At 35.6% G+C, this 67,481-nt stretch overlaps 2 protein-coding genes across 5 annotated transcripts; one reads left to right on the top strand and one right to left on the bottom strand.

Annotated features, from left to right (window-relative positions):
* The first annotated feature begins 12,081 nt into the window (after nucleotides 1-12,081).
* Nucleotides 12,082-38,735, top strand: LOC125647470 (gamma-tubulin complex component 6-like). Of its 4 annotated transcripts, none has more exons than XM_056142456.1 (31): nucleotides 12,083-12,240; nucleotides 12,491-12,732; nucleotides 13,352-13,482; nucleotides 15,311-15,447; nucleotides 15,734-15,822; nucleotides 15,950-15,998; nucleotides 16,806-16,927; nucleotides 17,080-17,259; nucleotides 18,347-18,551; nucleotides 19,015-19,301; nucleotides 19,681-19,747; nucleotides 20,494-20,603; nucleotides 20,889-20,980; nucleotides 21,329-21,465; nucleotides 22,144-22,286; nucleotides 24,092-24,183; nucleotides 24,571-24,659; nucleotides 24,784-24,899; nucleotides 26,258-26,420; nucleotides 26,778-26,947; nucleotides 27,561-28,345; nucleotides 29,185-29,277; nucleotides 30,674-30,833; nucleotides 31,496-31,637; nucleotides 32,239-32,395; nucleotides 32,563-32,600; nucleotides 33,537-33,669; nucleotides 34,268-34,322; nucleotides 36,707-36,868; nucleotides 37,414-37,613; nucleotides 38,462-38,735. In XM_056142456.1, exons 2-31 carry the CDS (start codon nucleotides 12,533-12,535, stop codon nucleotides 38,551-38,553), a joined length of 4,596 nt encoding a protein of 1,531 aa, XP_055998431.1. In that variant the 5' UTR covers nucleotides 12,083-12,240; nucleotides 12,491-12,532; the 3' UTR covers nucleotides 38,554-38,735. The 4 variants fall into 4 exon arrangements, with proteins under 4 accessions (XP_055998433.1, XP_055998432.1, XP_055998431.1 ...); XM_048874142.2 differs by having other exon boundaries at nucleotides 12,096-12,240; nucleotides 12,481-12,732; XM_056142458.1 differs by lacking the exons at nucleotides 31,496-31,637; nucleotides 32,239-32,395; nucleotides 32,563-32,600; ... (3 more) ...; nucleotides 37,414-37,613; nucleotides 38,462-38,735 and adding an exon at nucleotides 31,236-31,448 and having other exon boundaries at nucleotides 12,082-12,240.
* Nucleotides 38,736-41,415: 2,680 nt separating this feature from the next.
* On the bottom strand, nucleotides 41,416-46,706 carry LOC125647853 (transmembrane protein 18-like). The gene is made up of 5 exons (XM_048874676.2): nucleotides 46,525-46,706; nucleotides 43,173-43,290; nucleotides 42,996-43,050; nucleotides 42,477-42,570; nucleotides 41,416-42,063 (listed from the first exon to the last, which is right to left on the bottom strand). Exons 1-5 carry the CDS (start codon nucleotides 46,594-46,596, stop codon nucleotides 41,956-41,958), a joined length of 447 nt encoding a protein of 148 aa, XP_048730633.1. The 5' UTR covers nucleotides 46,597-46,706; the 3' UTR covers nucleotides 41,416-41,955.
* Between the last annotated feature and the right edge of the window lie 20,775 nt (nucleotides 46,707-67,481).

The raw sequence follows: 67,481 nt of genomic DNA, 5'->3' as shown, positions 1-67,481 counted from the left end.
TGACCCCAGGGTGGGGCCAAACTTAGTATATAGTGTTCATGTGTAAGTTTTGCTGATACTGTATAAAATCTAAATGCATACTAAGGAATAGCAGAAAAAGATGTACAAAAAATTGTGAATTTCACAATCCAGGGTTTTGACTCTAGGATGGGTCCAAATAAGTCATATCTTTGAATGTTAATACACCTAGTATATTATGTGAAGCCTTTCATCAGTGTATGCACTTATGAGGACATTGAAGTTGTGAGAACACATCTTGTTTTAAAATATATATGCTTTTGCTGAATGTTAAAATTTAGCTTAGATATTCAGAACAAGAATTTTTTTTTCTAGATTCCATAACCCTTGGGAGTAGTGATAATTTTTCACTAGTACTCAGGTGGCCGATAATGCCTGTGGGCCTCTTGTTGAAAATACATCAGGGTATGAAATCCACGCTTCACGTCGGCATACTTTTTCATGAAGTATACGGCGTGAAGCGTTGCAGTTTATACCCGCATGTATTTTCAAAAATAAAATTCATTTTAGCTCACCTGAGCCTTCGGCTTTAGCTTTACCGGCGTCTGTTGTCGTCGTTAATTTTTCACATTTTCATTTCCTTTTTCAGAACTACTGGGCCTATTTCAATCACAATTAGCACAAATCACCCTTGAGTGAAGGGAATTCAAGTGTGTTCAAGCGAAGGATCAAGAACGACTTGGCCAAAAAGCTTAAAACCTCCACGAGAACTTCTTGACATGGTGCAGATTCACATTTATTCAAATCATACCCCTCAGGGGTAGGGCGAGGCCACAATAGGGGATAAAATTTTTACATGGGGAGATATATACAAGAAATCTTCTTCTCAAGGACACGTGCCATCATGATCGAGTCATTTATTGATACCCCAGCATCTACAGGAAGTGTTCAATTTGTGGCTCTCGGAGCTCCTAGCGTGACTCGTACCTCGCACACTGTTAGTATGGAGCGTAGCGGAGTTAGCCGGGGATTGCCGATTGCAATTTGTGGTCTTTGGTACGTGGTAGGGTGAGGCCTCAAAAGGGGAACGATTTTTACATGAAAATACATAGATAAAATCTGTAAACTTTTTCTCAACAACAAAGCTATGATTACTCATTATTAATATGCAAGCATTCCCAGGTAGTTCCGATTCAAGTCTGTTCAAATTGTGGTACCAGGGGGGTAGGGTGGGGCTACAATAGGGGATCAAAGTTTCACTTGGAAATACAGGTATATAGGAGAAAATCTTTTAAAATCTTCTCAATAACAGTAAGACCATGGTTATTCAGATTAATATACAAGCATCCCCAGGTAAAACAGATTAATATACAAGCATCCCCAGGTAAAGCAGATTAATATACAAGCATCCCCAGGTAAAACAGATTAATATACAAGCATCCCCAGGTAAAACAGATTAATATACAAGCATCCCCAGGTAAAACAGATTAATATACAAGCACCCCCAGGTAAAACAGATTAATATACAAGCATCCCCAGGTAAAACAGATTAATATACAAGCATCCCCAGGTAAAACAGATTAATATACAAGCATCCCCAGGTAAAACAGATTAATATACAAGCATCCCCAGGTAAAACAGATTAATATACAAGCACCCCCAGGTAAAGCAGATTAATATACAAGCATCCCCAGGTAAAACAGATTAATATACAAGCATCCCCAGGTAAAACAGATTAATATACAAGCATCCCCAGGTAAAGCAGATTAATATACAAGCATCCCCAGGTAAAACAGATTAATATAAAAGCATCCCCAGGTAAAACAGATTAATATACAAGCATCCCCAGGTAAAACAGATTAATATACAAGCACCCCCAGGTAAAGCAGATTAATATACAAGCATCCCCAGGTAAAACAGATTAATATACAAGCATCCCCAGGTAAAACAGATTAATATACAAGCATCCCCAGGTAAAACAGATTGATATACAAGCATCCCCAGGTAAAACAGATTGATATACAAGCATCCCCAGGTAAAACAGATTAATATACAAGCATCCCCAGGTAAAACAGATTGAATTATACTCAAATCATGGCCTCTGGGGGTAGAGTGGGGCCTTGAAAAGGGCATCAAAGTTTTATATGAGGAATACGTTGTATATAGGACACATCTTTAAAGAACAACAGGACCATGATCAGATATATTGATATGCGAGCATCCTCAGGGAGTTCAAATTCAAGTTAACTTGTTGAATTCAGGGGCCCGGGGTAGGGTGGAGCCCCGGGGGTAGGGTAGTGCCACAATAGGAGATCACAGCTTTATGTGGGAATCTACGGGAAATTAATTAAAACAAATTCTTTTCAAGAATATTACACAAAATTATATCACATATAAACGTTAACTTTCCTCTCGTTTTCTTTGTCCCGCGATTAAAAATCTGGGTGTGTGTTGTTTCTCTCTGTCTGAAACTTTAACCTACCTCATAACTTTCGAATGGTGTCAGAACGACAGTATCGTTATATTTCAAATGTACATGTTATTACTTGTGACAAGACCTTTCCTTTAGTACCAAAGACCTGAAAACAAATCAGCTTACTCAGACATGTCAGAGCTGAAGATTACAAATGATTCAGTATTTTCGTCCTCAAGTTTCTTCTACATTATTTAAAATGAAGCAATTTTTCAATAGATGTTTGGGAACATTTTTAAACCTTGTGACCTTGGACTTTGGCCTACTTTAAAAAAAAAAAAAAAAAACTAATCTACTTACAGTGTCCAATTGCAATATCTCCTGAACTATTATTTAAGGTAGAGCTTTCATATTTTATATATCGATATCTAATGGGAAGACCTTACATTTCATACCATGGTACTTGACCCTGTGATCTTGGCCTCGCAGTTTGAGTCAAATTTCAAAATTTTACTGAACCTTTAACCTTGCTCATACTTTCGAATTCTGAGTTACAGGGTTCTCATATTTCATATGTGTATTCCTTGTGACAATACCTTTCTTTTAGTACCTTAGATTTTTACTTATAACCTTGAACTTGGAGTGACCTTTTTAAAGAAAGGTTAACCTATAGGCAATATCCGTTATATCGCGAACTATATAAGGTAGGGTTTTCATATTTTGTATATATGTTTCTTATGACAAGACCTTACATACCATAATTTTGATCATGTGATCTTGTATCATATTTATGCCATGAGCCCATGGTCCTTTGCTCTGTCGGAATTCCCAGTCGTTCGGATAGTCGTATTATATCACGTGCATTGTTCGCAACTCCAGTGGATTCTTGAAGAAAAGGCAATCATTACAATTTCTAAAGATATCAAGGGCAGACACATTGGAAATATGAATATATAAATCTGAAAATTTTGAAATTGCCCTGAATGCATACATTACCCTGTAGACAAAGTGTTTTTCACTTTGACATTTTAACATACGAGAATTCTACAAAACGTATATTTTCATATTTATGTTCCCCAAACAAAGTTTGGGAACATATTGTTTTTACTCTGTTTCTTATTATTATTATTATTATGTTCCCCAAACAAAGTTTGGGAACATATTGTTTTTACTCTGTTTCTTATTATTATTATTATTATTATTATTATTCTTTTTCTCCGGTACTTTTTTGTCCGGTAGTGTTCTCAGAAACTACAAAAGGGATCGATATGAAACTTTCCAGGATGATAGTATAGCGTTTGTAGATGTGCATGGTGATAGTCATTTTGTCTGCACATGCATGCACGCGCGCGCACGTGCACTGCAATTTTGGTACAAAATTGGAAAATCAGAATATTAAGGGGATCGATATGAAACCTAAATAGGATGGTAGTATGTCATTTGTAGATATGAAAAATGATAGTAATTTTGTCTGCACGCGCACGCATGCGCGTGCACATGCATTACAAAATTTGTACACTAACTTTGGAATCAGTCTAACTTTTTTGTTGTTCATTGAAATGGCTTGATATTCATATCATAGGTAGATATTGAGACCCTTAACTGATTTGCATGGTCAAAATTACCAATTTGCACGCGCATGCACGTGCGCTTCATTTTGATTGGATAGTACTAAAACGTTTGTAACTATCTTATTTATGAAGCAAATGAGTTGATATTCACAGCATACGTAGACAATATGTGTATCTATATATTGGTGTAACAAAAAATGCCAACACACACGCGCATGCGCGTGCGACGTTTTTCAAATGTTCGATTTTTAAAGGACGATAACGTTTTTGTTTTTCATGAAATTCTATTGATATTAAGGTTTTAGATGTGTCTTGGTACTCCTTACAAATTGCTGTGGTTAGAATTACTGCTCAGCACGTGCATGCACGTGTGCTGAATTCTGATTGGACGATTTTAAAATCGCTATAACTTCCTTATATTTGGTGGAAATGTTATGAAATTCATACTGTGGGTATATGATACAAATGCCTATTGAACGACATCAACAGAAATTCGGAATCATACACGCGTGCGCGTGTATGCACGTGCAACGCTTTCTTTCATTTCTTGGTACTGAAATGACCATATTAAACGTACTACACGTAATTAAAGGCTAAAATAAAATGATTTTTTGCTATAGATTCACAAGGACATCACATTTTATTTGGGGAAGGTTTGGGGAACATATGTAACGGTCCCCGTTACAATTAGAACTAGTTATTATTATTATTATTATTCTTTTTCTCCGGTACTTTTTTGTCCGGTAGTGTTCTCAGAAACTACAAAAGGGATCGATATGAAACTTTCCAGGATGATAGTATAGCGTTTGTAGATGTGCATAGTGATAGTTATTTTGTTTGCACGTGCATGCACGCGCGCGCACGTGCATTGCAATTTTGGTACAAAAAATGCAAAATCAGAATATTGAAGGAAGCGATATAAAACCTAAATAGGATGATAGTATATCATTCGTACATATGAAAAATAATAGTTATTTTGCCAGCACGCGCACGCATGCGCGTGCACGCGCATTACAAAATTTGTACGCTAACTTTGGAATCAGTCTAACTTTTTTGTTGTTCATTGAAATGGCTTGAAATTCATATCATAGGTAGATATTGAGACCCTTAACTGATTTACATGGTCAAAATTACCAATTTGCACGCGCATGCACGTGCGCTTCATTTTGATTGGATAATGCTAAAACGTTTGTAACTATCTTATTTATGAAGCGAATGAGATGATATTCACAGCATATGTAGACAATATGTGTATCTATATGTTGGTGTAACAAAAAATGCCAACGCACACGCGCATGCGCGTGTAACGTTTTTTAAATGTTCAATTTTTAAAGGACGATAACGTTTTTGTTTTTATCAAATTCTATTCATATTAGGGGTTTAGATGTATCTTGGTACTCCTTACAAATTGCTGTGGTTAGAATTACTGCTCAGCACGTGCATGCACGTGTGCTGATTTCTGATTGGACGATTTTAAAATCGCTATAACTTCCTTATATTTGGTGGAAACAATATGAAATTCATACTGTGGGTATATGATACAAATGCCTGTTGAACGACATCAACAAAAATTCGGAATCATACACGCGTGCGCGTGTATGCACGTGCAACGCTTTCTTTCATTTCTTGGTACTGAAATGACCATATTGAACGTACTACATGTAATTAAAGGCTAAAATAAAATGATTTTTTCCTATAGATTCACAAGGACATCACTTTTTAATTGGGGGAGGTTTGGGGAACATCTGTAACGGTCCCCGTTACAATTAGAACTAGTTGAATTATTCATTTGTGATATATTTGAATCTCTGTATTTTGAAAACGGTGAATACGGCGATGATCTAAATATGTACTGGTCGACTTTGTGTTTGTAGACCATAAAGTATTGTTGTTTATGTATTTGGTACATGATAAATTTAAGTAGAAACAACAGGCTGGAATGACGATTCGTCGCGGTTTATTTAGGGAGGAAATCAAAACAAAATAACAAACACAGGTTCTGAACCAGCAGTATATCCACGTCAATAAGTAATGTCCACGTGACCCTGTCTCTCAGTAAATGAATCAGTAGATGGGGGAAGATGAGAGACTCCTTGGTGACAGTGAATTAGAGGTCCCAAATGAAAATCCAGAGTTCATCCCACCGTTACCTGCCCAGGAGTCCATCCCACCGCTACCTGCCCAGGAGTTGGATGACCCAAATGAGAAGCCAGGGTCTATTGTTTGTCCCCAAGAACCAGATCCACCGCGGGAAAATCCCCGTCCCCGGGAACCAGAAATATCCCCGCGAGAGGAAGTGTCAAAGTTAGTGTTGTCACCCGACATGAAGTCTGGTGCAGGTCCAATGAAAGATCCCGGGGGAAATCTCCCTCCTTCGACACCGCTTCCCCCTGTTATTCCTCTATTTATTCCTCCGAATCCGCTGATTCCTGAAAATGCGTCGATTCCTGACAGCCCGCTCATCCCCCCCATTCCCCCGAATCCTGCAGTCCTGATAGGGACAACTTCCCCGAACCCATCCGATAAACTTTGACTGAATCCACCTCCAATGAAAGGTTGAGGGGCTCCAAATCCGGACACGACCTGAGATAGGGCATTGTTCATCCACCCCTGTCCAAGCATGGATCCGCCGATATTGGATCCTATTGCTGTGTCAAAGTTAAGTGGGGTGGTCATCAGACCACCAGATAAGTACTGTTGACCGCAGGTGACACCCAGCACTGCTAGTGAAGTAAAAATGTGTATGGCCTGTGAAGAAAAACATTGAGTCATTATAAACCGTTTAATTATGATATCCAATAGGTACAACACAATATATATATTGGCCTTTTCAGTGCTTTTATAAATTTCTTTACTGGCCTTGTATCTTCTCAGATCCGACACTTTAAGAAAGTAGGGTGTTGTTGGGTTTTTGTGCTTTATATATATATATATGTATATATATATATATATATATATATATATATATATATATATATATATATACCAGTATATAATGGTCTTATCCATGCAGTCTTTAAAAATCATCATTTGAATATATGAATACAAAAAATAAATAAATAAATAAAATACTTGCATACAAGGTTCTTTCATTTTAAAACATAAATTGATTAATTAATATATATTGATGCAACAAACATAATCAGTATAAAATTTACCTTCATATCCTGTATATTCTGTTAGTAAATGATATCATCAAAAGTAAAACTTCTTATATACCCTTTCCGGGGTCAACTTCTTTGTCCATAACACAACCATTCCGATTGGTTGGTACACAAAATTTAGTTATCCAGGAAATGGCCCGAAAACTAATTCACGACGTCGTTGATTATTAGATATTACGTAGTCCGATCATCCCAGCGCATGTCGACGTAACGTCACTTGATGCGAAAACATGCCTGTTACTTTTTGTTACCTTGACCGTTGGTCATTGATACCGTGTAGTGCTAGTCACTGGTTCTTGACCTCATTAACTTTAACTATCAATCAGCACATTTTAAAAAACCAAACCAAACCATGATTTCTACCGTTATACAGTTACTGGGTATTAATAAATGTTTTTGACAATCCTCGATCCTAAAGCTCTTTAACATTATGATTTATGATTGCTAAAAACGTACTTTCTTTACAACATGATGATTTTAAAAACATTTTTGAATAATATTTTCCTTACATCTAATGAAGTTCGTCCGCATGTCTACATATTGTGCACGGCACATATATAACTACGAGATGGAGTTGCGTCCCATTGTAACAAGTTCTAAAAGGAAGAATCCGCATTTGATGATTTATACAATAAGTGCACTTTTCAACAAAATTAATCTTCATACCAGAGAATAATAGACAAGTACGAAAGCCGGGTGAGCTCATTTTTTAAAAAGTACACACAAAATATCTTGACTCGTTATAACCTGATAATTAACTCGTTATAACGAGATAATTGTATTTGAAAGATTAGCTTATTACAATATTGGGCCCAGAGGGCATAACAGCAAGACAGCTTATATAGAAGGAAATTCAAAACAAAAAAAAGAAGAAGAAAAAGTTTACAATATTAACTACAGGTTACATGAACTGTAAACTACATGTGGATGTAGCATGTGGGGGAAACGATTACACACATATATGAATTACAAATCAGGTGTATACACAAGTAAATGGACAATATCAGTGTTATACCAACATATGAATAATAAACTAGAAGGATTTCTGCAGTTTTAAAGCATCACTTCTTTTTCTGAAAGTTTTAACTAAATATTCACTCAATTTGACAATTACTGGTTTGTCTTCATTAATCACCAACCAAGTATATTTGTCCTTATTTGTTAAATAGATAAAAAAAAAAAAAAAATGTTGAGCTTAAAGGGACTGGTTTACGATTTTTTCATTTTTGATGTTAAACATTAAAAATACCACTGATATAATGTTGTCAGCCAAATTTTTACCTTCTGAACGCAAGAATAAAAGCAATATTTTAGCCTTAAAATGAGCTTCCTTGATAATGTATAACCTTAATTTTTATGTGAAATCTTTTACAGGCAATAGATTTTGATCAATAAAAGTGACTAACAAAATTTTGGGGAAAATCGTGACTCAGTCCCTTTCATAGTTAATTTTTTTGTTGAGCTTGTATATATCATGAAAAAACATATTTCTCTCTTCCACATAAAATGGACAATCAGTGAGGAAATGAAATTCATCTGAGAACTACACAATTTAGGTTACATAATTCACATATTCTTATGTTTCTTTCTAAAGGAATCTTATGGATATATATATATATATATATATATATATATATATATATATATATATATACATGTATATATATATATATTACTTTTTCGAAAATTAGCCTCCCAGCCGGCTTTCCGCATACTACAACCTCTTAGGACAATTCATCATTTATTCAGTTCTTATAAGTAAAACTTAGTCATTGGTTTTCAGAATGCAATGATATTTTAGACATAATAGTATTTATTTGATCTCGCTTTAGAAATTAAATATGCTAATTCATTAGAATTTACCCCCCACCCCAAAGTCGGAAAGGGCTACATTATTGCAGCTATGAATGCTCTCAATCTTGTGTCTACAAAAGAAATTTGTTTTTCATCAGAGCCTCCTTATACATAGAAACAAAGGGTTGTTGCAATTATGATATCACGTAACACAGCGTACATGTACATGTATTTTCATGTGGGCTTATTTAGTGCCATTAAGGAGGTACTCTACATCTTCATAATGGCTGACTTCCTTTTAAAACATGGATGAAAATATAAATATCAGCAATATTAGTCTATTCATTGAAAAATATTTCGCCTAGCTGAGTAGCTCAATAGGTTAGCAAGTCGAAAAACTTGCTTCTTTCAAAGAGAGGAAAGTTTTACCTAAACAAGTTCCTTTCATGAATAAAACTCTGAAGAGAGCTGTTTACAGGAAAAAAGATGCTATTTCACAAATTTCAAAAATATAATACAGACAAAAATTGGAAAGCATATGCAACTCAAAGAAACTACGTCACAAAAGTTAAAAGGCAGTCTCTAAATATAAATATTTTATAGAGATATGTGAAGGGGGGCCAAAGTCGAAAGATTTCTGGCCTACAATCAAACCGTTTTTGACAAATAAGGGCAATAATACCATCAGAAGTACTATCATATGTGAAAATGACAGTTTGGTCAACGATCAAGGTGCTGTATGTGATATTTTTAACAACTATTTCGTTAATGTGGCAAAGGATATAGGAACAAACGATGTGCAGATAGATGAAAAACATTCAAGTGTTAGACAAATTGATACTATCATGGAAGATAAGGACTCACAACCACGATCTTTTAAACCGGTAGATGAATCTTTCATCATTGAACACGTAAACAAAATCAATATTAAGAAAGCTACAGGGGTAGATAATATATCACCCTTGCTATTAAGAATAGCCGTGCCATCTATAGCTAAACCATTAGCATGTCTTATAAATAAGGCCATAGAAAATTCAGTTTTCCCCGATTCATTAAAGAAAGCCAAAGTCTGTCCTATTCATAAGAAAAACAGCTGTCTAGACAAGGGGAATTATAGACCGGTTAGTGTTTTGCCAGCCATCTCAAAGCTCTTTGAGAGAGCCATCCATATACAGCTTTCTGAATATTTTGAGTCTATATTCCACCCTCTCCTTGCTGCTTTCAGAACTGGGTATGGATGTCAGTCCACCTTACTTAGGATCATGGAAGACTGGAAGAGAGCCTTGGATGAGAATAAGTATGTAGCCGCCATTCTTATGGATCTCTCCAAGGCTTTCGACTGTCTCCCCCATGATTTGCTTCTCTTAAAACTTAAACACTACGGTCTTGGAAATGAAGCCTTAAGTCTTCTGGAAAGTTATCTCAGTGAGAGATATCAATATGTGAAAATCGGGGAGTTTTCTAGTTCATTTCAACCAGTTTTCAAGAGCGTTACTTGGACCAATACTGTTTAATGTCTTTATAAATGATATTTTCGGCTTTGTCTCTGATTCTTCCATTTATAATTATGCTGATGACAAAACTGTTCCTTACTCTCATGAAAAAACATATATTAAAAACCACATTGGAAAATGATAGCATATCCCTTTTAAACTGGTTCAATTACAACAAAATGAAGGCAAACCCTGACACATTTCAGGCAATTCCAGTAGGAAAGAAGAGCAAAGATCTAGAATTAACTTTTGATTTAGGAGAAACTACTATATGCAGTGAATCGGAGGTTAAACTATTAGGGGGTGACCATAGATTATCAATTAAATTTCAACTCCCATATTACTGACATCTGTAGGAAGGCAGCTAGGCAATTAAATGTGTTAAAAAGAATAGGACACAATCTTAATCGTCTAAGTAAACTTACAATTTACCATTCCTTTATTTTATCAAATTTTAGCTACTGTCCCCTTACCTGGCACGTCTGCTCTAAGAAGAATACCATAAAAATGGAAAAACTACAGAAAAGGGCCCTTCGTTTCATATATAATGATTATGTTTCTACATAATGAATTGCTTCATAAATCTCTATTCCAACCTTAAAAGTAAGGCGTATGCGCACACTGGCTATAGAAATTTATAAAATTATAAACAAATCCAGCCCTCTGTTTCTTTATGACATCATTGCATCTAAAGATCACTCTTACAGTTTTAGATACACAAACACTGCTATTGTGCCCAGTGTCAGACAACCAGGTATGGGCTGCAATCCTTTAGGTACAGTGCTCCTAAGATCTGGAACTCTCTGCCAAATGAAGCTAGGCATCTTACCACCTTAAATCAATTAAAAAGTTTTATTTCCACTTGGTCTGGCCCCACATGTAATTGTAAATCATGCAGATCTTAGGTCCAGTGTACGTAGCTTTATATGTTGCTTCTGCTCTTTTTATCTCTGCAGCGTTTATGTGTGTGTTTGCATGGCTAAGTAGACCTTTCTTTTCTAGTTTATTATTTATTTTTTAGTTAATTCCATCAGCAATGAAATTTTAGATATTTATACGATTAATTTACTACCATTATTGATTTTAATTATATTTAAATTATTTTCAAAATTCTTATACTATATATCCAGCTTTTCCTTGAAGCAGCTTACACTTGTCGCAATATTAGCAACAAACATACCTAATTGGCTTGAAATTTAATGATGATTTTTATATACATCTACTCCTGCTTGTAGTATTTTATTTCTTCATCTTAGTCTTATGCTTTCGTATCTGTATATTCTTGCATGAAAGTTTTCTTTTATTTTGTATTCTTTTGTTAATCTGTGATATGTCTGTGTATATGTGTACATGCATGTTATGTGTCTTTGTCTTTGATATACATGTATGTGATAGTCGGTTAAAAAGCTCTACAGAGCTTGTGTTAGATATGTTGAATGTATATAGTGCCGACTATAAATAAAATTTACTTTTACTTTACTTTAAGTCGACTGCTGAACTGTAGATCGCGTGTTGGAGCCCAGCAGGGATTTTTAAAAATTTTCTCAGGTGGCTTTCAACTAAAACTTCATTTTTTTTTTTTTACTAAATAAAGTAAATTTGGAAGTTTTCAATCTCAAAACATTGCTGTACATATCATTCATATCTGGTGTAGCATTCCTCCTCAATATAGTAAATGTAATCGGGATCGACATTCAAGAAATAAAATTTGCAGCGGGTAAACAATATTTGTTTCAGAAAACTTTTCTTAAGTGCAATACAGTTTGTAGATGAAGTGTTTGAATACTAACTGAGATAATGAGTAAAGAAAATGGGATGTTGTAGTTAAACCATTAGGTATATCCTAAGTAAGTAATCAAACTTTTGCAGAGATATCGATGCTATTGCCATTTTATCATTGTGAACAAGAATGTGCACATCTACAATCTAGGCCTATCTAGTTCAGTGAAAGTGCTACATGTAACGTTACATTTAATGGCACCAACAACTGACACATGTGTTTCTCATTGTAATGATAATGTAACAAATTGCTGTTTAACAAAACAAATTGCTGTTAGTGTTAAACAATATTGTTCCAACCTTTTTAGTATTTTCTAGTTTATCATACCTGGAGAGAACTTCCAGACACAGCTTTGTGTTATGGCGTGGAGCAACACAGCGGAGAATTGTAGAGACAGTATCACAGAGTTGTTTAAACATCTTAGTTGCCTCCACTGCACCTCAAACAACAAAATATCCCTACACCATCCAAAGGCGCCAAAGTTACAAGCCCAGCGGAAAGCCCTGAGAACTCTTTATGATGTTCTGTTTGGATATCATCTGGGAGATCTGAAACACGAGTAAGAGTATCATTCATGTTACTGTTACAGAAGCACAACTAGAACTAGTCTAAAATACATCAGTCATGTTACTGTTACAGAAGCACAACAAGAACTAGTCTTAAATACATCAGCCATGTTACTGTTACAGAAGCACAACTAGAACTAGTCTTAAATACATCAGTCATGTTACTGTTACAGAAGCACAACTAGAACTAGTCTTAAATACATCAGTCATGTTACTGTTACAGAAGCACAACTAGAACTAGTCTTAAATACATCAGTCATGTTACTGTTACAGAAGCACAACTAGAACTAGTCTTAAATACATCAGTCATGTTACTGTTACAGAAGCACAGCTAGAACTAGTCTTTAATACATCAGTCATGTTACAAAACTTATTATTAGTGAAAAGCTTTGATAAAAATGTCTACTCTCAGGGTTTTCATTGGAGAGTAGTGGGGGCTCTTTTCTTATTTCGACAATTCAATGAGTTTGCTACAGAAACCATGGTAAACCATATAATTTATTTATTAATGCATTAAAATTGACATGTTTATGAGAAATTCAACTTGTATACATGTATATTGGACTTGATTATTTAAATCAGAATTATATTATGAAACATGTCTTCTTCCAGTGACCGTCTTGCACTTTTTCATTCCATGCCCCCTGATCTGTGGATGTACGAGTACATGTACGATCTCCGCAGGGGAAGACAATTTGACAAAGCAGACAAACTTGAAGGACTATTCACAAAGCTCAAGAATGGTACTGCTTTTGTTTTGTTCTATGACTACCAGAAAAATTTTATGTACATGTGTTTCATTAATGGTAAAAATTTTAAAAAGATTAAATTTTTCTAGGATGTCAGTGGGGAAAAATAGCACTAGTTTTCTTTTCGTTTTTTGTTTTGTTTTGGTCGCCTTGTCTACTCAGTTGACCTATTGTTATTGGATTTTATATATTGTTTATATATTGTTGTCCATTAATAAGAATTAAACATTTTATATTCGTTTTAAAAACTACATGACTTTGGGTGTGAAACATCATTAGAAAAAAAGAAACAAAAATTGTGAATTGCATAAGCTTTTCTTCCAAAGGATGGAGAAAAAACTGTCAAAATTTGTCTGATCATAAAGAAACAACCCTAAAATACTAAAATTGTTGTTGCAAATGTGTTCCTCTCAATAATTTTGTTTCAGTTGACATTGTTGTACATACATGACTTCATTATGAGCCCCAATAAGAATCGGTGCATGTTACTCAGGTGATACAAGGTCTTTGACCTCTTGTTTTTGTTTTGTTGTTTGAATTGTTTCAGGGCTTTCAAAAGTAGCCGGTAGCTGGCGGATTTCCGCCGCCGATAGTAACATTAGGTGCCGGCTACTTTAGTGACAAAAATGTATGTCCAATGAAAAAAACTTTTATAAAACTTTAAACATCTTCCAAACTTTAGTAGACTCAGAAATCACAGCCGTATCAACCAGGATGTAAAAACTTGCGCTAAATTTAGTTCAGGTAAATACCGGCACCTGATTGGTCGTCTGTTGGTGTAGAAAATAATACGTCAATTGCAATAATCGGAAAGCCTCGGATTTACCCAATTCGTGACAACACAGACGAGAAGTTCCGAAAGATAACAACAAGTCCTGAACGTAAAAATCAATGATGTTGACGGAATGAAGAGAACAAATACCCTGTTCAGTTTCGGCTTTAAAAAGGCCAGAAGTGAAAGTGATATGAGTATAATATCAATCAACAATTTTAAAGCGAAAACAGAATTTAATCAGGAAAGATTTTAGACTTGCTATTCTTTTTAATTTGCAAATGCCCATGTACGTGGTATTAAATAAAAACGAATGTAGAATTTTTCAGCACAAATTCGCTATGTTACCAACAAATCTGTAGCTGTTAACTTGAATTTGTGGAAAAATAAAATTATAGGTCATTTAAATGTTACTTATTAATTTGTAATAAAGATTGTTTGGGTTTTATTTAAAAAAATATTGGGGTGAGCAAAACATGCAGTTTAGTTCATTTCAACAATACTTTCTGCATGTAGAAACTTTCTTACAAAACAATTCAGTCTTATAGACTTTCAGTACAAATGTAGAAATAAAAGTGAAAGTTTCTGTTCAAGCAAAGACACTTAAAAAATAATTGATACAGCATTGCAAAAAATAATTACATGTAGTTATCTTGATGCACTTTATTTTTCATTTTGCATCAAAATTAGTACTTTGCAATGTTGAATTTTTTTAAGTCTTTGCATGAACAGAAAATTTCACATATGAAACAATAAATTCATGGCAAAAGTAAAAATTTCAGGCAAAAAAATGACAATTTCAAAGCTGCATTTAAGTGCCAGGAAACCGCCAGAATGCAGGATTTTGCGTCATTTACCCCGGCCGTAAGGGCGCCGAGCATTGGATCGCCTTCTACTTTTTCATTTCAGCCTCCTACTTTTAAATTTGTTGAAAGCCCTGTTGTTTAGTTATCACATCTAAAAACCTTAGAATGCTTGAGGTGTTGATTTTGATCATACATGCATGTTATAGTATTTTTTTATCAATTGTTGTTTAATATCTGTATACAGATGACGGTGTGGACTTATCTGATCTAGATTCCATTTTGACGGTGCTTCTCTTGCTGGCTGACTCTCATCCACAGCAATCGTCACACGTCATTGGTCACGGAGAACAACACCTTCCCGTTGTTGTTTACAATATAAAGGTTGACAGGATGTTAAAAAATATCAATCATTTCCTTTTTTTTTTAACCTGCAGTGTAAACATTATCGAATACAACTCCCTCCCATCTTTAAAAAGGTATGGTGGGGAGGGGGGTCTTTACAGAGGATATTTTCAATGAGTGCAAATTTAACAAGAATGAAGCAATATGATCTAAAGAAACTTACATTTTCTTATGTAAAATGCTGCAAATTTATATATAGGAAGGGAAAGCTAAGTGAGGTATAATATGATTTAATTTCTTGTGTTTTAACAACTGATTTCTTTAGGATGAGCACCATCTTCCTCAGGGTCCAACTCTTTACCATGACACAGCGGTGTACAAGCCAGCCAGTCCATTCTACATGCATTATCCTAGGTAAGAGATGTGTAGGCAACAGAAGAGTCATCAAACATAGATTCTGATTTGATTGTTAGGAAACCAGGACGTTTAGATTTTCAGATGGATCATTTAACTACCTAATGTTGCTTTTCTCTGTATCAAGGAGTCTGTTTGAGGGAGAGCCACTAACAGATTTGGGATATCTATCAATGGTAAGAGTTTGACAACTTGTGTATTTTAAGTTTTATTTTTAATTTCCCTGTGTATCACTGTAAACCTGCTGTTATTCTGTAAAGTATCACTGTAAACCTGCTGTTATTCTGTAAAGTATCACTGTAAACTTGCTGTTATTCTGTAAAGTATCACTGTAAACTTGCTGTTATTCTGTAAAGTATCACTGTAAACCTGTTATTCTGTAAAGTATCACTGTAAACCTGCTGTTCTTCTGTGTAGTACTGTAAACCTGTTGTTATTCTGTGAAGTAGCACTGTAAACCTGCTGTTATTTTCTAAAGTATCACTGTAAACCTGCTGTTGTTCTGTAAATTAACACTGTAAATATGCTGTTATATTGTAAAACATTTTAACTATTCTTTGGATCACAAAGAAGATGAACATGATGTTCTATTGTGTGGACTTTATTATTTAACTTGCCTCAGTTTACTCGGAGTGTAACTTGTACCCGATGTGAACTATCTGAGGTTGATGTGGTGCTGAACCACTCTTCAGTTCTATTATTTACTGCTGTAATGCACTGTATTTGTTTATATTATTTTGTCACAGGTAATGGTCTTATTTGTTCATAGTTAAATACAGATTAATCAAAGAATAGGTTATTTTGTTATAATTTTTGTTGCTTTTGTTTGACTTTTGAAGATGTAATTGACATCTGTTTTGTTAGAATAAGCATGAGTGACATTAATGTAAAAGTGTAGAATAAGCATGAGTGATATTAATGTAAAAGTGTAGGTGTGTTTCAGTTTATCAATATTATAAAATCAGGTTCTTTCTTTGTTGCAGGAGAGCTCACTTTCGGATGACCTTGACCTTTCATCAAAAGGCTCACTGTTTGGAGGTTTGGTTCAGCCAAAACGAGTAGCGCTCAACGACAAACTAGAATTACCAGACTTTCCTGAAAGTGGGTAAGTCACACAAATGAACTGATCAAAAAGTTGTTTCTGTTTTCATTTAGTTCGATATCACTATCAAAATCTGAAATGGATGGAGATCTAGAAGTTATCGTTCATGAAATGTTGGATGTTGAGATTTTATAGTATATACTGTGATATTATAGTGTATTTGAGATCCACATCCCCCAGCGGAGGGATAAGCAGATTGCCCCTGATGCTTTGGATTTCTCTGTGATGTCCAGTGGGTTTATATCCGATGTCCAGCTCCGTCCCAGCACGGCTCACTGGGACGACTGTCTGAATGTCACCCAGAGTCAGTTCTACACTTGGGACAAGCGAGGAAGGTCAGTGTTAATGTTCCATTTTCTCTTTTCAGTGAATCAAGAGTTTGTAGATCTAATACTTCATTGTTTTTATGCAGAGAATTACGAACAATTACTGAGTATTAATTGTTCAATTTAGATTTTGGGTACTCTGGAATTTTTTCCATTCTGTCCCCAAACAAATTTCTATTTATTCCAATATTAAAGATTTTGTGTATTCTGGATACTGTTTATTGTACATTTTGGGTCTGGTTTCCGTGAATTGCTCGTAATTAAATGTAATTATCCTGTCTAATCCCGCCTCTGTTGAAAAGTTGTGGAACGAATGTTAATCACTATCATGATTTTGACTGAAGACAACATACTGATTCACTATAAATCACTGGAAGTTACCATGAAACAGTACAATCTCTTAACAAAACTTGACAAGGTTGAAAATGAAATCCGTATTGAAGGTACTTACGTTGTATATGCTGAAAATGGAGAGACAATGATTAGATGAACATTATACTGTTTTTGAAAAAAGAAATCTTTTGGAAGGATCATGATGATTTTTATCTGATGAAAATACAATCAGCAAGCACACTACTTTTGACTCCTTTTTAAAGAAATGAGTTGTCATATGAAGGCATGTGTATACGTGGTATGAATAAACACAATTAAACATCGCTGTTTATCATCTACTGTATAATTTCATAAAAAGAACTAGTACGTGTGTCCATTGCTTGAAAAATGTCATCTTTATCTATAATGATGTAAAGGCACCACATGTACATGTACAACATCAGGAAACTAAAATCAAAGGGAAGTAACTCTTATAGTTATATAATTCCTGTACTTGAGATACTTTATAATCCAACAGATTTCTGTGGAACTAGAGGCATCAGGAATCAACAAATTATACTGTATGTACATGTAAATCTAGAAATTCAGTGGAACCAGAGGCATCAGGAATCAACAAATTATACTGTATATGTCTGTTTTGATATTTTAAATCATGGCAAGCACTATTTTATAGACTTTTTTCATTAACAATGTTATTACGATTGCACGCCTAATTTTTAGATTTGCTCAGACAACTTGATACTGAATAAGATTTAACTTTCAGGCGAGGCCCAACAGAAAGGCCATACATGACAGAGCTGGGTTCACAGTGCGTCCAGGAGTGGTGTCAGATGAAGAGGAGGGAACTGTGTGTGTTCTCCCCGAACCTTCAGCCCCCACCCATCAAAAAGTTCACCCCCAGGCAGGTGACTCAGGACCTCCTGCACCTGATGATCGGAATCCCCTCACACCTGTTTGTAATGAACAAGGTAAGATCATGGAAATACCAACTCCGAGTTGACCTTAGATTTTATGACATCACAGTGATAAGTGACAAAAACATTCAACACCTTTTGTTTTACTCATTTAGTACTCATACACACATTGTATGTTCAAGTAACTGTGTTTGAACATTGTTGATTCTGATATTGCCAAACTCTGGTGTTACTGGACAGTGTTTCAGAATGGAAATTCTATGCGTCCTCCTTTGTCAGTACTCGGTACCAGTTTAAATTAGTATGCTCATGTATTCTCCTCATTTTCGATCTTTAATTATATTTGTAGGAATTTTTGATAATATTTGTAGGAGTTCTTAATCATATCTGTAGGAGTTGCAGACGCTCAATCTTTAATTATATCTGTAGGAGTTTTTAATTATATTTGTAGGAGTTTTTAATTATATTTGTAGGAGTTTTTGATTATATCTGTAGGAGTTTTTAATTATATCTGTAGGAGTTGCAGACTTTTCACCTTGGTGAAGGATGTGAATTACGTGGATTGTCTCCGGAGGCTTTCCAGAATCTTGTCTACGACTTCATCGACTGTGGAACGTGTTATTGTCGTCTGCGAGCTTTCTGTGCCTCCAGCACGGTTTATAATGGCGGGTTAATCTTCCAAGCATTCCTGGTCGCTCTGAATCGGGTGCTCCATCATTATGTTGCTGTTGTCCTCTCCATTAAAGACAATCTCAACATTTTGAATCTCAAGTTTCTCTGTCACAATCTCTTCACCCAGATGAAGTAAGTAGTTCGTTATTCTTAATCAAACTCATCATTAATGTTGTTTTATATCCTGTTCAATTTGCCTAAACTGGTCACACTTGGTACTAAATGCTTTGGTTTAAGACATTTCAGAAACAATCTCTGCATGTGCATGTAATCTGTAATTAGATTCCTAATTTCGATGTATCAAAGTAAACGTACATATTGCCAAACATCAGATTACATGGCACATGGATAAGCCAAAAATTCAAACTACATGATTCATGGAAAATTAAAAAAAATTGGATTGCATGACAAGTGGATAAACCAACTGACACTGCACTCTTGGTGCACAATGACTACGTATATACATGTATGACAGATTTTATTATTAAGATTGCATTGTGTTTTTTTATAGATATTTATCAACCCTGTGTCGCTGTGAAAACCCTGTAGGAATGCAACAGTTGGAACAGTTTCCAAAGGTAGGTTCAGATTAGCCCAGTAACTACCAGGTAGACTAACCCGATATACTGCCAGGTAGACTAACCAGATATACTACCAGGTAGACTAACCCGATATACTACCAGGTAGACTAACCCGATATACTGCCAGGTAGACTAACCCGATATACTACCAGGTAGACTAACCCGATGTACTACCAGGTAGACTAACCCGATATACTGCCAGGTAGACTAACCCGATGTACTACCAGGTAGACTAACCCGATGTACTACCAGGTAGACTAACCAGATATACTACCAGGTAGACTAACCCGATATACTACCATGTAGACTAACCCGATATACTACCAGGTAGACTAACCCGATGTACTACCAGGTAGACTAACCAGATATACTGCCAGGTAGACTAACCCGATGTACTACCAGGTAGACTAACCCGATGTACTACCAGGTAGACTAACCAGATATACTGCCAGGTAGACTAACCCGATGTACTACCAGGTAGACTAACTCAATATACTACCAGGTCAAAGATAGTTTCTGATGAACTTGGTATCTACCAGTTGGACTGCGTTACTCAAACTCCTTGTTATTTATGTAATGAGTCACCTGTCAAAATGACTGCCCGATCCAGAATAAGATTGATGTGATAAAATGGATTACTTTAAATTTGTAATGTAGAATGAAGTGATTTCTGCCTCTATCTCCATTAGTTTGATATCTCGTTCCAGATATTTACTGTATGTATTGTGTTTTGTTGTTATCAGGGGGTAGAACTGCTGAGTTATCTGTATCAGGAGACGGCAGAATCCATAAACACAGACAACTATCCCATGATGCTCTCTATACTGCAGACTTCCTGTGGCCCGTATAACTTGTAAGATTTATATTGGGATTATGAAAGTATCATTTATCATAAAAGTTTCTATAAACGTGACATGTGTTGATGATTGCATAAATACAGAGATATGATATTCATACATACATGTAGGTTTGTGAAGGAGTGAGTTTATGTGAATACAAATGCAAATAAAGGATATTGATTGCAGGATTTGTGAAGGAGTGAGTTTTATAAATACAAATATAGGATATTGATTCCTAGGTTTGTGAAGGAGTGAGTTTATAAACTGCTTAATACAAATAAAGGATATATAATTCCTAGGTTTGTGAAAGAATGGGTCTACCATGGAGAGATGCACGACACTTACGGAGAATTTATGATAACTGTTAACGATGATTATCTCAGGTTCAGGGGTGAGTTGTTTTTAAAATAGCCTATATAGAACTTCAATTTACTTGTGATGACATTCAATTATTCTCCGAATTTAGAGCACAAGTGCTGAGTTACTTCATAGTTGAAAAGTATCACGCTTCATTTGTTTCAACATTGGGGACCTTAAACTGAGATGAAAACTTATATTTGGATTTAAATATCGTGTTGAAACTAGAAATACTTGGTATGAAATAGATAAATAGGTTTCCCAACAGGAGGAAAAAAATTTCAATGCTGATTTCTATTCTAGATTTTAAGTTTCATTTTTAGTTTGGTTATATTTGTAGTAGTAATTTTCACGTCCTGATTTGAGTTTATTTTGGTTTCAGACAAGCATTACTGGACCCACAGTTACACAATGACCGACCGTGATGTAGAGTTTGTCCCAGGATTTCTCCACAACTTAGCCAGTGATATTTTTATCTGTGGCAAATCCCTAAATCTGCTTAGGACATGCTCTCCGAATGTATGTTTGCTTAAACATTAACAGAGTTGTCTTTCTTTGTGTAGAATGGGAACTTGACAGAAAAACCTATATTTAGGCTTTGAAAGAAACAAAAGTTAAATTACAGTTTGTTAATATATGTATGAGGATTAAATGTGTTAATAATTTATCCTTAAGCTTCCATTGTATTTATATTACCATGAAAAAAAATGTACATTTACTTGTTAAGGACACTTGATACAAACAACAAAAAATGGATTCATGGCTTGATATATGTTTTGACTTAGTTTGTTTGTAATAAGTATAAATATGAAATTCCTTTAAAAAAAATAAGACTTGTAAACTTTCTATGATGTTCAAAAGTTGAAATATATTACCTCTCCCAATATAACTCTATACAAATTTTGCCCACTGCTTTAGACTTAATTGAGAAATCATGGAAATAATTACATTCCATGGAATAAATTGTATTCATTTTACTTATAAAAACATAAATTTACATGTAGTTCTCATTTTCATTATTTTTTTTTAGAAGTTTGTTTGTAGCATGTGTCAGTAAATGACTTGGAGGCCTTTCTTATGTATCACACGAAGACTATTTATTTTTCATATTGAAAATACATGCATAAGTCCTTGGTAATTATCTTGTAGAAGTTAAGATTTAGGATCAAAAATCAATACTGCTTTAAATCATTACAGCATTTCCTTTGTGAAGTGAAGGAGTTGGATATCCCTAGAATCTCCTTGACGTTCTCCGAGAATGAACTCCATAATACGATGACTCAGTGTCAGCTCTACATCAGCAAGATGAAGCAGATAGCCCGGCAACAGACCATGTCTAGGTTAGTCTAAACCAGGCGATAAATTTAATGTCTAGGTTAGTATACCGAACGAAGCTCGGACGGGCCAAAGGCCCGTCCGCGAAGCAAGGCTCTAAAGGTAACACGTATGTAAAAGAAAAAAGTCAAAATCAGCAAAAGAAAAAGAGATAATCTCTATATACGTTCAGTGAAATTTTCGTGATCCATATGGGCGCCGCCATTTATTTTTTCATTACTTGCTTCAACAGTTATTCGTGTTTTATTTTGAATGCCAATAATAGAAGACTCTAACGTGCAATTCGTAATTTAAACACTCATTTTGTTCAAAGTGAATAGTATAATTATCATTGTAACAGGTTTTAGCAAATAAATACATATAAAACCGTAATACGACTAAATAGATGAACGAGTTCATGAGTTTCTGTGAATAAGAGTATACGATAAAATTACGGTTACTGTTTTACCATTTTGAATTTATTGGTTAATTTTGTTTAGTTTTAACGGCCTTTTTCATTGCATACAGAATGTATTATTGTTGTTTATAATTGTTTGCTTTGAAAAAGAGAAAAAAGTTGAGGCTAAATGTGACGTCACAATGCACAGTTTACGTCGCCTTGCGTTTTATTTCCCGCGTTCAGTGAATAGGCGGATCATGTAAAACTGTTGTCCCCATATAAACTCCTTTAATATTGAGATGTTACTGGGTGTTTAGAGCAAGGAAATTTCATTCAAAATATATTTTTTTTAAATGAATCATAATCTACCGTACTTAACGGAATTATGATTACCATTCAGGACACAGAGTTACGTACATGCTTCGCTCGGTCCAACGGTCACACTGTGTACATATTATTTAAAGAATACAGGGAAATTGTCTAAACCAAGTGATAAATTCAATTTTGAGTGTACAGATAGCCCGGCAACAGACCATGTCTAGGTTAGTATTTGTAGTATACAGGGAAAATTGTCTAAACTAAGCGATAATTTTGATTTTGAGTCTACAGATAGCCCGACAACAGACAAATACAGGGAATATAGTATAAGCCATGCTATGAATTTAATATCGAGTGCATGTACGACATATTTTATAAAACATGTACACTGTACTCTTTTAGTATACTGTAAATCAGGAATTGTTGGGGAGGAGGTGGGGGGGGGGGGGTGAGTTTCATGGTATGGACATACCAACAAATTACAATCCTCCATGGACAAGACAAACTGAACTACAACAAAGAATGACAACTCTTCAACCACGAGATCAAGTCCTACATGAACCTGATTTTTCAAGCCATGAAAATTTAACCTTACAAAATTGAAGATATTAGAGTATTCAGAGTTAGTCACTGTGGCAGATCAGAGTCTATGGGATGCACTGTGACAGATCATGGTCCATCGGTTGAATTTTAACAGATTAAGGTCTGTTGGATACTTTGTGGTAGATCATGGTCTGTCGGATGCTTTGTGGTAGATCATGGTCTATCGGATGTTTGTGGTAGATCATGGTCTGTCAGAAGCAATGTCAAGATCATGGTCTATTGGATGCTTTGTGGTAGATCATGGTCTATCGGATGTGAGTGGTTTTGGTACTCATGTTCTATTGGCACATTTAACAACGTCGAAAAATACCACTATAAAACATTAATATGCATGTAACATTACTAAAACATTGGTAATGGAGATTCCGCAGGAATTTATCTTGGACTCTGGTTTAAAGATATATCAGAAATTTTACGATGAACATGACAAGCTTGCAATGTCAGAAGTGGTTAAAACAGTGTATATCAAAGTATCTTGGTATTTCTAGTATGTTGATAATTTATTTCCAGACAAGCGCTGGAGGACCAGGCTGTTAAGAGGAAAAGAGACCTGATGAGGCGAGCCAAGGCAGCAGCCACACAGGAAGTGGAACGGATACGGGGTGATTAACATCTAGTTCTCGCTGGTTATGTGCTGGATTCAGTCCGTGTCAGATTTATTATTGACATGTAAATTGCATCGGACACATATATTAGAAATCATGCAATGATTGATAGACTCTAAATAACAGCTGGAGGACTCAATTACTCAATGGTGCAAGTGCGTGGATGTGTGTGAGTGTGTTTGTGTGTGTAGGTCAGGGTGTGGATGTGGGTAGGTGCATTCACTTTATGCGATGCCATGTTTACATACCCAGTTATGTGGGAATATTGTGTGGTACTCTTGTTTGTTTTGTCCAATAACTTTCTTTTTTTTAAGTACTCTGCAAAGCATTAGGAACACATGGATGAAATGAAGTATAATAATGATGAATTGTTTCATTTTATAGAAACTATTATGAAGAATAGATCTCTAGTTGATGCAAAGAAAAGAGAACAGTTTGCAATTCTAAAGAAGCAGATGGAGTTAGATCTCCAGGTAAATATGTTGGTGATTTGTTAGTTTTAATCATGAGCTGTGTTTCTGACGTCGTCTACATTAATGTCATACTCACAAATTCACGTAGATATACTTTTATTTTCTTATGGTCTTGGATTTGTAGAGACGGTCTGATTCTGTTTCCATGGAGAAGAAGGCAGACCGAGAGAGAATGGAATTGTTACAGATTCAGGAGAGAGAGATGACAGAAAAAGAGAAAGAATTAGAAGCTGAAGCTAGGTATAGTTTACATACATGTAATAGCACCCTCTGTGTAAGTCTACATATTAACCCACTCTGAATGTTGTATATTAAATAACGCCCTCTGTGTAAGTCTACATATTAACCCACTCTGAATGCTGTATATTAAATAACGCCCTCTGTGTAAGTCTACATATTAACCCACTCTGAATGTTGTATATTAAATAACGCCCTCTGTGTAAGTCTACATATTAACCCACTCTGAATGTTGTATATTAAATAACGCCCTCTGTGTAAGTCTGCATATTAACCCACTCTGAATGTTGTATATTAAATAACGCCCTCTGTGTAAGTCTACATATTAACCCACTCTGAATGTTGTATACTAAATAGCACCCTCTGTGTAAGTCTACATATTAACCCTCTCTGAATGTTGTATACTAAATAACGCCCTCTGTGTAAGTCTACATATTAACCCTCTCTGAATGTTGTATACTAAATAGCACCCTCTGTGTAAGTCTACATATTAACCCTCTCTGAATGTTGTATACTAAATAACGCCCTCTGTGTAAGTCTACATATTAACCCTCTCTGAATGTTGTATACTAAATAGCACCCTCTGTGTAAGTCTACATATTAACCCTCTCTGAATGTTGTATACTAAATAGCACCCTCTGTGTAAGTCTACATATTAACCCTCTCTGAATGTTGTATACTAAATAGCACCCTCTGTGTAAGTCTACATATTAACCCACTCTGAATGTTGTATATTAAATAACGCCCTCTGTGTAAGTCTGCATATTAACCCTCTCTGAATGTTGTATACTAAATAACGCCCTCTGTGTAAGTCTACATATTAACCCACTCTGAATGTTGTATACTAAATAACGCCCTCTGTGTAAGTCTACATATTAACCCACTCTGAATGTTGTATATTAAATAACGCCCTCTGTGTAAGTCTGCATATTAACCCACTCTGAATGCTGTATACTAAGTAAAGCCCTCTGTGTAAGTCTGCATATTAACCCACTCTGAATGCTGTATACAAAGTAAAGCCCTCTGAGGCCAAGAATTATTGACCATAAGAAGTATTTGTTATTTGGTTTCTTTATAAATAATGTAACTAGGGAATATGTTCAAAAAAAATTTAATTGATGACTTTATGCCAGAAATTGTGAATGGTAAAACATTTTTTCAGGCCTATAATAGTTTCATGAATGCTTTCAGAATCCATTGTATTCTCTGACTATTCATTTTAGATAAAATTTACAGAGTATCAGCATGAAATGGCATTTTTGAAATCGTTGTTTTTTATTCATATGATTTTAAAAAAATTGTTCAATTGGAGATAGGAAATCTTGAGAATTTGCTGAATATTTCATTTATTCTTACTCTAGGGCAGAGATCATTAATTACTATGCTACTCTGACGAAGGAAGCAGCCCTGAGAGAAGAGAGAGCTATGTGGAAGATACGACGGTCAGTCCTGGATGAGGCGAGACGAGATTTCCTCTCCGAAGATGAAAAGGCATGGAAGGAGGAATTCAAAGCTAACCCAGAGGTAACATCTTCATGCTTAAATCTGAGAGCTTGCCCATCAAATCTGAGAGCTTGCCCATCATATCCATACAGTTATATAGTATCATATATTGTGACAATTCCACTATTAACAATTTCTGTTCAATCTGCAAGTTAAAAATTATGAAATTTCTTGGATTGCCATTGTATGTCTTAAATGCACTTTAAATACACTGGGACAAATTTCTGCACAAAGTTTATGAACGTGTACATAGCGTAAATTAATTCTACACAGAAAAACGTACATCTACAGTAAGTAAAATGAAAAGCATTTATTAGCACATTATACTTGATCACAAAATTGAGAGAACATATACAGTGTGTGTATTTGCTGCAACAGGGCAGGAAAATTGACCGAGCTTTGTTGGAGTTTAGGAAGTCAGAAGATGACGAATCAGACTTGCCACAATGGGCACGGAGAGTAATAGCACAGCCAGCGCCACTGATCCCAGCAGTAGAAGAACCAGAGGAAGTCGACCTACCAGCCTGGGCGACCAGGAGATTGTCAAGGTGAGGTGATCTAGAACAACCGTATCACAGAATGTGCATTTTGTTTTTATTCCTCATTGTTAATGTACATTGTAGGTAGGGATGTGTATTTGAATTCTAAAAAATGCCAGCATACTAAAGATTTGCAGGAAGAAATATCAGCTATTAAATTAAATAGTTGGGTTATTTTTGACAGTTTCCAAGACCTACGTTTATTTTTTTTAATTGTGATGCACTATCTGGATTGTTTTTGATTTTCTTGAAAATTTGATACAGCCAACCATGGGATCACAAGGTCAAATGGTGTGCCCTATGTTTACTAAAAGATAGATATTTATCTTAGCTAGAGAAGTTAAGAAGGGTTTAAACACTGATATTCACACCATGGGTTGGTTTAATGAAAAGAATTTGTTTAAGCCCTTGGGTGTCATGAGTCAAAGGGTTGCTATTGTTGCTAAACATAGATATTAGAACTTGCCCTTTGATTGGGGGCTATTTGTCATTAATTAATACTTCTTGTAAAATTAATAAATTAATGTCATTGTTTGTTTTATAGAGTTGCATAATGCATGCATGAAATAGAGTGATGAGATTGTTACTTATGTGTACATATATTTGATCCAATTTTTTAAAGCTTGAAGATGCATGAGGAAGGGGGCAAGTCAGAACAGGAGCAGGATTTGTCCCAGGGGAGAAAGGTGAACCTGGAAAGTGAGGAATCCCCAACTAAACCTGCCATCCACGTCTTCCAAGAGCATCATCCATCCAAAGAATCCGCTGACAATGGAACCTCCAAACCACAGATCCACATCGTGCCGGATCGACATGCCTCGAAAGAATCCAAGCCTGTGGACAAGGTGAAAGTTGGAGTGAAACTCTCCACTCAAATGAGTGCAACCACAGAGACAGAGGCAAAAGAATACAAACCACACCTGAAGCCACAGGATGATATGTACTCCACAAAGGAATCTACAGAGACCAAGGAGGTCAGCTTCCCCAAGTTGAAAGGTCAGACGGGGTCAGGCGTGTCAGCTGAGACCCAGGAAAAGGAGTGGAAGGTGAAACCAGCGAGCATGTTTGGTCATGTCAGTCAGCTGTCCAAACAGGAGGTCCAGATCAACATCCCGAGGCTCAAAAGGCCCGAGGAGATCTACGCATCACTGGAATCGGACTACAAGGACTACGGAATCAAACCAAGAATCAGAATGAATGAACAGATGTCGGCTACAAAAGAATCCACAGAGAGTGCTCCACAGAGATCGGGGATCAAATTCTCCCATGTAATGTCCGCCACGAAGCAGTCTGAGTGGGTCGATGTGGACAAGGCCAGGCTGGAGAAGTTTAAGCGACAGAACATCCACGGCCACTCGTCTGATTCTACGGTTCAGGCCCTGCTTTACGGACCTAAAGCAGACAAAGGTGGGCAAACTTTGCACCGGTGTGTTACAAACATTGTAAAGAAATCTGAATAGTTCTTGATTGAACTAGTTTAATACTAGACCACGGCAATATGACAGCTCTAATTAATGTGATTAAATCAATGTGGAAAAGGTGGTGTTTTAAGCCAAGTTGCAAAGAAGTTGAACTCGGCTATTGGTTTGGTGATGCGGGCGGGCATCAACAATTGGTTTCCGGATGATAACTCGAAAAATTTACAATCTAATCAAATGAAACTTTGATATATTGTTGGGTACCAGGTAAGGAAGACCCCTATTGATTTTGGAGAAAATAGGTTATAGTGACCGAAAGTAGATTTAAAATTTTTTAAAAAAAATTGGTTTCAGGAGGATAACTCGAAATTTTTTAATTTGAATCAAATGAAACTTGGATATATTGTTGGATACCAGCAAAGCAAGGCCCCTATTGATTTTGGAGAAAAAATGTCAAAGGTCAATGTCACAGTGACCGAAAATAGATTGTAAACTTCATGTTTCTGGACAGTAACTCGAAAAGTTTAAAACTGAATCAAATGAAACTTGGTTATATTGTTGGATAGCAGGTTAGGAAGAACCCCCCAACCCCCCCCCCCCCCCCCCCCATTGATTTTGGAGAAAAAAGATCAAGGTCACAGTCCTGAAAAAAGATTGAAAATTTTAGAAATATCTGGATCTGCATGATAACTCTAAAAGTTTAAATCCGAATATTCACAATTATAACTATGCCACATCATTCCTGACTTTACAATGTATCCCATGCAACTCGGCTCATGCACCCCTGGGTGCATATATTGATTTTTTCAATGTCTCTGCATGTTGTAGTTGTAAATGACCAGCCTTTTCTTCCGCCTCTGGAGTGGATGGCATCGGGCCAATACTGCCCTGTTCCGTACCAGGATAACTGGGACATATGTGGTAAGAAATGTGGAATCTGTTTTACTGTACAGGTGCAAGTTTTACTAAACTTCTTATCTTATGAAAAAAATGACTTAAGAATTTCGTAAGTTATAACTTAAGATACAACACTTCTTGTTTTACTAATTAAATGTGTTCATTAGTAGTTAAAAGTCAATGATGGCGGGAAAGTTTGTCGTTATTTTCTCTCAAAATGTCCTGCAGCCACTTTTTTTTTAAATGAAAGAAAACAACTTCAGCAAAATATCTTAACTTAGGATAGCCCATTCGCTGTCTTAAAGTTACATCTTAACTTAGGATAGCCCATACACTGTCTTAAAGTTACATCTTAACTTAGGATAGCCCATACGCTGTGTTAAAGTTACATCTTAACTTAGGATAGCCCATACGCTGTCTTAAAGTTACAATAATTTTCAATATAATTTAGCCCAATTCAACTTAATTAGTAGATTATTATCCGGGGTCACAAAAAATATGGGGCGGGTGGGAGGATTTAATTTTTTAATCTTTATTTCCCGAGAAAAATAAAATGACAAAAGGCATCACACAAAGTGTTAATCAAGTTAACATCCAAAGAATCCTTGGTAGAAGATATAAAACCAACATTCTGTGACTTTAATCATTCACTCATGTCACTGGGAAGCAAGTTTGTTTGAAATCGTAATTTTTGCGAAAATAAAAAAATAATCGGGGCGGGCCCTTTTTTGAGGGGCGGGTGGGGATGATAATCTATCAATTGATTTTAATTGGCCTTAAGTAGGAAGTTTTATAAAACTGATTTTTATTGTAACATAAGTTTACGATGAAATCTTGAACTTAATAAGTTTAGTAAAACTTGAGTAAAATATATTTCTGTTAAAGCGTTAACGCCGATTTTCATGATGCTTTGCTTGTTAAGATTGGGTGCTGGATGTTCATCTAAGTTTGATAAATTGTGAGTTTGCTTATTCCCAATGTCTATTTTGCTGATGATGTTGTATATATGATTATAATTACCGTCAATAGGTCACCCCCTGCTGTTGTGTTAATGATTATATCATGTCTATCAGGTCAGCCCCCTGCTGTTGTGTTAATGATTATATCATGTCTATCAGGTCAGCCCCCTCCTGTTGTGTAAATGATTATATCATGTCTATCAGGTCAGCCCCCTCCTGTTGTATAAATGATTATTATGTCTATCAGGTCAGCCCCCTCCTATTGTATAAATGATTGTATTATGTCCATCAGGTCAGCCCCCTGCTGTTGTATAAATGATTATATCATGTCTATCAGGTCAGCCCCCTTCTGTTGTATAAATGATTATATCATGTCTATCAGGTCAGCCCCCTCCTGTTGTATAAATGATTATATCAGGTCAGGCCCCTCCTGTTGTATAAATGATTATTATGTCTATCAGGTCAGCCCCCTGCTGTTGATTTGCTGCTGATGTCATCAGGGATGGTGTACGGTGGACACGGGGATTATGGAATATCTCAAATGACGGATGTCTCCGTGTACAATTATCTGCCCCTGACAGAAATCATGGAGCGATCAGTTGTGGCGCCACTAGTCTCACAGTAAGATCATGATGTACATGTACTTGTAACTACCTCAAGTAAAATTCAAATTACACATGTTCAATTAGTATCTCTATATGTTGATAGTAAAGAAGGCGAGATGAAGGGTACGGCATGTTAAACATTCACCATTCAGCATATCAAACTTCAGATTTTTAGTAACTTGTGTCATTGTACAATACAGAATAATTTTTTTTAGCGATATTTGATTTAAGTGATCACAACACCCTCACTAATAATGCCAAAATTAAATCCTCGATAAAAATTCGGCTTTAATATTCAGTATGTTTATATTACAAACTGTCGTTTTTGTTCTTGGTGTTGAATTAGACCACATGCTTGTATCACAGGATATCGTTAGTGAACGAGAGCCTACTGGACCATTTCATGTTTGTATTACAGGATATCGTTAGTGAACGAGAGCCTACTGGACCATTTCTTGTTTGTATTACAGGATATCGTTAGTGAACGAGAGCCTACTGGACCATTTCTTGTTTGTATTACAGGATATCGTTAGTGAACGAGAGCCTACTGAACCATTTCATGTTTGTATTACAGGATATCTTTAGTGAATGAGAGCCTACTGGACCATTTCATGTTTGTATTACAGGATATCTTTAGTGAACGAGAGCCTACTGGACCATTTCATGTTTGTATTACAGGATATCGTTAGTGAACGAGAGCCTACTGGACCATTTCTTCGCACAGTTACATTTGATGGAGCACCTGAAGGCACTCCGACGTTATCTTCTCATGGAAAACGGAGACTTTGCACAGATACTGAGTGATATCTTGTTTGAAAAGGTAGCAAGATTTATTCAAGAAAAACTAACACATTGTCACAGTTTTTCAAACAGAAGTATGTCAATTTGGCAAATTAAAAATCACAAATGTAATCCTGTTAAATTTAACCATATATCTTGTTTGCTTTGTGGATTAAAGCATGGAGCTGACAATCTATAATAGATCACGTGTTCCAATCCCACAGGGGATTTGAATTTTTTTGTTTTGACTTTATACTACAGTGGGAATTTTTTGCTACATTAGGCAAAAATTTTTAATTTCTACACTTGGACTTTATTACATATGTCTTTTAGTTTTCATTCATGAGAAGTTTCACATCTTGAGAAGACATTCTAGAATATTGTTTAAGGTACACGTTTCCCAACGCTCCAAATGCTGGAAACAAATTTTGTGTAAAGGGGCATATCTTTTGTAGATGAAGTGATACAAAATTTAACCTATTATGGAAATCACACAAGAATAGTTTTAGAAAAATGGCAAAAACATCGCATATGACCTTAAAATTGAAATGTGTTGAAATGGACACCGTAAATAGAGTAAATGATGAACTTGTATTTGAGTCATACATTGGTCAGAGTCAAACAATGCTTCACTGTTTCAGATTTCCTCCAGTCTTAGTGCCAGAGAAACTCTGACGCCACTGTTTCTAAACAGTGCCCTATCTAAAGCTCTCAAGTCATCCACACAGACAGACGACAAACTGGCAGAAAATGTCAGCTTTGCCTTCAAGTTTCCTCCAGGACTTATCACAGAGTCAGGTCTGTCTTGGCAGGTTTTAGTTGTCATATGTCGTATTCTACTGTACTTGTAAATCAATCGGATTGAAGTTTTCAGGAATGTCTGTTTAAATCCATATTACAAATTAATAAAATTGAAAATTCCTGTCAATTAAAATTGCTAAAATGGGACTTTGATATTTCAATAGGGAAATCCATTCTAGACTGCTTGGAACTCCGTTACTTAGTAAGTAATTACATACACTATTGATTGTCATTTGCAAAGAATTGATTTCAATATAATTTGGTTCGTGATTCTTGTGTATGTGTACATGTTTATTAAATGTGTAACATTGAATATTTGTACTGCAGTAAATGTGATGAAAAAGATGGTATTTTTAGATATTGGTAAACATTGTATACATGTACTTGTATTACACAATTTATCTTCTATATTTATGACTCCTCTTCCAGGGGGAGACATATTGTTTTTGTACTTTCTGTCTGTCCGTCCATCTGCCTGTCACAAAATCTTTTGAATGTTTCTCCTCCTATATAGACTTGAAACTTTGTGCAATGCTTCATTGCCATTTGTAGATGTGCATATTGTCGAGACAGGAGGATCCAATTATTTTCTTTAAAGTTATAGTGGATCTAAGAGGGGCGGAGGATGTAAAATAGTTTGTGAACGCTTATCCTCCTGTATGGCTTATCTGATAGACTTGAAATTTTTACAATACTTCAGTGCCATTTGCAGATGTGCATATTGTAGGGACAGGAGGATCCAATTGTTTTCCTTTAAATTTTTGTAGATCTTAGGGGTGGAGGGTGTAAAATAGTTTGTGAACTCTTCTCCTATATGTCTGATTGGAGTTCATAATGTCTATGTTCCTGCTCATGCTTTTTTCTCCATACCATGCAGTACAATAAGGGGAGGAGGTTTCATTTGGAGCACTTCCTATTTGGGGAGCAGAGGAGACATTTGTTTTTCATAAAAACAATCTCTAGTTCCACATCATCTCAGTTGATAAAAAATCTGCGGCATTTTATATCAGTAAAATGAAATTACTGTATTTCAAATGATCAATTTTGCACAAAATCTACAAATCTTCAGAATTTTAACCCCATGGAAAAGTGTATTATGCCTTTGTACTGGTTTGCAGTGTATTATGTTGTTTTACAGGTTTCATGGCCAGTGAATATTGTTATCACCGAGGACTCGATCAATAAGTACAACCAGATCTTCTCCTTCATGCTGCTCCAGAAACAGACAGTGTGGGTTCTCAAAGATGTCTGGCATCGACTCAAACGTACAGGTAAGTCACTTTTAAAAATATCTCTGACATACTCAAACGTACAAGTACATGTACATCTGTAAGTTACTTAAAGTCAGTCCTCAGGATGTCGGGCATCTACTCAAATCGGCAGGTAACGAAACTAGTCAGCCCTCACAGACATCTATGCCTCATACATCTGTAAGTTACTTAAAGTCAGTCCTCAGGATGTCGGGCATCTACTCAAATCGGCAGGTAACGAAACTAGTCAGCCCTCACAGACATCTATGCCTCATACATCTGTAAGTTACTTAAAGTCAGTCCTCAGGATGTCGGGCATCTACTCAAATCGGCAGGTAACGAAACTAGTCAGCCCTCACAGACATCTATGCCTCAAACTTGTAAGATACTGACAATGCAATAAAAACCATATGGGTTTCCACGCGGTGTTTTTATCGTTACAGCTCTCCCTGCACTATTCTGTGTTTTTATCGTTACAGCTCTCCTGCACTATTCTGTGTTTTTATCGTTACAGCTCTCCTGCACTATTCTGTGTTTTTATCGTTACAGCTCTCCTGCACTATTCTGTGTTTTTATCGTTACAGCTCTCCTGCACTATTCTGTGTTTTTATTGTTACAGCTCTCCTTCACAAGGCAGGGAATGCCTCCCAGTTCAGACGTCTTCAATTGTACAGGTAGGAGTATAGACAGAGAGGGCTAACTTTATATCTTGCTGTATATGCTAATTGTAGATAGTAAGCATTTTGTTTCTGTGAAAATGTACATGTACTGTGTTCACTATGGGGTCCATACTAACACTAGTCCTGTAGTGAGAGCTTGATAGAATCCTTCATTACTACGAGTGTGGGATAAGGAAATTTCACCGAGGGGACAAGATTTGCAGTCTAGGACGAGGATTTGCGAGTTCTAGACAATAAATCATTCCAAGGGTGGAATTTCCCTATCCCACATGAGTAAATGATGTACATGTAGGATTACTTTTCTCACATTTTACCCACACTTTAGTGCATAAATTCAAGAGCTTTGCGAAAATTCAAAATTATCATAATCCTCATTTTAACTTCAGTGCAAAAACTAATTAGACAGGCAGAAAGAACATACCCGAAAATGGTTTACACTTAATACCAGTTCTATGCAATTATCAAAATGATGTGGCCATGATATATGATGAAAAATGATAATACTTGAGAAAGTATTTATGATGTATTGATACACCATAGATAACCATAACGTTGTGATGCTTGGGCCTGGTTGCCATGGAAACCAAGTGTCAATTGGCCATACTTGTATTTTATATCTAAACTAAAAGTGTAAACTTAAATACCCACGGTTATCCACCAGAAAGCTATATCAAATTGAAATTGAAATAAAACAATACAAAATAATTTTCTTCACCATGTAATGTAAATCTTCACCGTGTAACGTTTATCATAGAAAATATATGACGTCACAATCAATGACGTCGCAGCAGTGTGAGACAGAGAAATCTCACATAGGTAAAGTCGATCTCACACTGGTGATAATGTGAGACAGAGAAATCTCACATAGGTAAAGTCGATCTCACACTGGTGATAATGTGAGACAGAGAAATCTCACATGGCTGTCTCACATGGACAAAGTCGATGTCTCACTGGTGATAATGTGAGACAGAGAAATCTCACATAGGTAAAGTCGATCTCACACTGGTGATAATGTGAGACAGAGAAATCTCACATGGGTAAAGTCGATGTCACACTGGTGATAATGTGAGACAGAGAAATCTCACATGGGTAAAGTCGATCTCACACTGGTGATAATGTGAGACAGAGAAATCTCACATGGCTGTCTCACATGGACAAAGTCGATGTCTCACTGGTGATAATGTGAGACAGAGAAATCTCACATAGGTAAAGTCGATCTCACACTGGTGATAATGTGAGACAGAGAAATCTCACATGGGTAAAGTCGATGTCACACTGGTGATAATGTGAGACAGAGAAATCTCACATGGGTAAAGTCGATCTCTCACTGGTGATAATGTGAGACAGAGAAATCTCACATGGCTGTCTCACATGGACAAAGTCGATGTCACACTGGTGATAATGTGAGACAGAAAAATCTCACATTAGGTAAAGTCGATGTCACACTGGTGATAATGTGAGACAGAGAAATCTCACATGGGTAAAGTCGATCTCTCACTGGTGATAATGTGAGAAAGAAAAATCTCACATAGGTAAAGTCAATCTCACACTGGTGATAATGTGAGACAGAGAAATCTCACATAGGTAAAGTCGATCTCACACTGGTGATAATGTGAGACAGAAAAATCTCACATAGGTAAAGTCAATCTCACACTGGTGATAATGTGAGACAGAGAATTCTCACATTACCACCAGTGTGAGATTGACTTTGCCCATGTGAGACAGCCATGTGAGATTTTTCTGTCTCACACTGCTTCGACGTCATTTGATTGTGACGTCATATATTTTCTACAATATACGTTACACAGTGAAGATTTACGTTACAAGGTGAAATAAAATATTTTGCATTGTTTTCTTTACATTTTAATGTAGTATAGCTTTCTGGTGGACAACCTTGAGTTTTTTAGTTTACACTTGCAGTGTAAACCATTTTTGGGTATGCTCTTTCTGCCTATCTAATTAGTTTTTGCATCGAAGTCCAAAGGAGGATTTTGATAATTTAGAATTTTCTCAAAGCTCCTTTTATGCACTAAACTGTAGGTAAAATGTGAGAAAAATAATCCTTCATTATTTACTCGTGTGGGATAGGGAAATTCCACCTCTGGAACAAGATTCGCTGTCTAGGATTTGGCAAAGCCTCGTCCTAGACTGCGAATCTTGTCCCCTCGGTGGAATTTCCCTATTCCACACTCGTACTAATGAAGGATTCTATTAATCTCACATAGGTTAAGTCGATCTCTCACTGGTGATAATGTGAAACTAATGAACATTTGTACTGTGTACACTACAGCGTTCCACAGGACCACTTCTGCCAAACAGTCAATGACAAACCCTGACGTTCATTACTGACATTTTTCTGAATCATGCCTTGTTTTCAGACAAGAGATGCAGCACTTTGTGAGGGTAATGCAGAGTTACATCGCTCATCAGGTTATATTTGTAACATGGAATGAGTTTAAAGCCTCCCTCAAGTCAGACTTGCACAATCTGGACAACTTGGTCAGAATTCACGATGACTACCTCAACCGTGCCATTTTTAGGTAGGAGAGTACACAACAAGCTGTGATGTATTTGATTTGCAAGTACTTTTTGTATAGGCCAACCAGTATGAATTCTAAGTTTTACATCAATTGTGCATAGATTTTCTAAAGTTGGCAAACTAAAACAAAGAAAGCAAACAAATAATAATATTTTTGGCTAAAATTCATTTTCCCCCTCTCTCTTATTTTTCTTTCACATTTACGGAAATATTCAGTTTGAAGAATTTGACCTCTGTTACCTCTTGATACAGATTTTTTCTTGTAAAAGTTTAACATCTTTTGTTTGATAGTTGGATGAACACTAAATATAAGTATTATTACAGTGGTGCTTCAAGTTTTTTCTTTCATGCCCTGCCACACAGCAACTGAAATTTTCATCTGATGTAAAATGATTTTATTTTGGTAGGCCTTACTTAAATTTTGCATCATATATGGATTGCATGTTGTAAAACTTAAATAATGAAAAATTCTTTAGATTCATGGAGTGTTACAAGATTTTCGCACGTGTTTGACTAGTAACATATTCAATATATTCTGTAATACAGGTGTTTGTTGAACACCAAAGCGACCAAGATCATGAAGATAATCCGCGACATGTTCGGCCTGATCCTTCAGTTCCGTTTGCTGTTGGTGGCAGCTGATTGGACGAGGGATAAAGCCACAGGAGAGATGTCACATGCAAACTTCAATCATATGCTTAAGTGCTTCCAGAACTTTAAGCAGTACTCTGTTTTTCTCTTCAAAGGTACGTTAACATTGCAGAATTTTAAGGAGAATTTTTTTAACATCTGTCTACAAGAAGATCAAAAATTTTGTTGTTCCACTGCTGGAGTAAAATCTGTTCTTAAATATTATACGGTAAACCAGCTATCATATGCATCGTTTTTATTTTAAACAATATTTTATTCACTAATAAGTGAATGGGATTGGGCAGCAGGCATAGCCTATTTCAGCCCTCTCCATTTTTTATTTGTGAATGGTTGATAAAACTCCTGTCCACTTTCATTAATTTCCATAAACATGCCACATTTGATCTTTTTTAACCGTTTAAAATCTTAGATCCACTCCAAAATTACACATAATGCATAATGCCACAGTGAATAGTTTTTACTCTATTTTGAATTCTCTTATGTCACTGGATGTCCTCCTAGAAGCAAAAATCACAATAAAAGAATTGATCAGTGTTCTTGGAGCAGGGGCAGGCCTTTGTGACTGATGGTTTGCTTTGCAATGCTGATTTATCTCATTTGGAAAATAATTTCACCCATTCATCTAAGACTTTGGTATATTTTGAACTGAGTATTATATTTTCATTCCAAATGTTCAGCTTTGTGTCATACATCTTGTTAGGTTTATTCAACTTTGTTCCTGGGAGCATTGATTCAAAAACTGAATGGCAGGTTTTCAATGATAAATATCTGCAACTAAATTTTACTCGCAAATCTTGTGGATATTTCTTGTACACTTGTAAGAACTGGCGTATAGTAATTGAAATAGGAAGGATCGAGATCACACTTTTCTTCTGTAGGGTACATGTTAATACATTTTGTTATATACACCAGTGATGTTTTTGTACATTATTTTATTTTCCAGTTATCAGTAAACTGGTGAAGCGTGGGTACCAGTCACATCTCCAGGACTTCTTGTTACGACTCAACTTTAACGATTACTACAAGGACACATAGGAATTCGCACTCCATCGATTACTATAAAGACATGTAATACACGACAAGAACCCCAACAAATGAAATGTCCATAGGGGACTAAACAGTCCTCAGTTTTTCTGTGATAGAAACTGTCTAGTGATGATATCCCAGGTGATGACTTATTTATGGAATTTAGCAATAAATTTCTTATTCAATAAATATCCCTTTTTTCTGTTATGTATCATGTAGGTACCTTTTTATTTTCCCCCTCTTTCCTTGCAAACAAAGTATGAAGGGTACATAGAAATCGCCTTGTTCATCAAAAGGTCGCACAACATTTCAACTGTTGCCTGGTATGTAATGCATTGTGTGTAGAAAGTGTGGAGGTATGTGATATTTCAAATATATCCCAAATGGGATGAACCTCAAGAGGGGCATCGTTTACTTTCATGTCGGCATTACAGACCAGGATTTGAAATTCTGACCTTGGAGAAGTGTACAAACTTAACAATGAGGTATATGGCAATAGGCATGTTGCTGTCTTGAATATCGCAACCATCCTGGGAAAAAAAAGACTCGCAGTAATGCATTCTGAAGATAGGAGAGCTGCTGTACCTGTAAATAGAGTGGACTCTATAACAACAGAATCATTTTCAATACTTGTTCAGATACTACTGAAACATTGTTTTCATTGGCAGAACAAGAGACAGTCATTATTACAGCAGTTTGTAAATGCACTTTATTCAAATGATAAGGTGAAGATAACAAAGTGATCAGTCTCATAACTCCTATAAAGAATACAAAATCAAGAGTTGGGCAAACACAGAGGTTTGAACAGGTGCCTAGGAATAAGCATCCCGTGTCCACCGGTTACACCTACCGTGAGCCCTATATCTCGATCAGGCCTGGAGGCAATAAAACTTTTACTGAACACATACTCAAACTCAGCCACGTTTGTTTTGAGTACAACTCTGAGCAAGCTCCGAAATATACTCGAAAAATCTTGATCATGTACTCCATTTGAGTGTAAAAATAATATTTAACAAGATGTGTTTGTGAAACATAAAGCCCACAATAATGACCAATACCAAAGATGGCCAAGGTCACAAGGACAAATGTCTTGGTACCAGTAGAAAGATCTTGTCACAAGAAATGTTCATGTGCAATATGAAAGCTCTAATATTTACCATTTAAAAGTTAAGACCAATGTCAAATTTTTTTAAAAGTAGATCAAATGCCAAGATCAAAAGTTTTAGTACCCACGGAAAGGTCTTGTCACAAGGAATACTCATGTGAAATATCAAAGCTCTAGCACTTACTGTTCAAAAGTTATTAGCAAGGTTAAAGTTTCAGACAGAATGACAGACAGGACAAAAACAATATTCCCCCGCTCTTCGATGGCATAAAAAGTTTAATAACCTTTACTTTTGAGTACGAGTATGATTTAAAGCAGACTATGAAAACATGCTCTCATCCAAGCCAGGTAAATGGGGTAATCTGCAGTCAAAATCAGTGTGTAAAGAATGGCCTTACAGTTGGCGTGAAACACATCAGACAGCATTTTGACAGGTTGTATTGGCAAACTAGATTATTTTAACGACCACAGAATTTGCGAAATGCTGACTTTTAATGAAACTGTTGAATTAAACTCCTGTAACATCAACTTGTTTGTAAGTAACCAGCCTCGATTTAAAATCTGAACCTATGTTAGGAAGTACACATGTACTGTCTAACTTCCGTTTATCTTCTGTTCGGATATACGGGCTATACATTCCATATTCAGGTTTTCTATCAGTGGTTTTAACATTATAATACCCAACTTTTATTGTTCTGCAGTTTTATTGATTCATGCTGCATCGCTTTGTCAAAATCCTTAACCAACAGCAAGGGAATATTTCCACCGACTTTACAGAGGATGAGATACATGTACATTTCAATCATTAATGTATCTTTCTATTATTAATGTGTCATTCTATTACTTGCCCTGATGCTCATTAACAAACTTCATTTTGTACTGTATACTCCTACATACCCAACAAGAGGCCGATGGGCCACACCACTCACATTGGCCCATATCTTTAAGATTTTCCATACATATTCGCATGCAAAACTTCGATCTCTATTGTGGCCCCAGTCTACCCCTGGGGGCATGATTTTTACAAACTTGAATCTGCTCTATGTCGGGAAGCTTTCATGTTAATATAAACTTCTTTGGCCCAATGGTTCTCAAGTGAACTATTCTGATCACTTTTATATTTGGCATTCATTATATTTTATTATTTTCAACTTCTTCAGAGCCACTGGGCCAATTACAATCAAACTTATCACACAAATCTTCCTGGGGTAAAGGATTCAAGTTGTTTAAAGGAAGGACCATGCTTCCAATAAAGGAGAGATAATAACGAAAATGCAAAAATAGGGTGGGGTCATTTAGAGAACCACTGGGCCAGAAAAGTTGAAACTTACACGGCAGCTTCCTGACCTATTGTAGGTTCAAATTGTGACCCCCAGGAGGTAGTGATGGGGTCACAACAAGGGATGAAAGTTTCATATAGGAATATATAGGAAAACATCCTTAAAAATCTTCTCAAGAACGGCGAGACCACAATTAGTTAATATATTATTATGCAAGCATCTTCAAATAGTGCAAATTCAAGTTTGTTCAATTCAGGGGCCTCAAGGATATGGTAGGGCCACAGTAGGAGATCAAATTTTGATATGGGATACAGAAAACTAATCAAAACAAATTCTTTTCAAGAGTAGCAGGGCCACACTCAGCCAAATCAAAATGCAAACATTCTTAAGCTGTGTGGATTTCAATATTCAAAGGTAACAAAACACTGACTGCCTTATTAATCATTTCAAACCAAACCTTAAACAAGAAATCTATTGAAGAGAAAATAAAAGATGACATCAAATTTTATTGCACTATTACAAGAATGGAATACACATATATCTCAAGACTGGAATTCTTACAGTGTAGCATTGTCTTTGGAAAATGTCAACCCTCAGAGAGTGTATATGTATATCCATACATCCCTATTTATAAAGCAGTCAACAAACTTCAATTCTGCCAGACACATCCTTTCATAATAAGTCACTCTGAGAATCACACATACAGCTGTAAGAACAAAATATGCCATACTTCATTCACCATTATCTTTATATTATATAGACACTGTTACACGTAAAAATGTTTATCCATCAATCTCAGCCTAGAAAAAAACCAACACATCTTATCTGCTCCAAACTATAGCATGTCACTCCAAAACGATGTAAGGCAACCCACTAACAAGTATCTCAGTCTGACTGGGATTGGGTTTCATCATTCTTTCAGTAAATGTGAATGTACACATTTTGTTTCCTTATCAAAGTTTACATGTTTTGAGTCCTTTTTAAGCCCACTGTTTTACAATGAACTAAATAAAAAAGTCCTAAGATTTAGTCTTCTTTCTTTTCCTTTCTCTTCTCTTCCGCTTTTCTCCTTGCGTTTATCTTCATCTGCCTCATGTCAGACAGGGCTGCTCCTAAATTCGACATCCAGATAAACTACAAAAACATCAAAATTCATCACTAAGACAACACGAGTTTTATTTGTGAATTGCCAATATCCTCAGCAGATTTCAAGAAATGTATATTGCTGGGGTTTTTGTTTTCATCAGACATGAATTTTATAAATTATGGTTAAATGACAGTGGGTTTTATTTATTTTTTCTCCATTTTCTGAAATTATCCTCTATAGTATGTGTTTGGAAAGCAGCTAAGATGCATTTCTATGCTTTGAAAATGGCTGGGAAGATGATGAAAATTGAAGCAGTTTTTTTTTTTTTTTACTATGTACAAGGAACTATAATTGAACATACATGTACATTAATGCATGTATGAGTGTCCATACTATGAAAGCAAAAAGTTTGCAGCCCCCATCAAATTGACTGTTTTTACAGCAAACTTTCCATTCTTACCAACAGAAGCAAACAGTTGAAGAGTACTGGTGTGGAGTACACAGTAGAAAAGAACAACCCACTGCTGTCAAAGTACTGCTCTGTGGAAAACAGTCTGAAAACATTCAAAATACACGATATAAAAATATGAAAGTCCAACAATTGTATCTACAGAAAATTATATACAGGATATTTCCAATTAAAAGTGTTCTCATTGTTAATTATAGTGAATGATCTGTCAATCCCTGCCTGTCCATCTTGTAAAGAAATTTTATTTATAATGTAAATCATTGTCAATGTAATTAACTTCCAGCTGTAAACACAACCAACAAATGAGGACCTATAACTGATGGGGACCCTTAAAATGAGTCAACATGCTCAAAAATGGAATAATAATTGAATTCATACACATCTTTGAAGATACAAGGTTTTAATCTTCACATTTTAATTGCCTGATCTAGCTGAGTAATTAGTTGAGCACCAGAGGTATTACATTTCAAACATTACAGAAATGAAAATATCATTAATAAATAAACTTACTGCCAATGTTTAGCTGCCAGTTCATTTAAATTCTCAGCGAAGTACACAGACAGAACTGTAATGCAAGATAAATTATAACACATCACATGTATTAAAGTGAACCATTATACTGTAAATGTTAATTTCTACTCAAATGGTATTACATAGCAGAAGTTTACACACACACACAATACTCACGTAAGGTTATGAATATGATAGCCTGGATGAACCCACTTCTGCGGGTCACAATGACCAAGAAGAAGCAGGTTACATGGAACATGATGAGTGCTATCAGCCATTTTTCTGTCCAGTCAATCTGTTAAGAAATTTAAGAATTATTAAGGGTCATCTGCTTCTTAGGAGGAACCAGTGTATCAAGCGAGTAAAAGGGATCTTAAGTGTATCAAGTGAGTAAAAGGGATCTTAAGTGTATCAAGTGAGTAAAAGGGATCTTAAGATATTGATAGGACAATACCTTCCCATGTCTAGAGTAGTTTGACCCTTGATCATTGACCTCAAAATCAATAGGGGTCATCTACTCTTCAGGTAGAATCAGTGTACAAAGTTTGATGTCAGTTCTCAAGATATTGATTGGACAATAGTTGTTTGACTTGACCTTGTAACCTCAAAATTAATAATGGCCATATACTTCATGTCTGCCAAGCAAAGGGTTCTCAAAATATTGATTGGACAACATTTTCCTATGGCTAGAGCAGATTAACCTTTGACGTTGTGACCTCAAAATCAACAGGGGTCATCTATTCTTAAGGGATATCAGTACAAGTTTGACATCTGTTAAACAAAGGGTTTAAGAGACATTTAGTGGACAATGGTTGATTGACCAACCAACCGATACATGCAAACCAATATGCAGTTATGCACACTTTTCAAGAGAGGCATAAAATATAGATAGTTATTGCTCCTTCACCAAATGCTCACATTTCAAAACGAGCCACGGTTCTTTTAGATATGACCTTAAAGGGACTGATTCACGATTTTCCCAAAATTTTGTTTTTCACCTTCAATGTTCAGAATCCACTGTCAAATGTGTTTAGAAGAGTTCACATAAAAATTAAGGTGATACATTATAACAGAAGCTTTAGAGAGTTTGTAATTTGTTTTGTAAACAAAGATTGCGGAAAGTTATTGTTTACGAAATTTTCAAAAGAAATGGATATCGATCTAAGTTTATTATACATATGTATCTTTCACATTTTAAGCATTCTTTGGTTAAAATGTGTCATCTAAAAGTTAAAATTTGTGACTATGCAAAATTAAGATGCTTTATATTACAAAATCAATATTTCACTGGTTAGTTTGTATACATCAAAAGACTTGAGTCTTTGTTTACACAACGCAGATTTAAGGCTAAAATATTGCTTTTATTTTTGCATTCAGATGGTCAAAATTTTGGTTGTCAACATTAAATGAGACAAACTTTTTAAACTTTAACATCAAAAATGCAAAATAATTTTTTTCAAATATCGTGAACCAGTCCCTTTAAGATGTACAGCAGACATTAGCACTTTAAAGAATCCTCATAGCTATGGGCACCAAACATAGGTATAATTTGTGGTACTTCACATACAGTTTGTAATGCCTCAGAATGAGTGAAAAATTCTCAAGGTACATATAACAAAGGGAAACGTAATATACATGGGAATACCTAGGGATTAAAGTTAAACAGGTTATTTCTTTATGGACTTCCAGAGCACAGTTGTAATCTAACTAGTAAATTTTGATATATTTCATAATATAAAAAGAACACATAGAAATAATTCTTGGTCAACATTTTCTTGTAAACATCAGCTTAACAGGGCATGAAACTAACTTTTTGTCACCAGTCCAGCCAGACTGATAGGGTTTATTTTCAACAAGTCCACAAATTTTTTTACCAGTCCACCAGGGTTTTACAGAAATAATTAAACATATTTCGTTAATGTTATTCAAATAAAATAATAGGATTTAACTTGATATGCCTCTTAGACAATATTGCAACACTAATCAGGTTCGTCTGATATCTAAAGAGGAATCCCAAACTTGAAAGGCATGTCTAAGATGCGATAAGTTTTTCAAAATGACGTTTTAGAAAATTGACCAGTCCCATCGGACTAACTAAAACAAATATCAGTCTGTCTGCCAGACTTTTAACCGGTCAGGGACTGACAGGCATATGTTAATTTCGAGCCCTGCTCATCAAAGGACAATGTTTTTATTTTCTATTTCGATATAAATGGGATTATTCTATTTATTATTCAAACAGTACTATAGAATTCCATATGTTCCTATTGCTTCCTATCACTGTTAGCTGCATACTGCCATCTGATAGTCATCTGTGATGTCAAATTCATTTTGTAACCATACTCGATAATATCTGATGGGGGATATTTTTTCCAAACATACTTTCAAACAATAATGATCTTTTTATCTCAATTTTTCTTAACATACTTTCTTATATGAATCCAAGTTATAATTAAACATATAAATATGTCACACACATAAAATACATACACTACAGAGCTTAATTGACTTGAGATCCGGTACCTTTTTCAATTGAGAATTTTACATCGAAAAACTGTTATTTTGGGAAACGTACTTAAATAAAAAATATGACATTGCAGGTAGAAAAACAATATCGTGATTAGAGGTACATATGCTCCAATCTTTATGTTGGATATAAATACTATCGTATTCTGGAAATGAAACAAAAACTATTATTGCACCAGTATGTGTTTATTATGTTCTTATAATTCATTAAGATAAGCAAACTTTATTCATCCTATTAGACAAGATGTAGTAGATTTTAAGTAACAACACATGTATGCAGATACTATTTGTAAAACAGTCAATGTTAAATTAGGACCCGCATGCAAGGATATTAAGCTCTGCACTAATATGTATCTTAAATGTTGAATGTAGTTGGTAAGAAGTTAAAATTTGTATCAATTCTGATTCACAACATTTTCCAATATTGTCCCTATGAAGCTTATTCCCATGCCCTCTCGGCCAGACTACCCCCTCAATCCAATAGTTTGAAACTGAATGTACATAACCCCTATCCCACTCAAAAGTTACCCATCTGTCCATTCATGGACTCTTTCCCATTTCTTTATGTGCACATGCAGTTTGTTAGGAGACATGTGCAACCAATATCTGCTATCTTAATGGAAGTCAAAGTATAAAAATACAAATTGATTATGTAGCGGTCAGCCGAGTTCGATCGCCGGTGGCCAGATAGCTTAGTTGGTAGAGCACCCGACTAGAGATTCAGGGGGCCTGGGTTCGAATCCCGGTCTGGTCCGTTGCATTTTCTCTCTTCCTAAAAAAAAACTTGAAAAAGTACACTATGCTGAATTCCCCAATAAATCTTTTGAGGCAGCAATTGTCAGCCTCAGACAATTATTTCAACATCGGCAAGCTTTCATTAGATCTATAGACCTTGCCATCTAGGCTAACCACAGCCACACAGGTGCCCGTAATCTAACACGACGCAAAACATTTTCTGGGCGAGTTCACCCAGCTAAAAGCGAAGTGCATCGTCTTTTCTTACCGTGGCGATGTAAGTATAAAAGTCATTGACTTCATCAATTCTGATTGGTCTCTTCGGACCTGAACTATCCATTGTTAACACAAACTAATCGTCATCCATGCCACATCGTGACTTCTCGATCTCGTCTGTCTGCCAACTGGTTGCTTATACAGGTTATTGGAATCGCGAGCCCGATCAAAATGCACCGGTACAAAGCGGGACACTGACAAATGAAACAAACCAGCGGGAAAAAATGTTGGAATACATTGTTATCGTTTTTGTAACTTTCATAACATATTCAAATCATCCAAATCCTTGACAAAACTCACAGAAAGAATGAAAACGATAGATACATATTTGTAAATTAATCATGGATTCTGTTTTGACACAATTAAAAATAAATTAAAATCCGATCATTCCAATTCTTTATGTTTCGTTATCTTTCAACATTATTAAATATTTGCATAGTAAATGATATTTACATCTATATATTTATACTGAAACTCGCATTTACTTGTGCTTCTCACCATTTTTAATAAAGCGGCGAGAAACTCATCGGCCGTCTGAAACTGGTGTATTCGGCGTACGCCGGCGGACCAAAAGAAATAGAATACACTCATATATGGAGCGCCAAATTAACATAAACTCAAATAATTGAAGATATCTTCAATTATTTGAAGATATCATCAATTCATTTGATGCGCGCAACAATTTAATTAAAGATCTCTTCAAATAATTAATATCTTCAATTCTGAATTATTGCGCGCATTAAATGAATTGATGATAGCATTAATTCTGATGCGCGCTTTAATTGAATTAATGATCTCTTCAAATGAATTAATGATATCAACAATTGAATTGATGCGCGCTACAATTCAATTGAAGAGAGCAATACTTGATATAATGCGCGCATTAAATCAATTGATGAGAGCAATAATTGAATTGATGCGCGCATTAATTCATTTGATGAGAGCAATAATGGATTTAATGCGCGCATTAATTCAATTATTGCTCTCTTCAATTGAATTAATGATATATTTAATTCATTTGAAGAGAGCAATAATTCTTTTAGAGAGAGCAACTATATAATTAAAGATATCTTCAATTCAACATATCCACAATTGAATTAATGATCTCTTTAATTGAATTGTTGCTCTCTTTAAAAGAATTGATGCGCGCATTAATCCCTTATACAAAAGCATTGTAAATAATTAAAGATATCTTCAATTGAATTAAAGAGATCATCAAATTATTTATACCGAGCTCTAAATCAATTATTGCGAGCAATATTTCTACGAAATTGATGCTCTCATCAATTGAATTGAAGAGAGCAATAATTGAATTAATACGCGAATCAAATCTATTATTGCTCTCATTAATTCAATTGATGCGCGCATTAATTCAATTGATGAGAGCAATAATTGAATTGAAGCGCGCATTAATTCATTTGATGAGAGCAATAATTGATTTAATGCGCGCATTAATTCAATTAAAGAGAGCAATAATTGAATTGATGATATCTTCAATTATTTGAGTTTATGTTAATTTGGCGCTCCATACTCATAGAATACTAATACACGACAACGCGCTAAGTATCAACTTATCAAATGACCCGGCTACAGTGCAGTAATGGGAATGCTGAATTTCTACCGTATATACATTATTTGGCATAGAAAAGACCAGTTGACATTTAATTTTACAGATCTAATCTCGTCTGAGATTCGGCTCGGCTGGATATTTGGACTGATGTGCCTTTAGGGCGCTGTCTTTACCGATGTTGTAGAAAGTTCAAGTTACTGATGGTAGCTCACACAGAGAGTTTTGATTAGCAGTCCTGTCACGGATCGCAGTTACCATGTCCCCCCCCCCCCTGTAAAACCGATAACTACAGTTATCTGATCAATTGACATAGAGTCAAAAACACAAAGGAAAGTGAACAATATGGACCAACTCTTGAAACAGGATCAGCAGCCTAGAAAGTCAAATTATCATCAAATATACCCGTATTACTCTTAAACAGAAAGATGAAATATACAATTAAGAATATTTCAAAACTACACCTGATGAGAGGGTTTTGCCTGATAATGGCCAAATCTCATTTGGATTAGTCTGCCATAGCGGGCTCATGCAAAACGTTTGAAAACTAGACTAGAACGCAGTCCTGTAAACAGTATCAAGATATAGGGCTCACAGCGGGTGTGACCGGTCGACAGGGGATGCTTACTTCTCCTAGATACTTGATCCCACCTCTAGTATCTCCAGGGGACAGTGTTTTCCAACTCTCTATTTTGTATTCCTTCTAGGCTATATAGATTGATTACTGTTTGGAACATTCACCTTTCATAATATCTAGTAAATTAGCGTGTAAAACTATAGTAAACAGAAATAAAATGGAAAATACAGCTTTTGTGTTGAAAACATGAATAGTTGTACTTTAAAATCCTTAAAAGTTTTAACCTGTACTAATCCTGGTGAAGTCAGTGGATTCGTTGATACATTGAGATTTCAACCAGTGCATCTAAAACTTTCCCCATTTACTTTCTCTCGAAATCTCACCTCTGTCATCCAATCAGGATCATTGTCATTGAAATATGTAGCTACTGGCAATGTTTTACTGGTTTTGACAGAGGACCGGTGGTTGTTAACCCTTTTCTCCTTTATTTTTTTTTTTTTTTTTACTTTGTAGGCTGATAATCCTTTGTTTTATGGATTTGTCCACTATGTTTACCTTCGTTTGTCTTTTCTTACTCCATGGAAATTTATTCACAGTGCATTGTTAGGCCGTTTTTGACAAACTGATCTTGACTACGGTTAAACCCGTTTACCTGATCAAGATATAGGGCTCACGGCTGGTGTGACCGGTCGACAGGGGATGCTTACTCCTCCTAGGTACTTGATCCCACTTTACTGAAGAAAAAAACACTAGTAAAATACACTAAGCAAACTAGTAAAACTACTGTCCATACAATCACCAATTTAAAAGTAGTTTTTACTAGGTTTTTACTAGTTTACTATTTGTTAACTAGTAAATTAACTAATCAGACAGTAAAACATTACTTCAGTCAATAGTAAATATTAGTATGCATTCAGTAGATTTACTAATTTTCCATTCCTGTATTCCATTGCCAAAATTACTAGCATTCTAGTAATTTAACTGATAGGACAAGTAAAATCGCCCTGTTAATCCTTCAAAAATTTGAATACAGAAGATAACATCAAGAACTTTAATCTGAAGTTAAAAGTCGACATGATCTTCTGGTCAATCTTGATTGCGATGGGGGATATATCTTCTGTGGAATTGCTTGAACCTGTAATCAGGATTCTAGTTACATGACTATCTTGCTTAGTAAATACATTACTTACTAGTCATGAGCAAGTCTTTACGAGGCATCCTAGTTAAATTAACTAGGTATTTTTTTTTCAGTGTTCTGGTATATTCAGGGGTCCGTGTTTGCCAAATTCTCTATTTTGTAATTGTTTGTTGGAGTTATGAGATTGATCACTGTTCGTTATCTTCACCTTTATAGGAGTTATGAGATTGATCACTGTTCGTTATCTTCACCTTTATAGGAGTTATGAGATTGATCACTGTTCGTTATCTTCACCTTTATAGGAGTTATGAGATTGATCACTGTTCGTTATCTTCACCTTTATAGGAGTTAGGAGATAGATCACTGTTTGTTATCTTCACCTTTATAGGAGTTAGGAGATTGATCACTGTTTGTTATCTTCACCTTTATAGGAGTTATGAGATTGATCACTGTTCGTTATCTTCACCTTTATAGGAGTTATGAGATTGATCACTGTTCGTTATCTTCACCTTTATAGGAGTTATGAGATTGATCACTGTTCGTTATCTTCACCTTTCATTATAAGGACTTTCACTGGGTCTGAATTCATTTTCGCACTGATTACCATATTTAATTATCCCATTCTCCTTGAGATGAATTAATGATTGTGGATCCGCTCATTTAATGACTAGGACATTTTCAAATTCACTCCATAGTTAGCATATTGAATAAGAAACCTAAAACAATACATATGGGCAAAATTACACACGTGGAAACTAAACAAATGGGGAAAAACATAACTTCTAAGTTAAACTAAAGAAAGCTAGTGTCTACAAAAATGTTTGGATTCATACAATTCGACATATAGTACTTGCAATTGACCCAACCCAATTTATGATCACCACGTCCTTTATAGGGGCATAGATAACGATTTGGTACAAAAAATTACAGTACTTAGATATGACAGTATGATGTATTGATTCGTGTAAAACGTAGCAACAACTCTAATTTTCAAAAAACTGAGTAAAGTTTTAACTTTCCATCATGAGCCCTGTCTATGTTTACATGTGACTAGACTCAACTATCGACATACCCAACGTTGGTGTCGGGCCTTCGTGGGAATGTTCAAAATATCGTTAAATATGTCCGTTATTGGATTGTTGCGATGGAGTTTAGACTTCTGAAGCGACGGATGAGAAGGAGCTTAACCGTGTCTGAGAGTGGCTTTGTATCGGCGAATTCAATGATAAAATCGGAGTCGAATCGAGAAGGGGGCAAAATATCGTTGCACACCTGGTGTATTTATATACATGTATAGATAGATATAGGTTTTTTTTTTCCTATTAAAATATCTATTAACTGATTAAAATTCAGATACCTGAGATGAGAGAAAGATGCGTTTTATTTTTCCAGGTCAGCGGTCAAAGGTCAAGGTTGTAGTATCAGTTAATAGGTAAACCTTGTAGGCAGAATACAGACTGCACTATCAGGGCTAAGACTGTCAAACTTGGTACACATACTCCTCATGCTAAGTGGAAAAGGTCTTTTGTTTTTGAAGATTAAAAGTCAGGTCGCAGTGTCACTTAGTAGGAAAACCTTGTAGGCAGTATACAAACAGAACCGTAAAATCCAGAATATTACAACTTGGTACATTTGATCACCATGATGAGAGGAATATGCCTATTATTTTTCAAGGTCAAAGTCGCAATATCATTTAGTAGAAAAACCTTGTAGGCAATATACAGACCGAACTGTTGGGGCTAGGACCATCAAACTTGGTACACATACACTTTATGTCAAGTGGAGAAAGCATACGCAAGAGCTTGTTCTGCGTATGGTCAGTTTTTAAATCGAGGCAAACTACTGACAAACACGTTGATGGTACAGGGGTTTCAACATGCATCCATGATTTAAGAGTTATTAACTCCTAAGCTGGGGACGGGCAATTAATCTAACTCATGAAAGGTGAAGATAACGAACAGTGATCAATCTCATAAGCAATACAAAATAGATAGTTGGGCAAACACGGACCCCTGGACAAACCAGAGGTGGGATCAGGTGTCTAGGAGGAGTAAGCATCCCCTGTCGACCGGTCACACCCGCCGTGAGCCCTCTGTCTTGATCAGGTAAACGGAGTTATCCGTAGTCAAAATCAGTGTGCCAAGAACGGTCTAACAATCGGTATGAAACACGACAGACAGCATTTGACTCAATGATAGGCCACATAGATCATTACAACGACCATAGAATTTGCGAAATGCTGACTTCAATCGAGACTGTTGAAACCCCTGTAGCATCAACGTGTTTGTCAGTAGCTTGCCTCGATTTAAAAACTGACCATACGCAGAACAAGCTCTTGCGTATGCTTCGTGCTACATGTACATCGTAGTAATACATCTACTAAAGTTTTCTTCCTATATCCACATTCTAAAGGCATTGCGATGTGTGGAAAACAATCTGTTGCATTTGTTTGGCCTAAAACCATACATGGAAACTAGAATGAATATGGACGATTTTTGCAAAGATTTAAACTAAATCCGGTCTAATATTTTACTCTTAACTAAGAAGATCATAGAAGATAATGCATTTAAATTTCTTTGATGGTTGAGTGGTCATGGACGTTGGTCACACGCTGCTAGGAGATTTGTTCTGCAGGTCGCGAGTTCACTATATTTGGATACCAACTTTCCGCCCCTACCCTCACTACCTGCAGAACCAAATTTACCCTAACAGCATGTAGTGAGTGTGCTAGAACGCTCTACCATCTAGGCAAGTAAAAAAAAAAAACTTGCTTTCAATGACAATGGAATTCTCGCTACGCTATCAAATGCTACACGATCATAATGGTAATTGAGAATGGAAATGGGATATATATAGCTATTTGACGTATAAGAAATGACACCTCTTCTGAAGTTTATACATTGTGTAAATAAATCAATGATGATATACAACCTGCAGCGTGGAAACTAGATTAATAGATTGTCTTGAGATAAGGTTTATATAGGCTCTGTCTGTTGCCTACTCCTAATATGTTGAAATCAATTACTATTTTATTATATACATGTATATTAATATAACAATATTTCAAGCTATGTATATCAATTATTTTTTTTAACTATCTGTATATGACCATTTTATGACAATAATGATTGAATTGTGAATTTTAATAAATCAAATCTTTTATAAAACAAATGCATATAAGTCAATGGTATCAACAACATGAATAAGATCGAGACACATTTGTACAAATGCATATGATACGATGTGTATAATCCTTTCGAATAATATACAATACCCTTCAACAGAGGTTTACAAAATTTGTATGAAAATTTTTTAGGGAAAAGTAATTATGATTGGACAATATTATGATAGGACAATACAATTGTAACATATACCTCCGCCAGATATAAATGTAAAGCTAAATGAAAAAAGCGATGAAAAAGTGAAAACGAACTGTAAAAATACCAAATTGTAAGTAGGCCGAAAACGGAGCCCTGAAAACACAAAAAAATCTTATATTGGATGGACAAACAATGTGGCAACTATTGATTTAAAACTATCATAATTACTTCTCCCTGAGATTGTCTTATCATTCATTAGGTATACCAATGATGTTTTCATATTTCTTCAGATAGTTCTGAACGTATGATGTGTTTTGCAAAATGTTTACATTTTTTGAAACATCACCAGTAAAGGATCTATAAGAGCTCCTCCATGAACTAATATCCTCAACCGTAGAGCTGCTAATTTTTTGTACCATAATACTGAACGCATTATTCTTTGGTAGTTTGAGGACATTCCAAAAGTCGTACTGTGGTGTATTTTGAAATCCAAAATGCCGATCAGAATGCAGTGTGCCACGATTAAGAAACATGATGAATAAATCTGGTTGATATTCGCTTTGGTACTCTTGGAAAGGCATAGGAATATCTCCTTCGTATAAAAAGAAAGAAAGAAAAGACAAACGAATGCTTATCTCTTGGTTCTCGTATTTGGTTATTACCTTCTGACTATGTATCTGGTGAAGTCGTTCTAGACATGCTAAACTTGTGTTCCGAGAAGTTAATTTTGATTTTATACAGTCACTTTTCCACAAGGAGTTTTGGAAAATTTGGAAGGCCTTTATACGTTCACGTACATTTTGATTTCGACTTTGCAAACTTCGGGACAGTTTGTGTAGATATCTTTCGAACCATTTCATTTTATGCTCTATTTCAGCCGTTGAATATATTTTATGGAATTTCATGTGTTTCAATTCACCAATAATATCATCTACAGATTTCGCACCGGCCAATTTGACGTATTGTTGAAACAGCTTCAGTAATTCCGCCTCCAGTTTGTCGGTACAAAGGTGCATTCTCTCAATATTTCTCCAGTTTCGCATTACACCGTTGCATTTTCTGGCCACGGAGCGTTTAGGATATATAAACGTCTTGTAATCAAAAATATACTTCATAACAAGTGCAGTAAATGCATTATCGTTCTCTATACGTATACTACCATGATGGTGTGAATTCACCATTGTTTTAATCGTGTACCCATAGAAATAAAGTATTTGGGAAGAAGTTATAGTATTTTGATTCTTGCATTCTAATGTGTCATCTCCATATCTATGTTTGATTTCAGATATCACACTCGTAAGTCCCTTAGCAGCAATCAGATGAACAAGGCTTAAATTTTTATCTTGTTTCCTACAAAAGAATTCTCTGTTGATATCTAATTTGGGAGATTTTCTTAGAATTACCTCTGCAATTCTGTTATAATTATATACTTCGTTGTATATCGAATCCAAATCCCATGCAGCTTCACTTCGTACAGTATGACTCCCAAGTCCAGGGAACATAAAACGAATCCTTAAATTTTCACTTCCAAATGCTGGAGCACTTTCTACAACCAACTGTAACAAATATTTTCCATCCCTGGAATCTCCATTCAAAGGAACTCCATTGTTCAGAAGATAGATAAATGCAGCATAGTTACCTCCCATTATTGCCCTGTGTAGTAAATTGTGACCATTCTTATCTAAACACTTAAGTATATTTTCCCAGTTTAATAGAAATAATTTGTCAAACTTAAAAAATGTTTCTTCGTGTACCCATAATATTCTTTTTTCATCCTGCATAATTTTATGCAAAATATTGTTTTTATCACGATTGCATATGTATTTCAACTTCGGAATAAAGCTAAACATAATTGGATATATCGCATCGTGCGACAGTAGATAATTCCAAACTTCCAGTGTTGGATAATTATTAGACTGAAAAAAATGGTGAAGAATACCCATGAGGTATGCACTATTTCTTTCGGCTGCCATTTCAACAAATCTATGGTAATTTGCCAGCATGTAATGTATTGAAGATGTAAGATTTCCTAGCAGACTGAAAATGAATTTCTCGTGAGGCTTCATGCTTACTGATTCATAATTCATCGTTTTCCGTCTACCATACAATGGAACGTTTGCAAAAGCTAGCTCAATGACGATTCTGCTTGTGTAATCGGCCATATTTAAGATGCGCGTCCATGCGGTGCGTTCTAAGCGTATGGAAATTAAAAAAGCGAGATAATCCACGTTTCCATGAACTGCAGCATAATGTAACGGTGTTCTGTTGTAAACATCCACAAAAAATATTTCCCTGATAATTCTCTCTTTCACAATATTTTCAATGTTTAATAACTCGTTCCTTTCTTTTACTCCAAGTGATCCAGTCTTTGCTAAATAATGAGAAATTCCCATTTTCATGTCGTCAAAAACATTATCGTGTTGTTTCTCCAACAAATAGGATAAGAGTCTATATCTGTGACAGGTAGCTGCTGAATGTATAAGTGTTGATCCGTTCCTGGATCTGACATTCGATAATTCACCTTCATGATTTTGCTCATACAACTTTATTGTCTTGATGTGACCTCTGCATGAGGCTACATGTAATGGCGTATCACCATTTAGGTTTCTTTCAGACCAATTGATGAGACCGTAGGTTTGCAAAAGTTTTGTTGTTTTGAAGTCCCCGTACATAACACAAAAATGAGAAATAGTAGAATTGAAAGGACATTGGTTTTCTAGATATTCATTACGCTCCTTGTCATTCAGATCAAGTTTTTTCCAACGATTCCGGTTAAACAAGCAAGTACTATTACTAGCATTTTCACGAAGCAAAATTTGTTTTAAGGCTTTATATCGCCTAAATCGTATGGCTGTTAATAGAGGTGTTCGTCCCCCAGATTCTCTACACTTCAGTCCACTGGGAAATTTGTCGATCAAAAGTTTCACAATCTCGTGATGACCATTTTGTATTGATACTTCTAGCGCAGTTTCACATCTTATGAAGCGCCTGTCATCTTTGAACACATAGTTTACATTTTGCAAATCGTCCATGTTATCTATGACTTGAATTCTAGTTTCGTGAAATTCAGTCCAATATTGAGACATATTGCAAGGAAAACATTTATCAACACCACCATGATGGAGAAGTAATTCCACCACGCTGTAATGACCATTACTAGCAGAAAGGTAAAGTGAATGATCAAGACTAGAATCAAAAGTATCTTTAAAGTATCGAAGGAATAATCTGACTACCTCTACATGACCATATTCTGCTGCCAGATGAAAAGAATTTAATCCCAAAGAGTTTGTATATGATTCATTGACTCGACGTTTCAATAATATTGAAACTACGTCCAAATGACCATTTTGTGAAGCAATGTTGAGAAGACTATATTCCCAATGAGCAAATTGTTTGCAGAATTCTTCAACTCCAATGGACGTTTTCACAATTTCAGGACCTTTTCTAACAAAATGAATATTAGCGCCGTGCTGGAGCAGTGCAACTAACGTTCTGTGGTTTCCAAAAGCTGACGCCAAGTACGCTGAAGAGAAGTTTCCAGTATTATCTCTTCTTTCAATGTCTCGACCAGAAATTTCTACCAGCAAGACCATGGCCCGATAGGAATTAATAGACAAGGCTCCGCGATGCAGAAAAAAAATCGTCGTCAAATTCTTTTCTAAATCTTTTGCCATAATACAAAAATTTGTTTTCCTGTAATTTGTTCTTCGATCTTGAAACATATAAGGCAAGTTGGACAATATCTATATTGTGGAATGACATCTGTTGCTCGACTTTACTTAACCAAAAAGTAGCGAATTTGAGGTTTCCCTCCTGCTCCGAAACGTAGAATTTTCCATATTTTCTTTTCTTGTCTGTCAAAAATTGTGACAGCTTTACATGGGCTATAGAAATCTTCCCATCGCTATGCTTTATGAAGTGACTCATCTCATTTCCAAATAACTTCCAGCTTTGAATACGATTTTCCTTTGGAATACTTGCTATACGGAGAATTTCCCTGTCAGAAATGGGTTCTTCTGCAGCACACAACACTTCAAATATACCTCTGATCTTATCAAATTCGTCATTCTCTCCAAATATCCTCTCTAAATTGTACTGGAAAAATTCTTCAAACGTAGATGGTGTTTCAGATAAAGGTACAGACTCATTTTGAATCCAAACTTCAAATGCGTAATGTAGATAAAGCATATTATGTTTTGCATATTTAGAGGCTGAGGAAACCATCAGTGTGATGTTAGAAGTTTTGAATTTTGTCCTCAGATTGTCAAACTTGTATCTTGAAATCTTATCAACTTTGTGCCGCATGACCATTTGTATGTCTTTTGCATTATTAGGGCTTTGACTATCTAACTCGTAAACATGGAGTAAGGATCGCATTTTCAAAGTTATGGATGTTGTATTCCTCGTGGTAATTAAAAATTTAATGAAAGACGGTAATCTTTTCATTCGCCTTTCTAGAAGGGTAGGTATATTCAGGCCCGAATTAGCTGTGCATTCATCTAAAGCATCGATTACAATGATATAAATTGATTGCTTTTGTTGGAGATGTGTAAACGATTGTATGATTAAAAAATCAAAACACCCCTCGGGGTCTTTTAGACATTCACCTTGTTTAAAGTAGGCTTCATAAAACGAATTTGCCTTCAAAGTATCATGGAAATTTGCAATGTGACTTGAGAAGCTTCCCGCCAAATTTTTTTTACAAACAATCCTGGAGAAAGACTTCTTTTAGAATCAAGTCTGCACAGATGATAAGATACAATTCGCTCGTATATCCATTTTCCAGGAAGACGTCTATCATTCTGACAAATAAGGTGAGACACTATCGCAGATTTTCCATATCCCGTTTCGGCGACCAACAGAACACCTCTGGTTGTTGAGTGCATTAGGTAGTCAAGGTCATTCAACAGCCACTGGCGTCCAATAAGTGGTCCATGTTGAGATCGGTAAAACTCGAAGTCAAAGTTCAGCTGGAATGGTTCTTTGTACTCCATTACTTTGCATGCCCCTACAACATGAAAAATTTAAATCAAATAAAACCATGTTTCAAAGATGTTTAATATAATAGAATGGTGTCATATCAGTTTAAGAACGAACTAACACTTCAGACATTTGACCCATCGACAGGCTATATTTGGTAACAAGCTTATTATAATGATCATATAATTTACAACATAATAATTTAAAACGAGACTGTTGAAACCCCTGTAACATGAATTTGCTTATTTTGTCAGTAGCCTGTACCAGTGTAGAAATGGATTGTATATAGATTGTGCTCACTTATGCAGGTGACAATGGAATATTGCTAATGTAACAATATTTTATCAATAGAGTTTCCAAACTATAGAAACTCCTATGATTGGATTTGACTTTGAGTTCGTGAATGATCATTGTCACTTGTCCTAGGTAGAACACATTGATCAGTTCTGGATGCCGAACTGAATGGGAGGGTATTCAAGGAGTCCCCATGAACCACGAGTTTGAAACCCAGATCAACGTAAGAGTATATATTTTTTTTTATTTTTTAGAGAGGCTACAACATAGCAAGTGTTTATTTTCCCCCCATTTTAGTTCACCTGAGCCAAAGGCTCAAGTGACAAAAGCTTTTCTGATCAAAACTTTCCGTTGTTTGTTGTTGGCGTCGTTGACATCGTCCTAAACTTTTCACATTTTCATCTTCTTCTCCAGAGCCATATGGCCAATTTCAATCAAACAAACCTTAGGTAAAGGGGATTCAAGTTTTTCAAATGAAGGACCATGTCATCTTCAAAGGGGAGATAATCACAAAAATACCAAAATAGGGTTGGGTCTTTTTAAAATCCTCTGAAGAACCACTGTGCCAGTTCAAAGAACATGGTACGTTTTTGGCCGAAATATGCTACGTTTTTAAACTCCACAACACTTTAATGCCTAGAATCTGCTCAATTCAATGGTATATAATTTATTTATACATGTATATGTTCAGAATAACAAATAAAACTTCTACGCTGAAAACGGCAACCAAGTATCTTCAAATGTCTTTTTTTCTAAAGCAACGTCATAGTGTGTACGGGGACGGCAGCAAATTCGCAATTGTCATGTAATTACATGTACAACAGATTTACTACTTTTATCATATATTTGGCATTGAATGTAATCATTTAGAAAAAATAACATGAAGTAGATCATAGAAATTCACGAAAATAATTATTACAACATCGCTTAAAGCGGAATTTGTTGAAAGGTATTGTTGATCTCGAAGGTAGGGAAAAAAGAGCGCATTCAATAGGCGAGCTTTCGGCGACGTTTTCTTCTTTATCCCGAACTAATGAAGGTTGAAAATTTACCACTATAAATTTTACAATTATCATTATATTCCCTTTAGAAAAGTGGACAGGCATACCCTACATCCTGAAAAGAATTTTATAAAAAGTGAAGCTTTACATTTACAAGAAAGCGTCCTCACATAATATTAATTCAAGTTTGTTCAAATCATGGCCCCGGAGGTAGGATGTGGTCACTATGGTGGATCAAAGTTTTACATGGGAATATATAAGGAAAATCTTTTAAAACCTTCTCAAGAACCAATGGGCCACTAAAGATCAAATTCACAAGAAAGCTTTCTCACATAATACATATTCAAATTTGTTAAAATTATGGTCCCTGGGTAGGGTGGGGCAAAAATAGGGGGGGGTGTCAAAGCTTCACATGCGTATGTAAAACTTATACGGTACCAATTTTGATGCACCAGATGCGCATTTCGACAAATAATGTCTCTTCAGTGATGCTCAACCGAAATGTTTGAAATCCGGAATAACAATGAAGTTTTAGAGCTATTATAGGGAAAAAACAGTGTGCCAAAAAAGTGGAGTCAAACTCGTCTAAGGATAAGAGCTATGCGTGAGGGAGATAATCCTTAATTTTGAAATGAATTTCTAAATTTTATAACAGCAATTAAATACACATCCGTATTTTCAAGCTAGTAACGAAGTACTTAGCTACTGGGCTGTAGAGACCCTCGGGGACTAACAGTCCACCAGCAGAGGCCTCGACCCAGGAGTCATAATGTAAAACTTATACGGTACCAATTTTGATGCACCAGATGCGCATTTCGACAAATAATGTCTCTTCAATGATGCTCAACTGAAATGTTTGAAATCTGAAATAACAATGAAGTTTTAGAGGTATTATAGGGGAAAAACAGTGTGCCAAAAAAGTGGAGTCAAATTCGTCTAAGGATATATAGGGAAAATATTTTTTAAAATTGTGTATGCTTATTCCTCCTAGGCACCTGATCCCACCTCTGGTGTGTCCAGGGGTCCGTGTTTGCCTAACTCTCTTTTCTGTATTGCATATAGAAGATATGAAATTGATCACTGTTCGTTATCTTCACCTTTCTTTCTAGAACCACTAGAAAAAAAACAAATTTTAAGGAATGCTTCTTGACATAGTACAGATTCGAGTTTTTAGAATCATGGTATTCGGGGTAGAGTGGGGCCACAATAGGGATCAACGTTTTACATCCCTATGTGACTAGGTTAGGACAACAATATGGGGTCAACATTTTCATTGGAATAAAGATTGATAAAGAATATTTTAATAGATCACAACAAACCAACAACTGCAGGGCCAAGGTTAGTCAGGTGAGCTATGTGGCTCATGGGCCTCTTGTTTATCATAAATGTACAAAATATATGTGTTCGTTTAAAGTACTGAATATGAATATGACTTAAATACGGGTGTATTGTAAATTCGCTCACGGTGGAGTTGGCCAGCCAACACGGATACTTCTACATCGCCAACTTCCAATATCTGTGTATCAGTATTCTATTATCACCTGTATATAGTGTTTATGTCTCTCAACTGATTCCATTCGATATGCAACATCATGTTCTGCATGAGAGCGATAAGCAGGTTACTGACAAATAAGTTGATGTTACAGCCTCGTTTTTCAGTATGTCGCAAAATATATGATTGTTATAATGATCTAATTTACAAATACGAGGTATCACTAGGCCGAATACTGTATGATGAAAGATGAAGATAACGAACAGTGATTAATCTCATATCTCCTATAAGGAATACAAAATAGAGAACTAGGCGAACACTGAACCCTGGATATACCAGAGGTGAGGAGTAAGAATCCTCTATTTACTGGTTACATCCGCTGTGAGCCCTATAACAGGATCAGGTAAATAGAGTAATCTGTAGTCAGCATCAGTGTGCCAAAAACGGACTAACAATTGGTATGAAACACGTCAGACAGAATTTGACCCAATGACAGGTTGTATTGGCAAACTAGATTTTTATAACGATCGTAGAATTTGTTAAACGACACTGTTGAAACCTGTGTAACATCAACTTCTTTCTACTACATTTTCAATACCTTACCTCGATTTAAAAACTTATCATACGCAAAACAAGCTGTTGCGTGTTAAATCAGTTGTGAAATATGAAAATTATTAAAAATAATGGACAGCAATTGTCATCTTATTGGACACCAACAGGCAATCTTTTCACTACAAGTGCACTTTCGTCTATATAAAAGCTTAAAAACACAAAGGATTGCGTACCAAAATTGTTTTAAATATGGTGAAAATTTCTCGAGCGGGATGTTAAACAATATACAACCAACCAACCAACGAATATTTTCATTATCAAGATCCTATTTTCATAAATAAAGATTTTTAAATCATTTAATCTCTTAGGGGGAAGTTTGACATAATTTTGGGAATTTTAGACAATTTTTATGAGGAAAAACTATTTGAATAAGGTAGTAATTCTGGAGTATGAAGAACACTGATCTGCATGTATGTGGAGCATGGAATTAGCAGAAACACTGAAAACGCAAGGATATTAACGAAAACACCCACCAAAAAACATACTAGACATAAAACTTAACTATAAATCATTCAATTGTCTATCAGTATGAATGAAACATTGGTAATATGTGTCTATAAGACTTATCTAACACCCTGTAAGTGTATTTTAATGATACATTGTCTTTTTTGGTACTTTCTGTGGTGGTTTTTAGTAATTACCTGGTGTTATCGGGGTTTCCGCGAATTCCATGGACCCCATGTATGAAAGGTGAAGATAACGAACAGTGATCAATCTCATAAATCCTACAAGCAATAGTTGGGCAAACACGTATGGAGCGCCAAATTAACATAAACTCAAATAATTGAAGATATCTTCAATTATTTGAAGATATCATCAATTCAATTATTGCTCTCTTTAATTGAATTAATGCGCGCATTAAATCAATTATTGCTCTCATCAAATGAATTAATGCGCGCTTCAATTCAATTATTGCTCTCATCAATTGAATTAATGCGAGCATCAATTGAATTAATGAGAGCAATAATTGATTTAATGCGCGCATTAATTCAATTATTGCTCTCTTCAATTCAATTGATGAGAGCATCAATTGAATTAATGAGAGCAATAATAGATTTGATGCGCGCATTAATTCAATTATTGCTCTCTTCAATTCAATTGATGAGAGCATTAATTTCGTAGAAATATCCCTCGCAATAATTGATTTAGAGCTCGGTATAAATAATTTGATGCTCTCTTTAATTCAATTGAAGATATCTTTAATTATTTACAATGCTTTTGTATAAGGAATTAATGCGCGCATCAATTCTTTTAAAGAGAGCAACAATTCAATTAAAGAGATCATTAATTCAATTGTGGATATGTTGAATTGAAGATATCTTTAATTATTTAGTTGCTCTCTCTAAAAGAATTATTGCTCTCTTCAAATGAATTAAAGATATCATTAATTCAATTGAAGAGAGCAATAATTGAATTAATGCGCGCATTAAATCCATTATTGCTCTCATCAAATGAATTAATGCGCGCATCAATTCAATTATTGCTCTCATCAATTGGTTTAATGCGCGCATTATATCCATTATTGCTCTCTTTAATTGAATTGTAGCGCGCATCAATTCAATTGTTGATATCATTAATTCATTTGAAGAGATCATTAATTCGATTAAAGCGCGCATCAATTCAGCAGAAGAATTAATGCTATCATCAATTCATTTAATGCGCGCAATAATTCAGAATTGAAAATATCATTAATTATTTGAAGAGATCTTTAATTCTATTGTTGCGCGCATCAAATGAATTGATGATATCTTCAAATAATTGAAGATATCTTCAATTATTTGAGTTTATGTTAATTTGGCGCTCCATAAACACGGACCCCTGTATGTGTTTCTTTTTTCTCCAAAGAGACTTTAACTCCCTTTAACTACCAAGATTAGAACACTATTGTGTAAACCATGCTTTGCATTTTAGATTTTCATAGGGTTTCATGAAAGAAAACCTATTTTGATATCACCAGCTGAAATATCTATCTAAATTGATACCTTTCTCTGCAGCTCTCATTTCTGGATGATTGTAGATTTCCCAACATCCATAGAAAATAGATAAAAGCAAAAATCCCGTCATAATCGATCTTTTGAGAAGGGAAGTTGTGTGATGTATTCATGTTTTCTGATCATGGGGTGAGATTGTTAGCGTCTTCAATGACTCATTTGTAATGAAGTTTTGTTTGATATAAATGAAAAACCGACGTGTTTCACTTTCGATTAATATTCTATCATTTCTTTGAAGTCTTCGTGCCTAAAACTACTTTACATGTGTTTTAAATGAAACAGTTTGCGTAGTTTTCGAGTTTGAAAGCGATGAAATTCAAATCTTGCGATATGCATATTTTCTTCGATATTTTACGCGCCATTATCTGTGACGTCATATGCGACCTCGAGCGAGAAGATTTGAAAACAGTTGTTAGCCATTTCATAAACAGATTAGATTTAATTGACAAACAAACAATTATCACATTAGCGGCTTGTAAATAACACTGCATTAGGGTGTTGTGTGCCGTTTAAGGGTGTACTTGCTGTCAGTAGAGAGGCTTTGGACTGTGGTTTTTTTTTCCAATTTTCGAAGGAAGGTATGAGGGAGAAGACGTGAATATTTTTTGTCGGCACAACGACTTTGCCATAAAAAAAAACCAGTAGAATTTGTCCCTGTACTTTTTTAAACAAGCACTTGGACAAAGACGTAGATAAACTGCGAGAAAATGGTTCTATCGAAGCTACCCACTGTTACATATAGGCCTACGGCTTATGCTTTCCGTTCTGCTCTCAAATTCAATACACACTCACACCAACTGAACTTCACCTTGTAACAACATATAGGCAGAACTTCGCTAGCAGTGTCTACCAACTGGTAGTTTTAAAAAAGAAATTTGAACATAAAAGATAATTGAACTTTCAATTATAAATAATAAAATATGATATTTCTCAACTTTGGATTGAATTGTAATGCTTTCATTTTTTTTTTTTTTTTTAAGGAACACGTACGTCTTTACAACAACAGCACGCCGCGCTGGACCACTTCCTAAGTAACAACGTGGTGATAACAAAAAAATATAATGATTAATAAAATTGCTTGAATAAAATAATTTAAAAGTATTGGGATTTTCACCATACGTTTGATAATTTTTATTATTATTTTTTTTCTTTCGAAATGCACCCGTGACAGTAGGCCTAGTTGTCAATGATACATAATCGTATCATAATTTAGATCTATCTAACTTCTCCAAAATAAATTTAATAATAATTGCACTGTTTATTTTCAAAAAGCAACAACGCTAATTACAGTTGTTTACAGAAATGGCATTACCAAATTGTGTTTAGACAGTGATCCCATGTAAACATTATTTACTCGCAGATTTCATACTCGCTTTCCTCGCTACATTTGGGTCGCTATTTGTATGCACTGGTGGCTAAAAGATATAAGACTCGGGCAATTTGTCAACATCGAAATAAATGTTATCCATGGTAAATAAATTAGGCCCCTAAAACCCGAGTTTTTAAAAATATCTAACACTACTTTTACAACAGGTCGCATATGACGTCACTGTACCACGTGACTACCTATCTAATTAACTAGGCTTTTTGAACTCGGGGCTTAGATTTAAGTCCGTATTGTGGCTAATTATCGCAATACTTCAGCGAACGAACTATTACAATTAATTTCTATAAGCATAAGGAAGACAAAATGCATATAATTGTGTATACTTTGAAAACACAATATGTGTCCTTTAAGTCCTTCAGTAGCAAACTTTAGAGCTTGTATTAGAATAAGAAAGTTATTTTCTTCATCAGAAATTTCCATTTTCAATGTAGTTAGTCTTCCTTATAAAATTGAATGCATGAGATTGTATATTGCCCCTATTGCTGATTCCTGAATAGCTATTTATGCATAATTTTTATGAAAGTCGTTGATAAGAATGATTCCTGTGTCTCTAATTTTACCGTGAAATAAACATTTCAAAAACCCCAAGCGAATCTGCAACACAATTTTGAGGCGAGTTTTCTTGTCACATACACGCCATCAGTAGTTCAACGGGTAATTTGGAAGAGTACTTGCCTGTTGCCATCTTGGACGAGGGTGCCTCTACAAGGTGAATGAACAATTGCGTGTTATCTAAGCTATTGCTACGCTCCAGATGAATGAGTTGCTTAAAGAGTTACTAAAAACTTCTTTATACAAATATATAGATTTTCTAATCACTGAAGACATTTAAATCTGTTTAAGTTTCTACACATGAATAGTTTTAAATATTTCTAAAGTCCTCTTGACCGACTACGATGTTAATTGATGATAATGCAAATACAAATTAAATTAACGAATCTGCTTCCATCTATACATTGAACAACTAAATATCCATCAAATAATTTCAAATTTGCACAACTGGTGCCCGTTTCATTCATCTTTAGTATAACCCATGCACATAACGATCGGAGCAAGATAACTGACGTAACTGGTGATTTACTTCGCCTTGGGACTATCGTGATTTCTGCCTGTTTCATCAATGAAATATGAGGCGCGTGTGGTACTTTTAAAAAATTGAAATAACTTTGTCGAAAATCAAGATATTTCCCCCAAAACAGTTCCATTAGAAAGAAGAATGATGGAATTTGCTATTGCAATCACTTATTGGTCCTTAATTGATTCATAGAAAATGAATTACTAATTATTTCAAATTTCATATGAATGAGATCTTAGATTTTATGAAAATATTCAATTTTAGGTACTATAAAGGAATCTGCATGCAATCAATTTTGGTATCTTAGGAGAGCCCATTAATTACACTTAACAGATTAAACCGAGTTAATACTCACGGGTAATTAATGTTTAGATAATGGCCCCCTAATCTGTCAGGGGTTGTGCGTATTTAGCTTTTCTTCAGAGCAGGGGTAACACATTATGAAAACTAAATACTGGTTAAATTGATTGATTGATTGAATATTGTTTAACGTCCCTCTCGAAAATATTTCACTCATATAGAGACGTCACCACTGCCGGTGAAGGGCTGCAAAATTTAGGCCTATGCTTGGCGCTTATGGTCATTGAGCAGGAAGTGATCTTTATCGTGCAACACCTGCTGTGACATGGGACCTCGGTTTTTGCGGTCTCATCCGACGGACCGCCCCATTTAGTCGCCTCTTACGACAAGCAAGGGGGTACTGAGGACCTATTCTAACCCGGGTCCCCACGTTTTCTGTCATAAAGCTTGTTACTTGAACTTCAAGGAGTAGTCAAATGATATTCTTCAATGACCTTGAAAAGAGTGTCAAAGGTCAAGGTCACACTTTCTCCCCAAAGTTGTGGGGTTAACCTTGAAAGTGGGGGTCAAGGTTAAAGATCACAATCTCACCAAGGTTTGGAGGTTAACCATGAAAGGGGGGGTCAAGGTCAAAGTCACACATCAAGCTGCAAGCCTACCCAAGCGACGCAATTCACCACATACCACGCACGTCTTCCCAAAGGGAGAGCAATCACCCAACTTTCAACAGCTGTCTAGACCAAGTACTAGAGACACAGAGAGATGATCGACAATCTATGCATTCCTGGGGGAAACGGTCTCCACAAGGCTCGGCCAACGTCAAGGATGACTGCACGCTACCCTTTCAACAGAAACCTGACACAGTGTACAATATCACTCACATAGATCTGTAACATACCCCAATACTCACTCATGTGCACATGATCATGGAAAATCACTGTTGACATGGTCTAGCTGCAGGTCATTTTCATTGAAATAGCGAAACAGACGTTGTACAATGAAGATCAGTGTAATTGAACTAACCGAGTGCCAATTTACATATATCTGCCCAACAATATTAGAGCCCCAGTAGTAACTTTTCAGCAATACACAAAACTGTGGTGACGTCTCCATATGAGTGAAATATTCTCGAGCGGGACGTTAAACAATATCCAATCAATCAGCAATTATTTGCCCCCTACCCCTCCCACCGGGCCAATACAGAAGTTCCGAAAC

The sequence above is a fragment of the Ostrea edulis genome, chromosome 6, assembly GCF_947568905.1.
Source record: "Ostrea edulis chromosome 6, xbOstEdul1.1, whole genome shotgun sequence".
Taxonomy (NCBI): Eukaryota; Metazoa; Mollusca; class Bivalvia; order Ostreida; family Ostreidae; genus Ostrea; species Ostrea edulis.
The sequence above is the reverse complement of the archived record's forward strand: the minus strand, read 5'-3'. Positions and strand labels throughout refer to the sequence as shown.

Excerpts from the sequence above, each read along its gene's own strand:
- LOC125647853 (XM_048874676.2), bottom strand. The coding sequence starts at position 46,596 with ATGGATAGTTCAGGTCCGAAGAGACCAATCAGAATTGATGAAGTCAAT. Across the intron at positions 43,291-46,524 it reads TTTATACTTACATCGCCACG|ATTGACTGGACAGAAAAATG; the intron begins GTAAGAAAAGAC and ends ATTTCTTAACAG. Across the intron at positions 42,064-42,476 it reads TCAACTGTTTGCTTCTGTTG|TTTATCTGGATGTCGAATTT; the intron begins GTAAGAATGGAA and ends ATGTTTTTGTAG.
- LOC125647470 (XM_056142456.1), top strand. The coding sequence starts at position 12,533 with ATGGCGTGGAGCAACACAGCGGAGAATTGTAGAGACAGTATCACAGAG. Across the intron at positions 16,928-17,079 it reads CCAGACTTTCCTGAAAGTGG|TGTATTTGAGATCCACATCC; the intron begins GTAAGTCACACA and ends GTGATATTATAG. Across the intron at positions 31,638-32,238 it reads GTGATATCTTGTTTGAAAAG|ATTTCCTCCAGTCTTAGTGC; the intron begins GTAGCAAGATTT and ends TCACTGTTTCAG.